We start from the raw sequence: 72,089 nt of genomic DNA on the forward strand, positions 1-72,089 counted from the left end.
AGAGGCAGAGGGCGAAGCAGGCTCCCTGCCGAGCAAGGAGCCCGATGTGGGACTCGATCCCAGGTCACCGGGATCATGACCTGAGCCGAAGGCAGCTGCTTAACCAACTGAGCCACCCAGGTGTCCCCTGATGGGCATTCTTATGTGTGGCTGATAGGTGTATAAACTTTAGAATTTTCCTGGAGAGCAATTGGGAAACATTTTAAATATGAATACACACCTCGATCAGGCAACTGCCGGAATTTACACTGAAGAAATAATAGTAAATCTTCACAAAATTGTGACTAAAGTGATATTTATCTCAATGTATATAGGATATCAAAGAATTGGAAGCAACCCAAATGTCCAGAAAGTAGGAGACAAGAGTAAAAACAGCACAATAAGGAACATTTTAAAATTCATGTATTTACTTGTCTGTTATTTATTTCTTTATATAATCTGAAAAGATATACATTAAGAGGCTAGAAGTGTTGTCTCTGGGTGGCTGAAACATGACTTTTCCTGCCGTCTTTTTGGTACTCTCTATTTATTAATTTGTCCCCAGTGAGTATAAACTTGTTTCGATTGTATAATATTTGTATTCTGAGTTAGAGCAGCTTGAATGAGGACACCTGATATATTCCAAATACCCTATCTAAGTAATACCATACTTGGTTGGGAGGCATGGTAAGCAGGACATAAGACACTTCTAAAGTGTCTTTCAAGACCAATTATCAACTAGAAACTATTCTCTTTGGTGTTTGTCCTAAGCTAAAAGGCTATACCTAGGAAAGGGCATCCCTACGTTGGGGTCTCTGATGATGATTCAGGGTTTTGGTTCTGAGGGAAATCAGTAAAGACTGCACCTGCTTACTTGCTGCATGGGGACCTACTGACCTGAAAAGCCTAAAAAGAATTACACAGAAGAGAAAAATTCCCCCAGTCCCTGAAGTGGGGAGAGGGCTACCCCAGGGTACCCCAATTTCACATATTCTAAAATTAATTCCAGATACTATAACAATTTAGATGAAAAGTACAAAATAGTTAAAGCATAGTAAGAAACTGGAGAAGAATATTTGTGTAATCTAGCATTATACAAGATTCTCTTCAGCAAGATAGAAGAATTAAAGGCCCTATGTCATATTTCATTACATAAAAATTAAGGGTTTTCCATGCCAAATATGTCATAAGTAGAGTTAAAAGTTAAATGAGAGACTGAGGGAAATATTTTCAATGCTTATGTCATAAAAAGGGTTATTATCCCTATATAAAAAAACTCTAGAAATAATTAGGAAAAAGAAAAGTAAAGAAACAATGGACAAAGATGAAATCCTAGTGGTTAATACATACAAGAATTCTCTTAAACTAAGTCTTAGGACTTAGGGGAACACAAGTTAAAAGAAGAGCACTTGTTATGATAAGCATTAAGTGTTATATATAAGTAATGAATCACTAAATTCTATACCTGAAAACAATATTACATTATATATTAACTAACTAGAATTTAAATAAAATTTTGAAAAAACAACAAGATACCATTTTTTCACTCATCTCATATAGAAACAATAAAGCAGTAAGAATACAGTGCTGATGAGAAAATGGATATATAATCTCTGATATGTAATAATTAGTGAATTGCAATTACCTTTTTTTGGAAAGTAACTAGGCAATAGCTGTTAAAATTGTAAATGCTTACCACTTCTGACCCACTAGTGTCAATTTAGGAGTCCACCCTATAGAAATAAAAAATCCTTGTGTTACATGAACAAAGAGGTCTATTGCAACAGTATTTTATTATGACAAAATAAGAAAAAAATAAAGGGTCACCAACAGGGGAAATGGTTAGCTAAATCAGGCTTCCGATCTATACAAGAATCCATACTTATCAAAAAGAATAGATTAGACCCGTGACTCTCAAAATCTGGCCTTTTGACCCACAGTCCTGTCATCACCCCAGGAACTTGCTAGAAATGCATGTTCTTTGGCCCCACCCCAGACCTACAGTATTGGAATCTCTGAGAATGGAGCCTAGTAATGTGTCTTAAAAAGTTAACAAGTCATCCAGGTGGTTCTGATATATGGTTAGATCTACATCGATTGTCTTAAGAAATCTATTCATATGTTTAAATGAATATATTAATTCTCAGAGTAAAATATTTAATGTGATGCATTTCATAGAAACAAACATCAATAAAGCACAAATTTTTGACATGTACTCATATTTTTGTATAAGAAAGCAGAAGTTGCAGAATGATATACCTGCTGTCATTAACACTGATTAAGGTGGGAAAGGAGGAGAGTGGAAAAAATAACCTCTCTCTTCATTCATCTCTGCTTCATTTTTCAGTGGACACAATAAGCATACATAACTCTCCTAATCTCAAAAAAAAAAAAAAAAAACATTTAAACAATAAAGTAAAGAAAAAAATAAACAAACCTAGTTTTTTACCTGACCTAGATCAAAGAGACCCCAAACTAATTGGATACCCATATTGATAAAAAGATTTTCCTTTCACCAAGCCTTAATTGGCCTTTAGATCTACCTAGTGATGGTTCTGGCATAGCCCTTCATTCAGAAAACTCTTTTAAATAGGTAGATGGATCAGAGCAAAGATTCTTGAATTTTGCATGAAGGACTAAAAAGCACAATTCCTCTGGATTAATTTCTCCAAACTACCTTTATTAAAGTTAAAGTTAAAACCCATCCATTCGGCCCTGAATATATAATCTGAATATAATCTGAAAAGATTATAGTCACTAAAACAAACTATGAAGATGTCAATATCTATAGTACAACTTTAGGCAATTTACTAAGTGTGGTTATCCCAATCCTTTCCCTGCTGCTTTAAATTGTACATTGTAAATGTGTAAAGCAATATTTCCTATTTAAAACCTTAATTCATTCATTGAAATATTATTTTGAGAAGTAAGTTAAGTGTTGAGTTATTATTTTTCTAGCTAACATTTTCTTTCAAGGACAAAATATTTTGAGAGTATAACTTGAAACTGACCCTATCTATATCTTAAGTTTGATCAAAAATACATTTCCTTGAAAAGGTCTAACAAATCAATAAATACATGACTGTGGGATCCAAAATTACATCCTAGGAAGTCACAAAAGCTAATAACTTGGGCCAAAATAATCATGGATTTTAGGTAAATCTAACTTGTGATGTCAACTTCTTCCTTTTAATTACTTAGCTCTTAAATACAGTCAATAGTCTGATGAGCTCTGATTATGGAGAACTCAGCTAAAAATATTTTGAATTAATAATCAGCTGCAATGTGACATTAAGAATTCTAAAACTCTAGCCCTGTACCCCTCACAAACCATTCTTTTAACATGGCACAACTTTGGTGTTATAACTGAAGTGAATCTCTAATGATTAATGATGAGGTGATTTGATTCTTGCATACTGAAAGAAAATTAAGAAGAATATTTACTTGACTTTAAAAAAAACTAGATCTCACTAAAAAGAACCTAGATTTAAAGCTTCTTCAGGCTCAAAAAAATACTTCCATAACCTAATATGTCATCATGGTCTAAATGATTTCCAAGACAATGTCATGAAAAAAGAAGCTTTTTGCCACTAAACTTAAAATGATTAGATCTATATAATTTGTTTAACAAAGTCCAGTGTAATACTTTAGAAGTAAATCTCTTTTAATCTTTCAATTTTATTGGCTTCATTACTGTTGCAAAGAATTTCTTTTTTTTTTTTTTACCATTTGCATTATATCTCCTTTTTTTTTTTTACTTTTAATTTTTAATTTTTTATAAACATATATTTTTATCCCCAGGGGTACAGGTCTGTGAATCACCAGGTTTACACACTTCACAGCACTCACCAAAAGCACATACCCTCCCCAATGTCCATAATCCCACCCCCTTCTCCCAAACCCCCTCCCCCCAGCAACCCTGTTTGTTTTGTGAGATTAAGAGTCACTTATCTTTTTTTTTTAATTTTATTTATTTATTTGACAGACATAGATCACAAGTAGGCAGAGAGGCAGGCAGAGAGAGGAGGAAGCAGGCTCCCCGCAGAGCAGAGAGCCCGATGTGGGGCTCGATCTCAGGACCCTGGGATCATGACCTGAGCCGAAGGCAGAGGCTTTAACCCACTGAGCCACCCAGGCGCCCTGTTGCAAAGAATTTCTAACCTATGACTACATCTATGCCATTCCATAGAGCCACTCAGAGTCCTGAGGGGGGAAAAAAAACAAAAACAACCAATTTTACTATATGCTTTAGTTCTCAGCAGGTACCAACAGAGAAAATCCTTTCTGCCTCAGCTCTGACATGTTTGCACTGAATTAACATAACTCACTAGTATAAGCAAATATTTTTTTCTTCCTTTAGGCAAATATTTGAAAACCTACTATGTGCCAGTTCTTGATAAGCACTTCAAGTGCATGAGGAAAATCAAGGCAGGGATTTGACAAAAGTAGTTTATGCTACAGTGAAGATTTCTCTCTAAAATAGTTTGTTAATTTTTTTTTTTGTTGTTAACTCAATCATTACTTAATCATATGTTTGACTTAACACCCATGCTATTTCCTATCCTGTTAGTAACTGATTAATCCATTTTACTATTTGCTATGAATGTTTTACCACCCTCCACAGTGTTCCTGTAGATACTTCCCTTCATTGACCAGTTGGTCACTGACACCTGATAAAGGAATAGATCCTATGTACCTCCCAAAATTATTTTATTTCATTTCTACATCACTTTTTCTTTTATCAAAAAGTGTTTAAATGCTAGAACGAAGGAGAATGTTCTTACTTAAATATTGGGAATTTGCGTCTACATAATTTAAAGAATATCTTCCCCTGAAACGATTTACATGTTGTACTGAGAGAGTTTACCAGTTTTATTTGTGGTCTTAATAGAAGTTCAAACTATTAAATTGGGTTTAGATATTATATTCATGGTCGGCATTCATAAGAAAAACAGCAGACAGTTGAATAGATTTGGAAACTATATGTTCACAACAATGAGCATATTAAGTATGAAGAAAAAAATAATGTGGTTTTAGGAAAAAGTCTTTCTAGCTGAAACTCTCACCCATGGCCTTGGGATTTTCTCTCTCTCTCTCACTAAATCTTTGTCTGTCCCATAGTCCTTAAAAGACTGCTCAGTAGAGGAAGAAAACCAATGTTGAAGAATTCATGTTACTAAAATCCCCACCAGTTGTTAATTTCCCTCCAAAGCCATGGCCAGATTTTGCATGTTGTCAAGATCCTTTAGTCATCTTCTGGGTTTTGGATTATTTTAGTTGTTTGAGAATACCTTTCGATTTAGAGTCATGTCTACAAAATTCCTCCTGTTAACTGGAGGAATCACAAAACATTGAGACTGAAAGAATTAAAGTTCACCACCCCCATCAGATAATAGATTCCCCACATTTCCAGATGATTATCCAAAACGAACTTACATACATTTACAACAACAACTTTTAAAATTTTTTAAAAAGTACTTTAAACTCATGGTTTGTCTCCCTCCCAATCCCATCTTGTTTCATTTATTCTTCTACCCATTTAAGCCTCCATGTTGCATCACCACTTCCTCATATCAGGGAGATCATATGATAGTTGTCTTTCTCTGCTTGACTTATTTCGCTAAGCATGGGAGGGGGTTGGGGAGAAGGGGGTGGGATTATGGACATTGGGGAGGGTATGTGATTTGGTGAGTGCTGTGAAGTGTGTAAACCTGGTGATTCACAGACCTGGGGATAAAAATATATGTTTATAAAAAATATATGTTTATAAAAAATAAAAAATCAAAAAAAAAAAAAAAAAAAAGTACTTTAAACTCCACAGTAGAATTCTTGGAAGGGAGTTCATAGAATCCACACCAGGATTTCGTATTAGCTCTACAACAAAGAAAATATAAACCACCATCTCCAACCACTGGTTAGGAATGAAGATGATGGAGTTCAATGCCTGAGTTTGATACCACCTGTGTAGTCTTGTACATATCACTCTTTCCTTCTAATCTCTCTAAGCCTCAGATTCTTCACATATAAAATGAGGATAAAATTAATGCCTATCTCAAAGGGTTTTATGAAGATTAAATAAAATAAGGTCCTTAGTACAATGCCCAGCACACAGTTCCACTCTATCAATTCATGATTCAACACATATGAATATGCTACTCTCTGTTCATTTTCAATACTTTTACCTCCTCTTTTCTTTAATAGATTTACCAGTCTTAATAACAACACATAGTTCCAAAGAAACAAATTAGTATTTATCTTCTGTAGTATTTTTTTAATTTTTGTTTTCTCATTCATAAACAGCATCTTTTATCTCTGTTTTCTTCTTCCTGCCTTATCTGGTTATTTTGGTTTTTTGTTTTTCTAACTTCTTAATTCCTTCATTTTTCCCTCCTCTTATAGGCACTAGGACTTTGATTACAGCTCCTGTAATCATCCATAGCTGGGCTTGAAAAAGAGCATAAAAGACACTAGAGAATCTCTTTTTGCAGAAATGAGATCTAATCAGGCTGAAATTCAAAATCCTATAACTAATATGGAGTCTAAATTGAATGTCTAATAGTGAGGGTAAATGAGGCAGAAGAGAAAGTGAGTGATCTAGAAGATGAGTTGATGGAAAGGAAAGAAGCTGAGGAAAAGAGAGAAAAACAACTCAGAGCCCATGAAGAGTGGCTTCAAGAAATCAGTAATGCCATGAAATATACCAGTGTCAGAATTATTCAGGTATCTGAGGGTGAAGAAAGAGGGAACCAGAAGGTATATTTGAGCAAATCATAGCAGAGACTTTCCCTAATCTGGGGAAGGAAACAAGCATTTATGTCCAAGAGGCAGAGAGGACCCCTCCCAAAATCAATAAAAAATAGGTCAACACTCTGACTTACAATAGGGAGGCTTGCAAATTTCAGAGACAAAGAGAAAACCTTGAAAGCAGCTCAAAACAAGAGGCTCCTAACCTACAGAGAAAGGAACATCAGACTAATATCAGACCTATCCACAGAACACTGGCAGGCCAGGAGAGGCTGACATGATATATTCAGAGTCAATACTAGATACGAAGAACATGCAGCCAAGAATACTTTATTCAGCAAAGCTGTCATTCAGAATGGAAGGAAAAATAAATAGCTTTCAGGACAGAAACTGAAAGAATATGTAACCACCAAGCTACCCTGGCAAGATATATTAAGGGGGATTCTGTAAGCAAAGAGAGACCCCAAGAGTAGCATAGACCAGAATGAAACAGAGACAATCTACAGAAACAGGGACTTTATAGATAATACAATGGCACTACATTCTTATCTTTCAATAGTTACTCTGAATGTAAATGGGCTAAATGCTCCCATCAAAAGAAACAGATTATCAGATTGGATAAAAAAGCAAGATCCATCCATATGTTGTCTACAAGAGATTCATTTTAGACTTAAAGACACCACCACACTGAAAATGAGGGGATAAAGAACAATTTACCAACCTAATGGACCTCAAAAGAAAGCTGGGGTAACAATCTTCATATTAGACAAATTAGATTTTAAAACAAAAAGTGTACTAAGAGATGAAGAGGGACACTGTATCATACTTAAATTGTCTAGCCAAAAAGAAAGATCTAACAACCATAAATACTTATGGCCTCAACATGGGAACAGCCAATTATATAAATCAATTAATAACCAAAGTAAAGAAACACATTGACAATAATTCATTAATAGTAGGGGACTTCACCACCCCACTCACACAAATGAACAGATCTAAACATATGATTTAAAAAGGCAGGGGCGAGGGCACTTTGCATGACACACTGGACCAGATAGACTTCACAGATATATACAGGACAATCCATCCTAAAACAACAGAATATTCATTCTTTTTGAATGCACATGGAATTTTCTCTAGAATAGAACACATACTTGGTTACAAATCGGTTCTCAACCTATGCCAAAAGATTTGGATTATTCCCTGCACATTTTAAGACCACAATACTTTAAAACTGGAGCTTAATCACAAGAGGAAATTGGAAGGAAGTCAAACACTTGGAGGTTAAAGAGTATCCTGCTAAAGAATGAATGACCCAACCAGAAAATTTAAAAAATAAAAAATAAAATAAAAAATAATTTTAAAAAATTCATGGAAACTAATGAGAATAAAAACATATTCATTCAGAACCCCTGGGATAGAGCAAAGGTGGTCCTAAGAGAGAAGTATATCGAAATATGAGCTTCTCTAAAAAACTTTGAAAAATCCCAAATATACAAGCTAGACTTACACCTACAGGAGTTGAAGAAAGAACAACAAATAAAGCCTATACCAAGCAGGAGAAGTGAAATAATAAAAGATCAGAGCAGAAATCAGTTAAACTGAAACAAGAATAATAGAACAGATCAAAGAAACTAGAAGCTGATTCTCTCAAAGAATTAATAAGATTGATAAACGTCTAGCCAGATTTATCCAAAAGAAAAGAGAATGGACCCAGATTACTAAAATCATGAATGAAAGGGGAGAGATCATGACCAACACTAAGGACATACAGACAATTTTAATAACATATTACAAGCAAGTATATGCCAAAAAGTTAGGCAATCTGAGAGGAATGGATGCATTCCTAGAAACGTAAACTACCAAAACTGAAACAGAAAGAAATAGAAAGTCTCAACAGACCAATAACCAGCAAGGAAATTGAAGCAACACAAAACAAACTGAGGGTTGCTGGGGGGAGGGGGTTTGGGAGAAGGGGGTGGTATTATGGACATTGGGGAGGGTATGTGCTTTGGTGAGTGCTGTGAAGTGTGTAAACCTGGTGATTCACAGACCTGTACCCCTGGGGATAAAAATATATGTTTATAAAAAATAAAAAATTATATTAAAAAAAAAAAAAAAACCTCCCAAAAAACAAGAATCCAGGGCCAGATGGCTTCTCAGGGGACTTCTACAAGACATTTAAAGAAGAAATAATACCTATTCTCCTGAAGCTGTTTGAAAAAAATAGAAATGGAAGGAAAACTTCCAAACTCATTCTCTGAGGCCAACATTACCTCGAACCAAAAGCCAGAAAAAGACCACATCAAAAAGGAGAATTACAGACCAGTATCCCTGATGAACATGGATGCTAAAATACTCACCAAGATACTAGCCAATAGGATCAAAAAGTATATTAAAAAGATTATTCACCAGAACCAGGTGGATTTATTCCTGGGATGCAAGGGAGGTTCAACACCCACACATAAATCAGTGTGATAGATCATATTAATAAAAGACAAGACAAGAAGCATAAGATCCTCTCAATTGATGCAGAAAAAGAATTTAACAAAATATAGCATCCTTTCTTAATTAAAACTCTTCAAAGTGCATGTATAGAGGGAACAAACCTCAATATCAAAAAGCCATCTATGAAAAGCCAACAGTGAAAATTATTCTCAATTGGGAAAACTGAGAGCTTTCCCCTAAAGTCAGGAACATGGCAGGGATGCCCATTCTCACCACTGTTGTTCAACATAGCACTACAAGTCCTAGCCTCAACAATTAGGCAACAAAAAGAAATGAAAGGAATTCAAATTGGCAAAGAAGTGAAACTCTAACTCTCCATAGATGAAATGGTACTTTATGTGGAAAACCCAAAATATTGCTAGAACTCATAAAGCAATTCAACAATGTGGCAGGATATAAATTCAATGCACAGAAATCAGGTGCATTTCTATACAGTAACAATATGACTGAAGAAAGAGAAATTAAGGAACTGATCCCATTTACAACTGCACCAAAAAACATTATACCTAGGAATAAACCTGTCCAAAGAGGTAAAGGATCTAAAAACTATAGAACACTTATGAAAGAAATTAAGGAAGACACAAAGAAGTAGAAAAACATCCCATGCCCATGGATTGGAAGAATAAATATTGTTAAAATTTCTATGCTACCCGGAGGAGTCTAAACATTTGGTGAAATCCCTATCAAAATACTATCAGCATTTTTCACAGAGCTGAAACAATCCTAAAGTTTGTATGGAACCAGAAAATACCTTGAATAGCCAGGGGAATGTTGAAAAAGAAAACCAAACCTGGGAGCGTAACAATGCCTGACTTCAAGCTCTATTTCAAAGCTGGGATCAAGATAGCATATTAGCACAAAAACAGACATATAGATCAATGGAACAGAATGAGAGAGCTCAGAAATGGACCCTCAACCCTATAATCAACTAATCTTGGACAAAGCAAGAAAGAATATCCAATGGAAAAAAGACAGTCTCTTTAACAAATGATGTTGGGAAAATTGGACAGCCACATGCAGAAGAATGAAACTGGACCATTCTCTTACACCATACAGAAACATAAACTCAAAATGGATGAAAGATATAAACGTGAGACAGAAATCCATTAAAATCCTGTTGGAGAACACAGGCAGCAACCTCTTCAACCTCAGCTGCAACAACTTCTTGCAAGACACATTTATAAAGGCAAGGGTAACAAAAGCAAAAATGAACTGTTGGGACTTCATTGAGATAAAATCTTTTGTACAGCAAAGGAAACAGTAAATAAAATCAAAAGACAACTGACAGAATGGGAGAAGATATTTGCAAATGACAGATCAGATAAAGGGCTGGTATCTAAGATCTATAAAGAACTTATCGGGCGCCTGGGTGGCTCAGTGGGTTAAGCCGCTGCCTTCAGCTCAGGTCGTGATCTCAGGGTCCTGGGATCGAGTCCCGCATCCGGCTCTCTGCTCAGCAGGGAGCCTGCTTCCTCCTCTCTCTCTCTCTCTGCCTGCCTCTATGCCTACTTGTGATCTCTCTCTGTCAAATAAATAAATAAAATCTTTAAAAAAAAAAAAGAACTTATCAAATTTAACACCCAAAAAACAAATAATCCAGTCAAGAAATAGGCAAAAGACATGAACAGACATTTCTCCTAAGAAGACATACAAATGGCCAACAGAGACATGAAAAAAATTCTCATCAGTTGTCATCAGGGAAATACAAGTCAAAACCACAATGTGATACCACTGTCACCAGTAATAATGGCTAAAATTAGCAACACAGGAAACCACAAATGTTGGAGAGGATGTGAAGAAAGGGGAACCCTCCTACACTATTGGTGGGAATGCAAACTAGTACAGATACTCTAAAAAACAGTATGGAGGCTCCTCAAGAAGTTAAAAATGGGAATTCCACCAAGATAGCAGAAGAGTGGGGGACTCCTTTTTAACTGGTCCCCTGAGTTTAGCTAGAAATCTACCAATCCACTCTGAACATCCATGAAATCCACCTGAGATATAAGATCATATATGTCTGGATCTCCATAGGGGCAGATTATCATCAATTGAGAGGGTGTACCGCCTGGATTGTGGTTGGTATTTTCAGCTGTACATCCCCTCAACCACAACTCAACAGAATGACTAGGAGGAGGAACTCCCAACAAAGACAAGACCCACAGACAGTGGCCTCTCCTGTAGGTTTAATGGATATGGATCTAAGTAAGATGTCAGAAATAGACTTCAGGGTAGCAGTTATGAAGAAAATAGGCTGGAGAAAACTATTAATGGCAACATAGATTCTCCAAGTGCAGAAATGAGAGCAGATCTGGTAGAACTTAAAAATGCCATCAATAAGATACAATCTAATCTAGATACTCCAACAGTTAAGATAAATGAAGCAGAAGAATGAATTAGTGATCTTGAAGACAAACTGATAGAAAAGAAGGGAAAAGAGAAGGCCTGGAACAAACAGCTTAAAATCCATGAATGGAGAATAAATGAGACCATGAAATGTTCCAATGTCAGAATTATTGGGATCCCTGAGGGGGTGGAAAGAGAGAGAGCACTAAAAGTATATTTATCTTCCAAGAACTTCCTTAATATGGGAAATGAAACAAGCATTTGTATCCCAGAGGCAGAGAAAACTGCTCCCAAGATCAAAGAGACCAGACAATGCCCAGGCATTTAATAGTAAAATTCCCAAATCTTAGAACCAAGGAAACCATCTTAAGGGCAAATGTGTAAGGGATTCCTTACATACAGAGGGAGGAACATCAGAATAATGTCAGACAACCTGTCCACAGAGACCTGGCAAACCAGAAAGGACTGGCAAGAGATATACAGGGTACTAAATGAGAAGGATATGCAGCCAAGACTGTCATTCAGAATGGTTGGAGAGATAATGGTTGGAGAGAGCTTTCAGGACTGGGAGAGACTGAAGGAGTATATGACCACTAAGCCAACCCTGCAAGAAATATTAACGGGGTTTCTATAAAAGGAGAAAGACCCCAAGAGTGAAATAGAACAGAAATACAGAGAGACAATCTATAGAAACAAGGACTTCATAGGCAACATGATGACAACAGAATCTTATATTTCAGTAATCGCTCTCAGTGTGAATGGCCTAAATGCTCCCATAAAATGGCACAGGGTTCCAGATTGGATAAAAAGACAGGACCCATCAATATGCGGTCTATAAGAAACTCATTTTGAACCTAAAGATACATCCAGACTGAAAGTGAAGGGATGGAGAATTATCTTTCATGCTAACAGACCTCAAAAGAAAGCCAGGTAGCAATTCTCACATCAGACAATTAGATTTTAAGCTAATGACTATAGTTAGAGATACAGAAGGACACTCCATCATTCTTAAAGGGTCATCCAATACAAAGATCTAACAACTGTAAATATGCCTCCAACATAGGAGCAGCCAACTACATGAACCAACTGTTAACCAAAATAAAGAGACACATTGATAAAAGTAAATTAATAGTAGGAGACCTCAATACTCCATTCTCAGCAATAGTCAGATCATTCAAGCAGAAAATCAACAAAGAAACAAGAGCTTTGAATGACACACTGGATCAGATGGGCCTCATAGGTATATAGAGAACATTCTACCCCAAAACAGCAGAATACTCATTCTTCTTGAATGCACAAGGAACTTTCTCCAGAACAGACCACATACTGGGTCATGAGTCAGGTCTCAACAGATACCAAAAGAATGAGATTATTCACTGCATATTCTCAGACCACAACACTTTGAAACTGGAACTCAAGCACAAGGAAAAGGTTGGAAGAAATTCAAACACTTGGAAGCTAAAGACCATCCTGCTCAAGAATGTTTGGGTCAATCAGGAAATCAAAGAAGAATCTAAACAATTCATGGAAACCAATGAGAACAAAGATACATTGATCCGAAACTGATGGAATATGGCAAAGGCAGTCCCTAAGAGGGAAATACATGGCTAGCCAAGCCTCACTCAAAAAAAAAAAAAAAGAAAAAAGAAAGAAAGAAAGAAAAGAATGAAAAATCCCGAATTCACAGACTATTTTTACACCTTAAAGCTCTGGAGAATCAACAACAATTTAAACCTAACCCATACACAAGAAGGAAAATAATTAAGATCAGAGCAGAGACCAATGAAATAGAAATCAGAAATACAGTAGAACACATTAACAAAACTAGAAGCTGATTCTTTGAAAGAAAGAATTAATAAAATCAATAAACCACTGGCCAGACTTATCCAAAGAAAAGGACAAGGATGGGCACCTGGGTGGTTCAGTGGGTTAAAGCCTCTGCTTTCAGCTTGGGTCGTGATCCCAGGGTCCTGGGATTGAGCCCCACATCGGACTTTCTGCTTGCCAGGGAGCCTGCTTCCCTTCCCCTCTCTCTGCCTGCCTCTCTACCTACTTGTGATCCCTGTTTGTCAAACAAATAAATAAAATCTTTTAAAAAAAGGGGGGGGGACCCAAATTAATAAAATTATGAATGAAAGGGAAGATATCACAACTAACAACAAGGAAATAAATGCAATTATCAGAAATTATTATCAACAGCTATATGACAATAAATTAAGCAATCTGGAAGAAATGGATGCATTCCTGGAAACCTAAAACTACCAAGAGTGAAACAGAAAGAAACTGACAACCCTAACAGACCAATAAGACCAATAACCAGTAACGAGATTGAAGCAATAATCAAAAACCAACCCCCCCCCCAAAAAAAAGAGCCCAGGGCCTGACGGATTCCCTGGGGAATTCTACCAAACATTCAAAGAAGAAATAGTACCTATTCTCCAAAAGCTGTTTCAAAAAATAGAAACAGAAGGAAAACTTCCAGACTCTTTCTATGAACCCAGCATTACCCTGATCCCCAAACCAGGCAAAGACCCCACCAAAAAGGAGAATTTCAGACCAATATCCCTGATGAATGTGGATGCCAAGATTCTCAACAAGATCCTAGCTAATAGGATCCAACAGTACATTAAAAAGATTATCCACCATGCCAGGTGGAATTTATCCCTGGATGCAAGGGTCATCAACATTCACAAATCAATCAATGTGACAGAACAAATCAATAAGAGAGGAGAGAAGAACCACCTCGTCCTCTCAATTGTTGCAGAAAAAGCATTTGACAAGATACAGCATCCATTTCTGATTTAAAATGCTTCAAAGTATAGGGATAGAGGGAATATTCCTCAACTTCATAAAATCTATGAAAAACCCACAGTAAATATCATTCTCAATAGGGGAACTGAGAGCCTTCCCACTGAGATTAGAAACACAACAAGGATGTCCATGCTCGCCATTATTGTTCAATATAGTACTACAAGTCCTAGCAACAGCAGTCAGATAACAAAAAGAAATAAAAGGTATTCAAATTGGCAAAGAAGAAGTCAAACTCCCTCTCTTCACAGATGACATAATACTTTATGTGGAAAACCCGAAAGACTCCACCACCAAATTACTAGAACTCATACAGCAATTCAGTGATGAGGCAGGATATGAAATCAATGCACATAAATCAGTTGCTTTCTTATACACTAACAATAAAACTGTAGAAAGGGAAATTAGAGAATCAATTTCATTTACAACAGCGCCAAACCCATAAAATACCTTGGAATAAACCTAATCAAAGAAGTATATAATCTATACTCCAGGAACTACAAAGCACTCACAAATGAAATTGTAGAAGACACAAAAAGATGGAAAATATTCCACATTCATGGATTGGAAGAATAAACATTGTTAAAATGTCTCTGCTGCCCAGAGCAATCTATACTTTCAACACCATCCTGATTAAAATACCAAAGGAATTTTTCAAAGTACTGGAACAAACAATCCTAATATTTGTATGGAACCAGAAGAGACCCCAAATCACCAAGGAAATGTTGAAAAAGAAAAAGCTGTGGCATCATATTGTCTGATTTCAAGCTATATTACAAAGCTGTGATCAACAAGACAGCATGGCACTCACACAAAAACAGACACAGAGATCAATGGAACAGAATAGAGCCCAAATACAGACTCTCAACTTTATGACCAACTAAGCTTTGACAAAGCAGGAAAAAATATCCAATGGAAAAAAGAGAGCCTCTTCAATAAATGGTGCTGGGAAAATTGGACATCTATATACAGAAGAATGAAACTGGACCATTCTCTTACACCATTCACAAAGATAAACTCAAAATGGATGAAAGACCTCAATGTGAGACAGAAATCCATCAAGATTCGAGAGGATAACATTCGCAGTTGCCTCTTCAACATTGGCCATAGTAACTTCTTTCCAGACATCTCCAAAGGCAAAGGGAAAAAAAAGGAAAATGAACTTTTGGGACTTCATCAAGATAAAAATCTTCTGCACAGCAAAGGAAACCATCAACAAAACAAAAAGGAACCCACGGAATGGGAGAAGATATTTGGAAATGATACTACAGACAAAGGGCTGATAGCCAAGATCTATAAAGAACTTCTCACACTCAACACACACAAAACAAATAATCAAGTCAAAAAATTGGCTAAAGACATTAACAGACACTTCTCCAATGAAGATATACAAATGGCTAACAGACATATGAAAAAATGTTCATCATCATTAGCCATCAGGGAAATTCAAATCAAAACCACACTGAGATAGCACCTTACACCAGTTAGAATGTCAAAAATTGACAAGGCAAGAAACAACAAATGTTGGAGAAGTTGTGGAGGAAAGGGAACCCTTTTACACTGTTGGTAGAAATGCAAGTTGGTGCAGCTACTTTGGAGAACAGTGTGGAGATTCCTCAAAAATTAAAAATAGAGCTATTCTATGACCCAGCAATTTCACTGCTGGTTATTTACCACAAAGATACAGAAGTAGTGAAAAGAAGGGTCATATGCACCCCAATGTTCGTAGCAGCAATGTCCACAATATCCAACCTGTGGAAGGAACCAAGATGTCCTTCAACAGAGGAATAGATAAAGGAAATGTGGTTCATATATGCAATGGAATATTACTCAGTATTCATCAGAAATGATGAATACCTACCATTTATACGGATGTGGATGAAACTGGAAGATTTAATGCTAAGTGAAATAAGTTAGTCAGAAAAAGACGATTATCATATGGTTTTACTCATATGTGAAATATAACAAATAGTATAAAGGATCATAGGGGAAGGGAGGGAAAATGGAATGGGAACAAATCAGAGGGCAAAACAAACCCTGAGAGACTCTTGACTATGTGAAACAAACTGAGAGCTGCTGGAGGGGAGGTGGATGGGGGCATGGGGTAACTGGGAGATGGGCATTAAGGAGGGCACAGGATGTGATAAGCACTGGGTATTATATGCAACTGATGAATCGTTAAACATTAAATCTAAAACTAATGATGTACTATATGTTAGCTAATTGAATTTAAATAGAAAGTAATAATAATAATTCTGGTGGACCTTTAAGAATTTCCAAGAAAATTTTCATAGGCTCTGTAGCACCAGTGCTGAGAAGCATGGAACAATGGGTCAAATCAAAAGGAAATCCAGATTTTTAATTTTCTTTTGAGGAACTTCCAAGCTTCCATACTGTTTTCCAGAGTGACTGCACCAGTTTGCATTCCCACCAATAGTGTAAGAGGGTTCTCCTTTCTCTGCATCCTCACCAGCCTCTGTTGTTTCCTGACTTGTTAATTATTAGTTTTAGCCATTCTGACTGGTGTGATGTGGTACTCCAGTACAATTTTTATTTGTATTTCAATTCTAAGGGGAACATGAACCCCAATGTTTATAGCAGCATTAACCACAATAGCCAAAATATGGAAAGAGACCAAATGTCCATTGACTGATGAGTGGGTAAAGAAGATGCGGGGTGTGTGTGTGTGTGTGTGTGTGTGTGTGTAAAATAGAATATTACTCAGTCACTCAGTCATCGAAAAGAATGAAATCTTGCCATTTGAAACAACATGGATGAAACTAGAGGGTATTGTGCTAAGCAAAGTAACTCAGTCAGAGAAAGACAAATCTCGTATGATTTCACTCATATGTGGAATTTAAGAAACAAAATAGACGAACATGGGAGTAGTGAAGAAAAAATGAAATAAGATAAAAACAGAGTGGAAGGCAAACTATAAGAAACTCTTAACTACAGGGAACTAACTATGGGTTGTTGCAGGTAAAGTGGGTTGGGGATTGGGGTAACTGGGTGCTGGGCATTAAGGAGGGAACTTGTTTTAATGAGCACTGGCAGTTACATACAGGTGATGAGTCCCTAAATTCAATCCGTGAAACTAAAACTACATTATATGTTAACTAACTTGAATTTAAATAAAATCTTGAAAGAAAAAGTATCCATATTTGAATGTCTAGGTGTTCAATCTATGTTGCTTTATTATAAATTTTAAATATTTATTAGGGATCAGATGGGGAGAAAAAGTATTTCCGCTTGCTTTTACACTTTATTCCTTCCAGTTTAATAATAAATCTCTATAATTTAAGTCAATACAGGGACTTGTCTGGAAATAAAGTAATAAAATCCAAGCATCAAAGCAGAATGTTCAATGTAAAACAGGACCAGCAAACTGGCTACTCCATACAAGGATACAGATAATAAAAGTAAAGTCTATGTTGAAAAAAAAAAATAAGAGCATCATCTAAACAATATGTATGAAACATTGGGATAAGAAAACCCTTCCATGGGGTTCCTGAGTTGCTCAGTTGGTTAAACGACTGCCTTCAGCTTGGATCATGATCCTATGGTCCTGGGATGGAACCCCACATCAGGCTCCCTGCTCTGAGAGGAGCGTGTGTCTCCCTCTCCCTCTGTCTGCTGCTTCCCCTGTTTGTGCTCTCTCTATATATCAAATAAATTATTAAATTCTTAAAAAATGAACGAAAGAAAGAAACCCCTATCATTGTGGTACCTCTGCCTCAAGGAGAAAAAAAAACAGAACAAGTGGCTTAACTTCCAGGATAATGGCCAAAGACTCTAGGTGCAGGAACTTCACATTTGTTCTAGAAGTTTATAATCTAATCTTCAGTCCAAGAATAACAAAACATTTTACCGTAGACCCAGGGTTCCTCTCTAGTTTTATGTAGGGTTATAAAAAGAAAAGACTATTTTCACAACTTAAAGCAAGTGGTTCTAACTAAACCTTAGTTTCCTCATCTACTAAGTAACTGGGTGGCAAGGGGCCTGATTACATAATCTGTATGGTTATATTTGGCTTTACCATTTTTTTTAAGATTTTATTTATTTATTTGACAGAGATCACAAGCAGGCAGAGAGGCAGGCAGAGAGAGAGGAGGAAGCAGGCTCCCCGCTGAGCAGAGAGCCCGATGCAGGGCTCGATCCCAGGACCCTGAGATCATGACCTGAGCTGAAGGCAGCGGCTTAACCCACTGAGCCACCCAGCTGCCCCTGGCTTTACCATTTTATAATTCTATATGCTGATTAATATATGTCTATTCTAAACATTGAAAGCATTTTTTAAAAATCACAAATAGCCAGATTATAATAGACCTTGCTAAAATAGTTTTGATCAAATATACAACACCTTGAAGTAGTACATAAGACTAATTTTGAAATAATCCTGTCATTGATGATAAATTAAGTTTTCAGATATGAAGATTAATCATGTCAAAAATTATTTTGTGATCCAGAAATTTTATTTACTGGAAAAAATAAGAAGTAAACTTTTAAGTACCTAAAATAGGCCAAGAAATATGGGCTAAGTATTTTCTATGTGCCAAATAACTGGGAATCATGAAAATTGTGGACTATCATTCTTTAGCAGATGCTGTTGTTTCCCAGTCCACATCCCTTGGGTCTTGTTACTTCAGCTTGGTCCTGCACAAATACCAACTGTCAGTATCTGCATCCCTTGGCCAAGAGTCTCTGAAGCCTTGGAAGGCTGCTGTGCCTATATTCAGCAGGCCCAAGGTGCCAGGGAACTAATGCCTCCTCCCCAGGGGACAGCCTAAACCAATGGCTGAATGGAATTGCTATATAGATGCACAACTTGGTCACCCCACAAGAGTTTTACACAGTTTCTCAGAATTTCCCAGAGGTGTTAAATCTGATCACCAGTGGCAGTGGCTGCCTTGATAGTGTTTCCTACACTGGCTACCTCACTTTCCCCATATCTCTTCCCTACTTCCCTACTCATTTATTTGCACTTGAATCCTTGTCTCAGGATCTGCTTCTGGGGGCACCCAAACAAAGACTACCAGAAACAGATTGACCTCACAGTGCAAGTAAATTTTCCAACGTTATAATTTTGACCTTTACTACATCCTTACACACACACTCATGCTCTTTGCCCAAAATTAGAAAAAAAAAAAAAGTTCGAATGAAAAAAGCAATACAAAAGAAAAACAAATGTGGAAATTCAATATCTACTCTAGAAACAAAGAACATTACAGGCACTTTTTCACAAATGAAGAAATTATAAACTGGAGGGACGGGGAAGAGGGATTGGCTCTTTAGTTACCATTTCCCTGCTCTTAGGAGGATTTTGAAGATAAAGACTTAGACAAGAAAATTTTATTAGACTTGGTGTGAATTAAGGGCACATTCTGCTGAACACTGATTCTGAATCTAAAATCAAAATTCTGGTATAGACACAACATGGATATAACCTTAACCTAGTGCAGTGGCTGGAACATAATAGAAGCTCAGGATGTATGTATAAGAATATAGTGAGAACTTGGGGCACCTTAGTGGCTCAGTCAGCTAAGCATCTGGCTTCACCTCATGTCATGATCCCAGAGTCCTGGGATCGAACCCCACATTGGGATCCCTGCTCAGCTGGAAGCCTGCTTCTCCCTCCCCTACTTCACCTGTTTGTGTTCCCTCTTCCATTCTCTCTCTTTCCCTCCCTCTGTCAAATAAATAAATAAAATCTTTAAATATATCTCTATCTATAGACATAGTAAATATAGATGATATAGATATAGATAGATGATAGATCTAGATACAGATAATGAGAACTAAAATGGATTAGGCAGGCTTTAGAGACTAAGAAAGAGGAAATTTGGGAGGGAGACAAACCATAAGTGACTCTTAATCTCACAATACAAACTGAGGGTTGCTGGGGGGAGGGGGTTTGGGAGAAGGGGGTGGGATTATGGACATTGGGGAGGGTATGTGCTTTTGGTGAGTGCTGTGAAGTGTGTAAACCTGGTGATTCACAGACCTGTACCCCTGGGGATAAAAATATATGTTTATAAAAAATTAAAAATTAAAAAAAAAAAAACGAAAGAGGAAATTAACTTCCTATAACTAGCTCAAGACTCTAGGAAGAAAATTCAAAAGAAACTTCAGTGTTTCTTCTGTCATCCAGCTCAGCTCACCAAGTTAGGAAAGAAGCCCACTTATTCAAAAATTCCATATACACTGCCTTTCAGGAGCTTGGAGATAACAACAGAAAGAAGAGGGGGATACTCCAAAAAAAGGGAAACTTCCACCATCCCAATGTTTTCAGTATAAAGCCCACACAAACGGCAAAATTTAAATTTTCCCTTCAGAATTACTAAAGAATTAATTACTTAGTAATATCTTGGCTTTCATGTGTAAAAGTCAAAATTATACCGTCCCAAATGTCAATTTTCATGTCTCTGAATTACTTGTGAACACACTATAGGTTACAGGCATGCTGCTTTTATCTAGCTTGACCATTGTGGAGCCTCTAATATTAATACGTCTGACCCTAGGTTAAAATTATTCTGATGGAGCTAAAAAGAAACTTGACAATTGACTGATCCTAGATTTCTTACATCAACTCCATTCATAACTAATTTGGTCTTTTCTGCTCATAGTTTTTCCCTTTCTTCTTCTCTGATCTCTTTCAAAGTGAGTGTTCTTGGTAAGCCTAGTCCCCAAGATTTTATCATTCTGAATTTGGAGAATAGGTGTAGTAATTCTGATTGGATGAAAGGGAATGCTTCAAAAAAACAACAACAGTCTGGGGCTTCAAAGGACAGGAAGTAAAGGAAGAGAGTCAAAGAGAATCAGGGACTACTATGGTATAAGAGAAATAGAAAAATTGAGAGAAGAAAGGATATTTTATAGAGTTCTTGAATTATAGGCTGTGATTCAAATATAAATCACTCAAATACTCATCTGGAAGTATAAGATTATAGCATAGTTCAGTATCTGTATAGCATAGGAAGTATTGTCTGGAATACTAGGCTAAGCTGAAGCTGTTTACAAAGATATTAATAGGTCCCCACAGCACTAGCTGGACAATTTTCAAATAACCTATTAGAAAACCAAACCACCAAACAGGCATTAAGTTATCATCTTTCCATCAACTATAATATCCTTTTGTCTCTGTCAAGACAGACGTTAGATTCTATCTGGGAAAAACTGGGAATTTTATTTTAGCTTTCTATGCCTCATTAGATTGCTGGAAATCATGGAAACCTAAATTAAATATATAAGCTATTTCATGCACTGAGACCTCTTGTAGGAAGAAAGCAGCAATCAAATCAGTCAGTTCAAATCATCCTCAACATTAGCAAGGTAGCTGTAGGATCATTTTAAGAAATGACTTTCTGCTCCTATTAGCAGACTGATTATGTTCTAGCTTCTGTTCCAAGAGCATATCACTACAACGGTCTCTCAAAATGTGTAGTAAAAGAATGTATCTTTGCCAATGTTTATATTCAAGTCAAAGTTCTAAAAAAAAAAAAAAAAGAAGAAGAAGAAGAAGAATACAAAAAAATTGGAGCCATGGAAGTTTGCACCCTTCAGCAAAAGCAATCATCAAGGCAAATATTTACTGTTTGGGTTGCTGAACATAGATATGTGGACAGAAGTTTAATGTCCATGCAATCTGTTTCCAGTGCATTAGCCATCACATTACAAACAACAAACAAGATTCTTTCTTGTTTAAAATGTGTCCCACATGCTCAGAATCAATCTTGATCAACAGACTGCAGTATAATTTGGCAGTTTAGAAATGACAAGATTATGGACACATTTCAATTAAAAAATAATTTCAGAGAAGGCAACTTATATGCATTATGCATCTAACAATGCTTCCAGAAAACATTTAGGAATCTACCATATCAACTATGATCAGAGAGTCTTGGTCTCCTTTGTCAAACAATATAATGTAGATGAATTACTTATGGAGAAGCTACAGGCAACTTTCCATTTTTTTATATAACAAATTTTTTAAATATATTCAAAAGTTAAATGTGAAAAATAAAATGGTCTGTGTTAAATCTTAGCTCCACAAATTACTAGTTAAAAGATCTTAAATTACTTAACATCTCTGATTCATACATTTATTCATTCAGCAGCCTGTTATATGTCAGGCAACATTCCAGGGTTTGGGAATGCATAAGTCAACAGAAGAGTCTACAGCCCCTACCTTCATACTTTCAAGTAAAGGAAGCAATAAAAAGAAAAATATATAACACATTAGAGCATACTAAAAGTAGAAAGAAATTTAAAATAAAGCAGAGAATGGAATATGAACTATTAGAGAGGTATTAGGTATATATTAGATAGATATTTTATACAGAACCAGGTAAGATGTCACCAAGAAGATGACTTTAGTGATAACCTGAAAAAGTCTTGTTGACATCCATGGAAGGAAAGAGTGCTCCACCGGTGGCAAGTGCAAAGGCCCTGATCCAAGACCAGGCCTGACAAGAGATGAGAATAGCTAGAGTAGAGAGATGAAAAATAGAGCAGTAGAAGATGAGGTCAGGGAAGTAATGAGATCCCAGCTGGGGAAGAGGCCATAAAAACCTTTTAGTTAATAGCAAGGACCTTCAAGGTAATAAGAAGTTCTTAGATGATTTTGAGAAGTGATATTATCTGGCTTACATTTGACAGAAATAATTCTTGCTCATAGGTTTATTGTAAAGATGAAGTAAGATAATTGACACAAAATATTTCCCACAGTACATGACAAATGCTAAACATAAAATATTAGCTGCCATAATTATTTTTGTTACCTAGACAGAGATTAGAAAAGCATGATCAAAACTGGAAGTCTGTGCATGGATGTGATTCTTATTTTTTTATTTGTCTCTGTTCTTCAAAAATCAGAATAATAATCTGAGGAGGGAAAGAAAAGTAATAAAGAGATACTTCTGTTTAAAGATCAAGTGAAGATAATTTCTGGAACATTTAAGTGCTTCAAAAAAAAAATGGAGGAAAAAATCTTGAAGTACGAAACAGAGGAATATTAAATTTTCCAGGTAAATCTCTCAAAGCTCTAAGTACAGAAATTATTGGAAATCGATTTAAAGCTATTCAAATAAATGTTTCTTCCAATTTAGGGCCAAGAAAAAGAATCCAAAACTGTTTGGATGACTTTTGGCAACGTGTTATACTCAGTAAATAGAAAGAATTTGTTGTAAATAGATTCCAAGAAAGCTACTAATAGGCCTCCCTGCTGGCTGAGCAAGACTGTTGAAATAAAATAAAGCAAGGCAGACGGTATCATTGCCTACTTAAGCAGTGTGGCATAAAAATTAATGCAGTAGCTAGATATCAGAGAAAAAATAAACAGATCATGCTCAAAACATCATTAAGAGGCAATATACCTCACATCTCTCCCAGGAAATCATGACAGGTGTACAATAGGCGTGAATGATACAAAGAATGGAGGATTTATGATTTGAACTCTCAGAGAACCTTCAAAGTGCAGGACCTCATTTCACACACAGCCCAAGGAATAATATATAATATCTTTCATTTTTATCACATTTTATGTATTCCATTCCTTTTAAAAGCATTTATTGATTATCTATTATGTGCAAGGAGCTGTGGAAAACAGAAAATTGTGTAAGACATGGTCCTCACCACCCAAGAAACTTACATTACTGCAAAGGAACACAAGGCACAGACTGTACTCATTCAATATAAGACACTGTTGGTTTAAGTTAAAAAAATAATTTTATGGGAAGAAGAAAATCATTAAGTATACATAGAATTTTTAAGATAAACCCCAATTTCAGAAACATTAAAAATTTGAAAGAAATGAATACCTTAATACGTAAAATGGGATATATAAATCTCTACACTGAGAAGAAACATAAGTCTCAACAGTGGCTTTTGGAATAAGTAGGTGTTAGACGAGCACAAAGGAAAAAGGTATTAGTATTGGACCACAGAGGTTAGCAAAATATGGATGATGTTAACATTTCAGCTGAGCTTTAAAAAAAGAACTAAAAAGCCTATAGTGGAAATGGTGGGTAAAAAACACATCCTAAGTAAATGGAAATGGAGGGTAAGAAATGCATTCCCACCAGATGAAATAACACACATAGAGGCACAGAGCAAAAATTACTATGTACAGAGCAGCAGCCATAAATTCAGATGGACTAAAGAAGGTTCATATTGGATGCAGTTGTAAGGATAGTAAACATTGCCATGCCAGAAACTAGGAAGTTTTGAAAGCAGAGAACAAATGCTCTCATGTGCATGATTTAAGAAGATTCACAAGGCAACAGTCCACAAAAAACAGTAGAGGCTTGACTGCAGAGTGGAAGAGGACTAAGGAACCTTTCATAAGACCCCAGGCAAATGAGGTCAAGCCAAACAGAAAGGTAAAGCAGTGGGTTGAAAAGACATGGATGTGTGTCTCTATATTAGCGCTTTTACTGACATGATCATGACTGATACACAGTAGTGTGACATTGAAAGAATAAGAATTATTATTCCGGTGTTATTCTATGGTTGTTTTTAAGACAGAGAGTGTGTGCTCAAGCAAGCACAAGCCGGGGATGGTGGCAGAGGAAGAGAAAGAATCATAAGCAGGTTCCATGTTCAGTGCAGTGCTTGACCTGGGGCTCCTGAGGGGGCTCGTTGCAACAATCCTGAGATCACGATCTGAACCAAAATCAAGCTTCAGATGTTTCACTGACTGAGCCACCCATTATTCAGGTTTTATAAAGGAAGAAGCCAAGAGAGAAAATTTGTGACTTCTTCTTTTTCTTATTATTATTATTATATCCAATGTTAAAAGATAAACTGAGACATATTGAAAATTTATCGAGTTTTTTTGAGAAAAATCTATTATAATTAGGGAACAACATACTGTAAGTAGTTAGGAGTGCTTATCAGACAAGAACTAGAGTAAACACTTACATAGCTAATGTGTGGTAGCAAAGAAAGGAAATTACTTGATTGGCTAGAGCTTAAAGAGAGTCTAGTTGGCTGTTTGTGATTGGTCATAGTTGGCGTTTTGATTTTGAAAGCTTGAGGCATTACAGGCTTAGATTTTGATTTGTTTACATAGGCCACCATGGCATGAAAGCCACCTCAGTAATGTCCTCCTGTTTTCAAAACTAATGCTAGGAAGTAGGGGTGGCTCAATTGGTTAAGCAACTGCCTTTGGCTCAGGTCATGATCCTGGAGTTGGGGGACGGAGTCCTGCATCAGGCTCCCTGCTCAGCAGGAAGTCTCTTTCTCTCTCTGACCTTCTTTCCTCTCCTGTTTTCACTCTCACTCTCTCTCTCAAAAAATAAATTAAATCTTTAAAAATTTTTAAAAAATAAGAAAAATCTAATACTAGGAAATAAAAAATATCAGTGCCAGAAAACAATCTGCCTCAGAGGACAGATCTGCTATTTTCTTCATAGCACATGAATTAATTCTCATGTAGGTTTCTGGTCAGGAATTAAAGAGTGTTTTGGGATGAACTACATATTAAAACTTGAAAGATAAAAGCAGTATAAGATGAATTCTTAGTATAAGATGAATGCAATTCTTTGCTAAACAAAAATGGCTCTAGTGACTGAGCACTTCAGTCTCACAGAGCTGTTGACATTGTGGCCGTGACAGTTTGTAAAGACATTGTGTCCACTCTCAGCCTGTGGCCACATCATTAGAAAGCTAAGACAGAATGCTAGGTCACTTCATGGGATGAAAGATGAATCAAAATTTTGGCTACTTCTTTAACAAAATTGAGTTTAGGGTAATCTGCTTATTCTAATTCCTATTTCAAAGAATAAGATATTTCTGAAAGAAACTGGACATTAAAGAAATTTCATTTAATGATAATGGACAAATTACAAATCAAAATAAACTAAATTCCCTAAGCATCACTGGCTTGATGAACTCTGGTTCTCAATTTCCAAAGAATTTCTTAGATACGTGGTACAGTTCAAAAACAATGGTCTTTGAGACAACTTTATCAGAATCACCTTGGGTGATCCATAATTCGGATTATAAATCAGGTATACTGAAGTTAGCCTTGGAAATCTTGGCAACCAGATTTGGAAAACACTGTTCCAAGAGAGAGTGTGACCAAGAGATAGTTCACACTCAATCTAAGAGAACAAATTTGTTTTTATCTTTACATGCCATAATGACTTAATGTGTTTGAATCTATTCCAAGCCATATTCTTTCATAGGCAACCAATTACTATCTTTTGAGATAATTATATTAATGTTGATATTAAGGACTTAAGAAAAGCACATAACCTTTTTTGTTTATTTCAAATATTTTTCCACATATTCTTTTCTGTCTGGCATCTTTTAAGATGATCCAAGTTATTGTATGTATCAAGTAGTGTGTTCCTTTTTACTGCTGAGTATAATTTTTTAAAAATTGAGAAAAGGGAATTAATCCTGATCACAAGTAAGATTTTCCTTCAAAATATTAACACTGACTAGTAAATATTTACATACATACATGCATATATACAGACACAGCCATATATGCATGCTATAAATTTCATGTATGATTTCAAGATTATTCTACTTGTAGTTATACAGTTTGTGATTGTATTTTATTGGCTTTGAGGAACCTCCATTTATTAATGTCTCCCAAAGAAAATAACCCAAAAGCCTCATTTTGCAACTTCTTTGCAGGATGGAACTGTTCGGTTAGAACATTAGTGATGGATCTACTCCACTACTCTGGTAAAAGGCCTTGGTGGGTTCATGATTATTCTAGTGAACAAAACACAACTGTTTCATAGGAATTTTGTACAAATCCTTAAAAAGCCATCAGGGAATGTGTCATAAAAAATATATATTTTAAACCAAGTTTCCATAAAAAGCCAGACAGTAAATAGTTTAGGCTTTGTGGGCCATATGGTGTTTGTCATAGCTATTCAGCTCTGCTGTTGTAGCATGAAAGCAGCCACAGACAATATGTAAATGAATGAGCATATCTATGTTCCAGTAAAATTGTATTTACAAAAAGAGACAATTAATAACGCATATCAGAATGGTCAAATCCAAAATGCAGGCAATGCCAATGACGGGTAAGGACGCCGAGCAACAGGAGCTCTTATTCATTGCTGGTGAGAATGCAAAGGGGATGCAGCTACTTTGGATGGCAGGTTGGCAGCTTCTTAACAAAAGTAAGTGTGCTCCTACCATACATTCTAGAAATTATGTGCCTTGGCATTTACTCAAAGGAGTTGAAGACTTAGGTCTACACAAAAACCTGAACATGGATATTTATAGCAGCTTTATTCATAACTTCCAAACACTCAAAGCAACCCAGATGTCCTTCATTAGGTGAACCACGAAACAAACTGTGGGACACCCATACAATGAACTATTATTCAGTAATTTTAAAATGAGCTATCAAGTTATGATAAGATGAGGAGAAACTTTAAAGACATCGCTAAGTGAAAGAAGTCAATCTGCAAAGGATATATATTGTATGATTCTGACTACATGACATTCTGGAAAAGGAAAAACTATGGAAACAAAAAAAAGATCAGTAGCTGCCTAGCATGGGGTAGAGGATGACAAATGAGTGGAATACAAGGACTTTTTAGAGCAGTGGCTCTAACTCTTCTGGATAATATCTAATGGTGGATACAGGACATTAAGCGTTTGTCAAAACTCATAGAATTTGTAACACAAAGAGTGAACACTAATCTATAGACTTTAGTTACTAATTATGTACCAATATTGGTTAATCGATTTTAACAAATATACCACACCAATGCAAGATGTGAATAGCAAGGGACACTGTGGAGGGGCCGAGAGTATAAGGAAACTCTGTTCAGTTTTTCTGTAAACTTAAAATTACTCTAAAACAAAATAAAACAAAACAAAAACAGGCAATGAGCCAGATTTTGCCTGTGGGCTACAGTTTGCTGATCCCTGCTATAGAGAATGAAAACATCATCACAGAATCACTTGGAGCTCATAAAGTTGTCTTTGTGAATTCTCACTAATTTCAAGAAATTCATTCAATAAGGTTTTCAGAATTTTGTTAGGAAAAGCCGGGTTCTCATAATAGCACTCCTGCCAATTACATTCATATTCTTTTTCCTATAGCAAAAAGTTATCCATTATAATCATGAAATAAATCCATTCACTTTCTATACAAGCCAACAGTTAAGCCTTTTCTTCTCACTCAAGCCTTCGGGGACCATGTACAGCCCACAGAGCCCCTGTCCTGGGAAACAGAGCACATGTGACTGCAAGGACAAACCCTGCTCCAATCCCAAGTGTCTTCAGATTAGGTCTTCACCGGGGCAGCTCACAGCTTCACCATGGGAGGGGTGCCGGGGTAACTGGGTCAGCTGAGTGTCTGACTCTTTGTTTCAGTGCAGGTCATGATCTCAGGTTGGTGGGATACAGCCCAACAAGGGCATCAGGCTCCTTGCTCAGCAGGGAGTCTGCTTGAGATTCTTTCCCTCTGTCCTCCCCCAAACAGCTCCCACACTTTCTCCCTCAAATAAATAAAATCTTTTTTAAAAAATTTTCCATGAAAATCGGTATTTTACTGCCCTCTTAAGTAGTCCCATATTCTATATTTTAGAAAGCTTCACTTTCTAGAATTTTCACCTGTTATGTTATATCAGCATTACAAGAAACAACCACAGCATTTTTTTAAGAGTGCTATAAACTCAGTCTTCCTTCCTCAGTCTCTGTGACCACTTATAGCAGCATTTTTTAAAAGGTTTACTTATTTATTTGAGAGAGAACACAGCAGGGGGTGGGTGTGGATGAGGGGCAGCAGAGGGAAAGGAGAGAAGGAATCTCAAGCAGATTCCCCACTGAGTGTGGAACCCGATGTGGGGCTCTATTCCTCGACCCTGAGATCATGACCCAAGCAGAAATTAAGAGTCAGACATTTAACTGACTGACCGGTGGCCCTGTCTATTGCATTTTTGAGGATACTGATCAAATTTATTTTAATCAAAATAGTGACATGTGTTCTTAGTGACAATATTGTAAGTGATCTGTTTAGCACTTAATGTAATAACAAAAACATATTCAGTTTTTACTATTTTAAATATTTAGTTGTTTTTGTGTTTTAAAAGGCAGCAATAGGTAGGGAGAGGGTGGCTGGTTTACGGACATTGGGGAGGTATGTGCTATGGTGAATACTGTGAAGTGTGTAAACCTGGCGATTCACAGACCTGTACCCCTGGGATTAATAATACATTATATGTTAACAAAAGGCAGAAATAACTATGTTAATTGCAATCACAATATAATTATGATATTTTATTTTCTTATAATTTGTCATAAATCATAAATAATGGAATGCATAAACATACAACTGTCCCTCTTGGGAGAAGTTTGCTTTTATCCTATAATTTTAGTGAGATCTGTCAAGAGTCAAGATAAAAATTTAAGCTAAGGGGCATCTGGGTGGCTCAGTGGGTTGAGCCGCTGCCTTCGGCTCGGGTCATGATCTCGGGGTCCCGGGATCGAGTCCCGCAACGGGCTCTCTGCTCAGCAAGGAGCCTGCTTCCTCCTCTCTCTCTCTGCCTGCCTCTCTACCTACTTGTGATCTCTCTCTGTCAAATAAATAAATAAAATCTTTAAAAAAAAATTTAAGCTAAATCAGTATCCCTCTGCTGTTAAGTGACATAGGACACATGGAAAACTTATTTTCTTTAGAACAAGCTAGTTGTTATTTCCAAGGTATACACACAGAAAAGCTATGGTTGCTCTGAGAATCATAACATGCATATTTCTGCCTCTTTTTTGTTATTTCCATGGCATACTCACTAACAGTGGGAAAGCAGCTCAACTTCAACCATTTAGCATAAGGATCAGATTGAGTAGCTTCCAAAGGTAGAATGGCTGAAGTGGAGTAAAAGACTTAACCTCTCAATATCTGTACACATAAGCTATTTGCCATTCATAAAAGATTAACAACTTTCTTTCCGACCATGTCTGTAACTAGGTTAACAGCCATTATGAAAAGAAATATATGTATATATGTATATTGTGGAGAAAGCAGAACAGTAAAAAAAAAGAAACCTGGGGTGCCTAGGTGGCTCAGTCCATTGAGCATCTGACTCTTGATTTTGGCTCAGGTCATGATCTCTCAGTTCTGAGATGGACCCCACTTGTCCACAGTGTAAACTCTACTTGGGGCTCTAGAGTGGCCATGGAGCCTGCCTAATATTCTCTCTCTCTCTCTCCCTCCCTGGCCCCCACCAACACTTACACACACTCTCTAAAGAAAGAAAGAAAAAAGGAAAGAAAGAAAGCCCAGAAATATCCCTTTTAAATAGAAGCACCAGCATCTGAGTTATGATGAGAGTCTATTTGTCAAGTGATCTAATCATGAGAAAATATAAATAACCTTTATAGAAGTAATAGAGACATTTACTTTCAGCTGTTTGCCACATACCATGATATAACAGAAGCTAATCCATAAACAAAACAAGGTTAAATACAAAAACAAGGATCCAGTGCCACATAATTACAGTCTGTCCTAACAATCTCTATGGGATTTTTTGGTTTGGGGGGGAAGGGGTTGTCTCCAATTTCTGTGTGTGGGAGGAACACAAGGAGGGAAGAGCTTGCAAGGAGAATTTTGCCTTGTTATTTTGCTAATTTAATGTTCAGCATCTGGTTCACCTGCTGCTGTGCATGAGCTACGGTGATCTGACACAGATCATGGAATGCTGATTCAAAAATAATGAAGAGTTGATTTTAGATTGAAATTCTTCGCGGGTGAACTAACAACACTCGAGCTTATTAAGACCAGTCAATAACTAACTAAATTTTTGCTTTTAAATTATTTTAACAGATGGCCGCTTTATCCTGTTTCATATATCTTTCATAAGCTCACAAACAGTGCTCATTTGCATTTTCTTTCCGTCTTAGAAAATAATTGCTGTACTTCTTCACTTTTATTCCCTTGTGCATTTAAGTCAAAATTTTTATGCTGAAATTTTAGCCTGAACTTTTTCACCAAGTTTAGATTAAAGAATTAATAATGAAGTGTGGATTAGGGGCATGTGTAAATTTCAACATATGCCTCAGAAATTCAAGGCATAGGAAGACATGCCACCCATTTCTTCCACTGCAAAATATGAGATTCTTTGCCAGAGAATGATCTGCTCATATAAGGCAATTTTTCAAAAAGTTATAAAACTTAAAGGCAATAAGGGGCGCCTGGGTATCTCAGTAGATTAAAGCCTCTGCCTTTGGCTTGGGTCATGATCCTAGGGTCCTGGGATCGAGCCCCGCATCGGGCTCTCTGCTCCGCAGGGAGCCTGCTTCCTCCTCTCTCTCTGCCTGCCTCTCTGCCTACTTGTGATCTCTGTCTGTCAAATTAAAAAATAAATAATCTAAAAAAAAAAACCTTAAAGACAATAGCATAAATTTCTGTAATAGTGACAGTGACATTTTATAATTGCAAACAAGTATTTAAGTCATTACTGATAGTCACATCTCTGAGGTACTTACAGGGCAAATTTTTTCAATGGCTGTGTGCAACATATATACCATCTTAGATGTAAGAATCTTTAAGCAAGTGTCATCATTTGCTGTAGCACATTACAACAACACAGAATTTATCCCAGTCAGTAGATATTTTTTCTCCTCTTGTCTAGCCTAAGGTATTTTAGAAATACTTGAAATTTTTTCTCACCTATAGATAGGACTTCCCTTTAATCATGGATAATAACTGCTATATGAGAGAAATAGAAGCCTCCATCTATTAAAATGAAACATAAAGGCTCATATTGTGAGATGCAGCCAATTAACTGCAATATTCATAAAACTTCTCAAAAAAATAAAATGAAAATTGGTTTCAAGTCTGAGAATACCATAATTACCATCTGAAAAAAATAAGCAAACTAGTTTACATAGAAACTAGTTTGATAATTCTACAGCCAATGAGTCACAAACAATGCAACCAAAGCTACCTAAAGTACTCAAAAGAACAGGGCTTATTCTTGCTATACTCTCTAAACAAAAACAAATCGGGTGTGGTAATTCGATTTCATTAATGGTCCCACATAGTTACCTCCCTAACCCCTGGTCTTTGCCCTTAGCTGTGTTCTTCTCTCCCATACTGACTCTGCCATCTGACTTATTTTCGTCAAAAGGGATACTAGCCAATGTGCTGCAAGCAAACACTTGAAAAAGACATGTATGTTTCTGCTTGCCCTCTTACATGACAGTGCTGACTCGTTCTTGGACATTTTCCACCATCAAGTGAACATGGCAAGGCTTATCGGATGAAAAGCATGCGAGAGACTTATAGACTAAACCAAGTCACGACAGTTCTCTGCCAACCTGCCAGATGACCACAGATGCATGATCTAGCCCAGCTCATATCAACACAGCCTATATTGACATAACTGCCCAGTAAGCCCATAGACTCCTGAGAAATAATAAATGTGTGCTTGTTCTGGGGTGATTTGTTACACAGTATTGTTATGTCAAGAGATCACTGACATACATTATTATATTCTGGAAATCTGAACACTTATTAACCCATTTTTTTTTTAACCCTGAATATGTTGACTTGCTGAGCACAATTTTCTCCATTTGTCTCTTCTTCCCACAATAAACTGAAATTAAATGTTTAAGTACAGATTTAAATATCTGTTGTTATTATTACTTACATTCAGATGTGACATGTCGGTTAACTAAAATTACTGTCGATTTCCAGGTCAAGTCTTTGCAGTTATCCAATATACCTTTTACCAAAGGTAGTCTTAGGACCTGAAGGGATATTTCTAAGTTAGATGTGGCTTAATCTGAAAAGTAAAATATCCCATAAGCTTTGAGGAAACAAATAAACAAAAAAGAAATAAAATCTATTCTGGATATCAAATAAGAGTTTGCTTAGAGTATATGTAATTCCTTGCTGCTACATTTTCTCTTTTTGAGTTTTCAATAAAAGTCAGCTTGATGACAACTAGAATCAATCTATTTATTTCTTATTGCTACAAATCAAAGGTCATTTTAAAGCGACTTTCCACTTCTTGCCAAGATTTCTATACCTTTCCCAAGGACAGTATCATATCAACATTAATATAATATGCTCATCATGTCTTTGCATTCAGAGATTGGAAATCTTCAATATATTTTTCTAATATAGAAAAGAAACCTGGGGCATTCAAGAGGTGAAGTTATTTGCTATTTCTTCAACCTCTCAGGATCTTGTTTCTCCTTTTACCACAGGTCAAATGATGTTACACAGAGAAATGTTTGGGTATAAACAAAGAACTATTCTTTCCTCCGTATTTCTGTGAAAGTAGAGAATACCATGAATCAGAAAACAGAAATGGTTTGTTTTTATCTTACAGTCATCAGCCCAAATAAAGACATGCATGGAAATTTAATGTAAGAAAGTGATAAGTTCTAAAGTTTTAAAATAAGTGTAGGATACCTTATTTCCAGTGGGCTTATAACATGCCGTAAGAGTATAGCATATAAACAAAGAGAGGTGAGATTGCCAAGTAAGCACTTCTTATTTCCTTGCTATTGGTAATGACAATCACTACTATATGTCTGCTTATTCTAAGTTAGACTCTCTGCTAAGTGCTCTCCAGATATTTTATTTCATGTTTCAACAATCACATGCTTCAACAACAAAATATACAACTAATTGATAGATCCAATAACCATTTCTCTCTCCCTTCTCCCAGACTAGCTTCCACTGTAGTGGAGAGAAGAGTAAAATATTCATTTTTCCAGCATTCCTTGTACTAAGAGATGGACATGAAACAAAGTTCTGGCTAATAACATATAAGCAGAAGTTGGTTTAAGCGATTTCTAGGCTTTTGTTTTCCTGACTGAAACAGATTCCTTATTAATGATTCATTCTCCTTTCTTCCTGCTTTGAATGTTGATTTGATGCCCAGAGCTGTGGCAACCATATTGTCACTATATGGAAAAAACTAAGAAGATTACAGAGATACCATCTCTGATATTACTAAATCACTAACCCAATTCTAGAAACCATCTACCTCCATATTTCTTGTCATAGAAAAGAAAATAAACCCCCATTTATTAAAGTCCCTGTTAGTCTAGTGTTTCACTATTTCATCTTATAAATATTCCCGATAGAAATGTCAAATCCTATGTCTTTTTTTCCAGTTTGTAGATAATTTTCTTTCAGTGATTTCAAATAACTTAAAGTCTAAAATAAATCCATATATTCAATTAAAATTGTATAATATCTAAATTTGAAATATCTCAGGGAGATTTTAATTTTTGCTTTAGTGTTCAACAAATTGAAATTAGTCTGTACTAAGATATCCAAGTAACTTCAAGCATTAAAACAATCTATTAAGTTTGAATACCCATTCATTCTAAATATACACAAAATATGTAGGGAAGTATTGATATCTATCTAGAAACTAATAGAAGCTGTGATGGCATAATTGAAAAAAATACCTTTAAGTAAATATCTTCTACTATTAAAAGTATAGATTAAAAATGTAAACATTCAAAAAAAATGAAAAAATCTGTGTAAAATATCCAATCCAGAAGGCACACTTGATATTTATTCACCTACTTGTCACACATATAACAAAATCCCTCATGCCTGGGAAGGTGCTTAATATTTCCATTTGTTATTAAATCCCAACTTCTTAAGCAAGCCAAACAGTGCCTCCTATCTTCCTGTACTCACTGTTAAAGTAAATGTTGTATTGATAATCTTTCCACTAAACCTTTCCAATACCAGTCTTATTCTAGCTTTCCAGTGCATGTGAGGTACTGTTTGTAAACTGAGATCACTTGATTGCTGATTTTAGTATGAGCACCAAGAGAAGCAGAATTAGTAGATATAATTACAAAAATGTTTACTTTTTATTTGGCTATAGAGAGCTTTAAAGGAACAAAGACCACGACTGACATTAAAGTATAAAATGGGAGACTTGCAGAGAACACATTCACCCTCTTGTCTCTGAGGGTAGTACAATCCCCAGACAGCTCCTAATTTAGAGAACTGTGGAATTACTAAAATGATTTGCTTTGGATTTTGAATTGGGAAGACAATGGAAGTAAAACTGCACTCTCAGATTTTGGTATCAAAATCAGAGTTCACACTTGAAAGCCAGATGAACATTTACTAGCTTACCCACCTGGGGGGTTTACTTAACATCTTTGAGTTGTGGGATCTCATCTGTAACTCACAAGGAAGTTGCAAAGTAAATATATCATTTCTCTTAAGTGCTTGGTATAGACAATGGCATATATTAAATGTTCAATGAATGACTGCTATTTTTACTAACTTGATTATCATTTTGATATATTATCTTATTTTGTAAGTGTCCTTAGACAAAACTAGAAGATAAATCACAATATATTCAGATAACTTCATATTTATTCAAAATAAGTAAATTTAATCTTAAATTAATCTTAAAATTAAATATTCTTTTAAAGACTATAAGTATGAGACAAGGAAATTGTGGTGAGAACAGCCATTGATCTTGACAAGGTCCCTGACCAGGCTGAGGAAACCTTGGATAAACTCCAAGTTCAATAAAGATGGAGAGAAAATAAAATAAAACCACAGTAAATTATGTTTGCTCCATCTGCCTAATATGTGAATAAAGTGCCAACATGGTGTCCTATTAGCTTTCATTTTATTTGTATAGTAAATGTAAGATTGGTCAAGAAGTCCGTGGTACATCTGACAGCCTAGGTCACAAAATGTTAGCTATAAATGAAAAACAAGATCTTACACCCTCTTTATAGTCATCCTTCCCACTAGACTGTTCACTTAACAAGTATTTGAGCTCCTTTTGTTTGTTAGACACTGAGGATACAAAGGTTAATAAGATACAGCTCCTGCCTCCACGAAAAGCTCCCAGTATGGTTAGAGTAAGAAAGCTTTAAAAACTGACTTCTAGGGGCGCCTGGGTGGCTCAGTGGGTTAAGCCTCTGCCTTCGGCTCAGGTCATGATCTCAGGGTCCTGGGATCGAGCCCCGCATCGGGCTCTCTGCTCAGCAGGGAGCCTGCTTCCCTCTCTCTCTCTGCCTGCCTCTCTGCCTACTTGTGATCTCTGTCAAATAAATAAATAAAATCTTTAAAAAAAAAAAAAACTGACTTCTAGGGCAACCATGATGAGCAGCAAGGAGGGCTGAGAATGAGTTGTTTGTAGACATCATGGAAAATAAATGTTTGATAGCTCAAGTTCCTTATCAAAGTTATATCAGGAAGGGTCTCCCCCTCTACTGCCTCCCTGATAAAGCTTCCCTATGTGAGTGTCAAGGCTGGGAGACTGGAATGAGGCAGAAAAGATTACCCAGGCTTGGACTGAACTAAGATTACGAGATCAATTTTATTAAACAAAGAACTACGGGTCCTCTGCCACATCGAGCTTGATTCAGAAATTCCAGATATCCACTCTATGAAGCAGTCCAAGTGGACAGCCTTCGAGTCTAGCTCCTATCCCCATGAGGTGGCCTTATCTCCAGAAGGAATGGTAGTAAAGGTGACCTGATAACAAATCAGGAAGGCTCTCTGGTTGCCAAATCTGACTAGGTACACTTTGTCTATGGCCATCATGCTTTTCTTCCATGCAACACTGGAACAGAGATGGAAGAGTAAAAGTAAAGTAGACATGCAAATAAGTAATTATAATACAATGAAATGTGGAAGTGCAATTAGTGAGCAATTAATCCATCTCAGTCCTGGGATCAGATGCTCACAGAAAATTCAGGAGACTTGTCACATGCTGGTACTCGAAAGAAGATACAGAGATTTTGCGAGCTGGTATGTGGAAAGGGGACTAGGAAGAGAGCAGGGGGTAGGAAAGTGATTGATGTGCTCTGGAAAAGATAATGTGACATAACAGGAGGGCAAGTGCTCGGTACATGTAAAAGGTATGGGTAGGGGGTGGTATAGCAGTAGGTAAGAGTAAAGCAGTAAGACATAAAAAGAAAGTTAAAAAGGTAAAGAAAAGCTGTGGGCAGGACATCTTGGGCAAGGTATATGAGAATATGTTAGGAAATAAATACTAAATATCAAGTGAATGTATATTTTACCACTATCATACTCTTTTTGTTAAAATGTATATTAATGTAACAACTTTTCATATTTACACAATCGGAATTTAGAAAATTGCTCTTTATGCTTTTGTTGCTTTTTTAAAGCTAAGATAAGCTTTTCAGTACTCTTAATCAATCGATCGATCAATCAATCCAGATTGGGTATGGCCTTTGGTGCCTGAGTGAAGAGTCAGACAAACCCATGCAGCTCAAATTTGCTCCATGAAGTAAGACAGGTTTTTAATTTCCTATAGATTACACAAAGGGACACTTTTACATAAAAATTCCCATTTATGTCTTTTCTTGAAAACTTAAATGTAGCAATAATCATGGAGGTGAGGTTCAATGGCCTTTAGCATGTGACATCTAATTGGCCACAGATTCTGCCCAGCCTACTTCACTTACTTTGTTTCCTACCAGACCTTGGAAGGCAGATGAATATTTTGCCCCTGCACTCAGTGATGGAAAATAGCAAAAAAATTTTTATAGGAGACTGATAAGATTGCATTAGCTCTATGTTCAACACTGTGAGCAAAGAAGGAGACCAAACAAATTCTACTAATGCCAGACAGCATTTTAATAGTTTAAAAGTCTCTCACTATTACCTATACAATTTTCAGTAGTATATAACTGGACCTCTGAAATTCAGCTTTCTTACTTCCAACTTCTCCTTTTCCTCTTCATTTGTAAAAGATTTTTAAATCATAGAGACCATCCTTAGAAAGCCATAGAAGATAAGCTATTCTATTGTGCTGAATGCCTTTAAATTCATATCAAAGTAAACAACTTAATATCACTAATCTATGATCTGTCATTGTATATTAAATACATAGCTTTGCTCCAGCTGATTAAACTTTATCCTAAATTTGCAGTTTATAGAACCCTTCAGCAGATGTGTTGCTGTAGTATGTGGCCTTACTACTTGATGGAGACTTGGATTCAACCCCCAAGTCAGAGAAAAGTTAAGTTTAATAATATCAGAATACTTCAATGCAGTGCACTGAATTAAAAACAAATTAATATTTTATCCTCAGGTAACTCTTACCATAATCCAGAGTCTTATTGAAAGAGATTTAACAGAACAAGGAGTTTGGTTGGTTTAATTTAGCTGTGCTTTTATTAAGTTTGCTAATCAAAGCTGTTTTGAGATTCTCCAAGATGCATATCTAAGATGCATAAAAATGTCAGGCTTTCAAGGAATTGAGGTTGCAAAATCCTCTAAAGAAAAATATTGGCCAATGGAAAATATGAACAGATACATCCCAGGTCATCACAACACATAAACACAAGATGGAAAAACGTAACTGACAATGGGTTAGATCTCTAATATCTACTGAATATCTTCTATATGTCAGGTATTGTTTTGGGCCTTTTATATACTGTACATTTAAACCTTACAACAAACCTATGAGAAGTTACTGTCCTCAACTTACAGAAGGCTTAAGTAACATATGGGAGATGATACAATGGTAAATGGCACTCATTTTTTAAAAGATTTTATTTATTTATTTGACACAGAGAGAGATCACAAGTAGGCAGAGAGGCAGGCAGAGAGAGAGGGGGAAGCAGCCTCCCTGCTGAGCAGAGAGCCCGATTCAGGGCTCGATCCCAGGACCCTGAGATCATGACCCAAGCCAAAGGCAGCAGCTTAATCCACTGAGCCACCCAGGTACCCCAATGGCACTTACTTTTGAACCCAAGACTTGTCTGATTCCAAAGCTATGCTTTGGAGAAAAAGTCAAGTCTTAGAAATTATCTGGAGTTTTACCAATCATTGCCCAATCCTGCTAAAGGTCTGTTGCCAGTCTCAGCTATATCGTAGGATCTGAACCTAAGTGTATATATGGGGGAGGAGAGATTCATGAGTGTCTCATATCTGTTCTTCTGTTAAAGGGTGCTCCTGCACAGTTACACACACACACACGCACACACACAGGCCACACAGAATCCAGCTAACAGCAGTCCCATATGTATAGGAGGTTTTAAGAAAATGGGCTTTTCCTCCCTGATGGATGTTTAGACTTTCTTAAAAGAGCTCAAACGTTGGGCATCTGGACAAAGAGTGCTCCTATGATCATCATGGATGAATATATAAGATCCTATTATAATAAACACCAATAAACACACTCACAAGCTGTCCGTCTCTGCCAATACCATGAACTGAATTGTCTGAATTGTGCACCAGAGGCTGTTGAAAATCTTCTCTAAAGAAATCCTTACACCACAGACATTCTTTCAACTTGTTTAATTTTTCAGTAGATTTGAGAAAAAGCAGGCCAAATCACTGTACCAAAGGAGCCATAACTCTATCCAGATATTCTTGTATGCAAAGGAGCTGTCAGACTCAAGGGTAAGAATAATGATGCTGCCAAGCAAGACGGATGTAATGACAACATGAAACTACATGATAACTGACCAAAGAGCAGACTGAGGGCTAAGTTACAGAGGCCAATAAACCACAGGTGGCTTGTTCGGACCGAACTCTAAATGTTCAGATCGGGTCCCATCAAAAAAACCAAAAATAGGCTGCTCTTTCTGAAGGCTTCATTTCATTTATGGACTCACACAGGTACACGCCTACTTTCAAATCTTGCTATCTGCCTAGCATGAAAGAGCAGAAAGGCAATAATACTCCAAACAAATCAAAACAAACAGGTAATAGCAGTTATCAGAATTTTAAATGGAATCATTATTCTACTTGATGTCAACAACTCTGCTATAAACAGGCATATTTCCAGAATCTTAACACTTATTTTATGTCCAGATTTCACAATTTTTCCCAGTTACAATAGTATTTGCAGGGAGCTCTTTTCTTCCTGACTATGTATTGTCTTAGATTTTAAACTCCTAGAGGCAATGATATATTTTACAATAAATTCTTAGAACTGGCTGCACTTTCTTTTGTATAATAGCTCATTGCTTTTATAAAAGAGTATATACTTCAATAGAATTTTCCATTATATCATTTTATTTGACTCTCACTCTCTTGTGGGGGTGAGCAAGATGGTATGATTGCCCCAGTTTTAGAGACAAAACTTTAAAATATTAAATAGTTTCTCAAGAACACACAACTATTCAACAGAAGGGTTGAGGCCAGGAGGATTGAATATTCTGAGTTAAAAATGAACCCAACTTTTGGACTACTTTATTTTCAAAGAAGAAAAAAGCTACAGTGATTTTCACATAATTTCTTGGCTACTCAGCCTAAATCCTGTGTCAGACACTGGGAACCCATGAGCAAAATCTTTAGGACACTTGTTGCTTGGTCTAAATACTGTTTACAAGGGGCAATATAACAAAAAACAATCCACTATAGCAGAAACCTTTTCCTCATTGATGCTGATAAGTAAAACTAGCTAATAAAAATAGTCAGGAAAACTAATGCAAACTGGATACTTACATAACATTTGAATTTTCCTGATAAAGGACAATATACTGATTACCAGCATCTCTCCAGTTAGGTATCTCCAGTTACAGTCTGTTTTCTTAACATGTCTTTCAGTATCTCTGCTTCTGCTTTGAAAGACCGAGAACTTCTCATTTTTATAGGGATCCCAATTTTCTAAGGTTTTAAAGCTCCCTTTGAATAAGTTAAAGTAGGGATATTTCAACATCGGGAGGTTTTCCTTGAAATGTTTAACTAGAACAAATCACTCTGAGACGTATATGGACGTGCAGCCCTCATGTGCCACAAACCCACACGTTGCCAGGTGGAACTAAACTGACTTAATCTGGAGCCCATGGCCATATTAACAGATGTTTTCCTTTGTACTGTTTAGTTTCTGCATATTTTTCTGTTCTCCTTAGCAGAGGTTTTCAGTATTTAATGAGCATAAGCATCACTTGAGGTGCTTTTTTAAAATGTAGGCTCTTGGGTTTCTAGTGATTTGGATTCTTTGTGTCTAATGTTGAGTTTGTGAATCTGCATTTTAACAACCCCCACCTCCATCCTATGAGGCCAATGCAATATTTACAACACACTGGTATGTGGGATAAAATTTCAATCCCTTATCACAGCATACCCAGACTTCCTAAACTGGCCCTTGTCTACTTCTATAATCTGTACTTCTCACAACCCAGAGGGAATGCTATGGCTCTAGTTGAACTTGTAAATTTCCATGGTATTTCAAATATTTGTGCCATATTTCATATTACTTCCTGGAATACATTCCCTCTAACCAATAGTTATCATTTTATTTTTCCCATCATGCTTCATGTCTCCTGGGAATCATAGCACCCTGGAAGGGGTTGGGTATGTGCTTTTATCCAAACATATTCTAATAAAATCTGCTAGCCATCGTACCTGTACTCTTAGCCTCAGTGCAATAGGAGTGAGTATGTGAGACTGACTAGATATTTTTCCTAAGATTTTTTGAATGGGAAGTTTTAAAAAGCAAAAGCCTTTATCTAGTGAAAAAAAAATGAGGAATGTAAAGGTCAGGAGCTATGTGAAGACTTATTTCTTGAAAATGGAGGATGACACTCAAACAGAATAAAACTAATACCCAGAAAGTAGCAGAGTTAGATAATAAATGTGAATTAGTCAACATATAATTCTGATACAGATGAAAATTGCTAAATATTTTTAAGCTAAATATCCTGAAACAGTTATTACTTAGTGATAGCCTGCATGGGTATGTTTTCTGTAGGAAAAATGTATTTAATTCTAAAATGTATTTATGACTGTAGCATTGTTTATAGTTTAGTTCAAAATGCCCATAGTATCTTAATATGGTAACATATATTAATAGCTATGATAAATAGTGTCTCATAAATGGTCCTCAATTGACAGAACATTATAATGTTTTATGGGATCACAGATCCCTTTGAGAAACTGATGAAAATTATAATTACTCTTGTGGCAAAAAAATGCACATTTACCCAAATTTTGATAATTTCTGGAGATGCCCCTAAAGCCCAATCATGGCCCTCCTTAGAAATCCCTGGGCTCAATGAGGCTTGCTAATGTTCTGTTTTCCACATCTGCTTTACCAACCTACCTGTGTACATAAAAATGGATAAAGTAAATTGGCATTTGTAAGAAAGGAAACATATTTAGTATTCTGATTGACAATGGTACACAATAAAATGGATGAGATATTTCCAAGTGGCAATTAAGATTCAAAGAAAACCTTAACCAATTTTAAAAAACATCTCTCTTGGTTTTGTTTGGTTGGTTTAGTTTTTGCTTTATTTTTTTGTTGTTAGTAAAGTTGCTTTTTTTCTCATGATATCTTAATGTATTCATTTTGTCTAATGTGAAATGCAAATGCTTTTCATTTGATTTTTCTTCAGATTTCTTTATTATCTGATACAAAATACAAGTGCTTACCCTCCACATACCAGGTACTTTGTCTTCATATCTGTTGACTATGCAGATAGGGCAATACTTTCAAATGTAATTCAAGATTAAATAGAGATTCTATATAACAAAGAGAGATTCTGAACTGTCTTTACCATCAGCATCTCAAGAGAGAATATTGAGACTATTTCAGGAGTCTGACATTTAATAATACACTTTATACTGTTTTCTAATGACTACATGCCTGTCAATTTTCTTTATCTTACTTATAGAAAATTATTTAGTGGTAGGTTCCATATCTTCTGTTTCCCATGTCATATTCACAGAGTATTTTGGTCAATATTATGAGCTGCATGTGACAAAAACAACTCAAACTGCCACAAAGGATAAATGGATGGAGGATGGTGTCATTGTCTTCACAAACTAAAGAGCTCAGTGTTAATTCTTTCTTCTGATACAGCTGCATACAGGGGTTCAGACAATGATGCCAGGCTCTATCTTTCCACAATTTGTACAGCTTTCCTCTCTATTGGCTCTAACATTTGATGGGTTCTTTCCATATATTTGCTCTCAGCAACTCCAGGCTTACACTGCCCTCAACTTCTCTTTCCCATGGTAATTGGCACATTCCTAGAATGGAGTACCCTGTACCTAATTTGAGTAATATAGCCATCTCTGAAACAGTCTGGACATAGAGATCAACTTTGTACAAATTATACAAGTTAAGAAGTGAGACGAGGTACTTGACCAACAGAAACTCAAAGTATGATCATCAAAAGCATGTCAATGATCCGAAGTAAATGGGTACAGGACAGGAGAAAACACCATATATCCACTACACAGAATGTATTAGCTTTAAGCACATGTCAAACACTCAACATCCTCTGTCATTCAAGACTGAAGATAACAAATCTTTTTTTTTTTTTTTTGGCCAATGTTAGATAGTGTCCATTTGACTGCAAAGCACAAACCCCCACCCAATATACTTCAAGGAAAAACTGGTTTTATTTCATTCCTAACCAGTATCACTATAAGAATTACAGGAGGGTTTCCAGAAAAAAAAAAAATTGTCAGGCAGCTAGGTATGGGTGGGGGGTGTTGGGTTGAGGGCTATAGGGTAGAAGAGAGAATATGCCCCTTATATTCTATGTCTTTGTGCATTTGTGTGTCTCTCACTCTAAACTAGCTTCTCACTTAAGTCATTTATCCTATGGTTTACAAATGGCCTCCCTCATCTAGACCATCCAAAAATAGAGAACTCAACACCAGAATTCACAGGGACTGTTTATGGCCATACCATCCTGAACACACCCGATGTTACCTGATCTCAGAAGCTAAGCAGCATTGGGCCTCGTTTGTACTTGGATGGAGAATGGACAGGGACTTCCAGCTCAGCTGCCCACTAAAGTCTTATCTCTCTAACCCACACCTGATGGTCCATCCGGGGAAGGTCAGGGATCCACTCCTGGCTCCCCCAATGAGTTATCTGAAAGAGGAATAGGAATAGAAATGGAGAGGTTAAGGATAAAAGTCACATATCTCAAAGGACATCCATCTCTAGTTGGAACTAGAGACAGAGCAGATCTATGGGGGCAAAGAGGATATTACTGACAGACATCTTTAAGGCAATTTGATACAAAATTTCATTCTGCATTTTATCTCTCAACTACAAAAGAGTAACAGAAAGGAAATAAATAGAATAAGGCTCTAGTAATGGAAATTCCATTCTATATGTCAGGCAAAAAAAAACCAAATTTCCATTTAAGGAAAAAGGTAAAGAATTAGATGATCTGTGTATAAAACATGAATTTCATCCATCCATTTGAAAGCCAGCTTACTAAAAATGTTTTCTTTATGTATTAGGTAAGTAATAGTTACTATATATATATATATATATATATATATATATATATATATATACACACACACATACTATATATATACTAATACAAATATATATATATTAGGTAAGTAAGTAGAATTTGAAGTTTCAAGGGATAATAAAAGTTACAAACTTTTTAAATTTTTTATTTTTTTATTTTTTATAAACATATAATCATCAAAAGAAATGAAATCTTGCCATTTGCGACAACATGGATGGAACTAGAGCGTATCGTGCTTAGCAAAATCAGTCAAGCAGAGAAAGACAACTATCATATGATCTCCCTGATATGAGGAAGTGGTGATGCAACATGGGGGGTTAAGGGCGTAGGAGAAGAATAAATGAAACAAGATTGATTGGGAGGGAGACAAACCATAAGTGACTCAATCTCACAGAAGTTACAAACTTTTAACTCCCACCAAATGTAAGAATTTCTGACATAAAAATATATTTATATTTCTGTATCTTTTAAATTCATGTTAGTGTTAATACCAAACTAGTAGAGAATATCTAAATAATGCTACGTTAAAAACAGCAATACAATATATATTATAATCTCAGCTCCTAAAGAGTCACTAACAGCAAAAGTAGGGGGTTTGGGGGGCACCTGGGTGGCTCAGTGGGTTAAGCCTCTGCCTTTGGCTCAGGTCATGATCTCAGGGTCCTGGGATCAAGCCCTGCATCAGGCTCTCTGCTCGGTGGGGAACCTGCTTCCCCCTCTGTCTCTCTGCCTGCCTCTCTGCCTACTTGTGATCTCTGTCTGTCAAATGAATAAAATCTTGGAAAAAAAAAAAAAAGTAGGGTTTTTCTTTTTGTTGCCTTAGCTATATTTTCCTTTTGCTCTGAATCTGCTGATATTTTTTTTAAAAATGGAAATGAGCACATTTTTCCATTACATTTGAGTAAATTGAATCAACCACAAAGAAATGTGTGATTTTGGTATATGCTTCTTTTCAATATTCCATTTAAAATTAACCAATTACCCAAGAAAAGTCAAATGCCATTTAACGATAGTACCTTCCAAAAGAGGAAAAGCAAAACTGATTTAATTCATTATGAAGCAACATTTAGGCCATCTAGCAGGAGAAAATCTACCAAATGTTTTCTGTTTGTTTTTATGACTAGGTACAGAGATGTATGTATTCCTATATGGGGTAGGTAACTAACAGTAGACTATAAGGAAATAATATATCACTTAAATCTTAAACCTTTCCTTAACTTTGTCAGTTTAGGGTCACTAGTTATGGTCATCATAAACCTGTTGTTGTGAAATCTCTAATATGTGAAGAAAAAAAAATCCTAAAAATTGTCTGGAAAATGCATCATCTCCAATTCCCTGAGACTCTGGGATTATCTTTTTGGAATTTTCACCTCCCAGGTCCCCTATTAACATTCATCATTCTGAGGAAACAATTTTGCAAACCAGTTATGGTAAGGAGTTTGAAGTTAAACAGAGTAGAGGTTGAGTTCCCCACTCTCCACTTACTGGTTATGAGATCTGGGACAAATTGCTTATCTTCTCTAACCCCATTTCCTCAGCCACAAAATGAGTGCTGACCCCATGGTGGTTGTGTGGATTAACTGAGATAAAGTGTATAAAGCACTGAGGATGGGACCGACACTAAATGGTCACTGGTGGCCACTGTTGGGAAAGAATTCATTATTAAAAAATAATAGCAACCACAGGCCCATTCTTACTTCTGAACTTATACTGTTTTTATACTACATACGGTAATTATTTTTCTATATCTGTCCTACCCACCCTCCCTGGATGGTAGACCCCTTGAAGATAGTGATTTTATCTTGTGTTTTCATATTTAATCCAGATCTAGGTACATAGTAGGTCTTAAGGAACTGCTTGTAAATGGAATTGAACATAAAATCTCCCTCAACCTCATTGTGCCTTCTAGAAGGCAGAGCTATGTAGCTCTTTATTCTACTTTATGCAGTTGAATGCATAAAATATATTACCCTCTGAAACCCTCGGTCAGATGCTGGAATAAAAGAGGCAGCTGGTAGGGGCGCCTGGGTGGCTCAGTTGGTTGGGCGACTGCCTTCGGCTCAGGTCACGGTACTGGAGTCCCAGGATCAAGTCCCGCATCAGGCTCCCAGCTCCATGGGGAGTCTGCTTCTCCCTCTGACCTTCTCGCCTCTCATGTTCTCTCTCACTATCTCTCTCTCAAATAAATAAATAAAATCTTTAAAAAAAAAAAAAAGAGGCAGCTGGTAAAACAGGCTATGCAGTACTTTTTAACTAGGTGAAGGAGCTCAAACTCTCTAGGCAAGTACTGAGTTAATGTCTAACAAAACCTGACTGCTATTCCATTTTAAGTACTGACAGTGTTCTTAGCAGTCAGTACAGAAGAAAGAGGCTGCAACAGTCTTTGAAATATTGCATCAGAATTTTTGGTTCTGGGCTTCAACCCTCACTGCATCAATTTACATTCTGAAGGTTATCTTCAAAGCCAGAAGGGTGAAGGACAGAAAGGTTTGAAATAAAAAATTTCTAGGGGTTAGTATATCTAAAAATCCTTCTATTTTAAAATTGGCTTCCCCTTGATAATAGGACTCTGATTGTGCTAAGAAACAGCCTTAATTCTTTTCCCCTTGAAAATGTACTTTTCCACTGTGGCAGAAAGCACTGAACTACTTTTAAATTCATGCTCGTGGATATTGACTGCAAAGACTTGCAGGTCCTGAAAGGGTTAGCATTTCTTTTCCTTTAGTATCCTGACTCAACTCTTGGGTCAATAATCAGCAAACTAAACCGAATCCTAGTTAGGAGCTTTGAGTACCTCCCCCTTGTTTCTGAAGATGCCTCAGGGTCTTACCTGTCCTAGAAAAATAAAGCAAACACTGAAGATGGGTGCTAAATTACAGAGTAGGGAAAGGTTGACCTAACACCACCTGGAGAGTAAAGAATTTCTTCTTCATTTATTCTGATCTAGGGACAGAAAATAGGGTAATAAGATGAGCTTGCTACACTATAGAAGAGAAGGAATTTCTTGGTAAAGGATAAAGAGCAGAGGAGAAGGTCGTCAGTGGTCACTTTGGGTAAGAGTTCCAATCAGCCATTGCAAAACATCCCAAGCTACAAATTCCCCTCCTCTTGACAAAGCAGATGCCCCTGTTTAAAATACACTCCAGCATTCTTAGACTTGACGATGTTAGGCATACTTTGGGTTCAGTCCTGGGTCCTCTTTCCTTTCCCTTCTATAGTCCCTTGCACTTAGCCATCTTTTGCAGGCTCATGTCATGAATTAATTTGTGCACCCAGAAGACTCAAACATTTTTATCTTCTGAGCTCCACCTCCCTGCTTACCATTTCAGTGTGGGGTTCTCAGCCACCTAATTGTATCACCTCCAATGCAGAACCCTTGATCATCCCATAAAGTCTGCTTCACTCCCATTTTCCTTGACTTGGTAAATGATGCTATTTATTTGCTTCTATTTTCCCTGACAACACCCAAATCAAAGCAATTGTTCTATTTTATCTGGATAACTCTATCTGTCACCCAAATGGTCGTCCATAGCCAACTTTGTCCACTGGCATTCATTGAGGGTGATTGCTTTTTTCTTTCAAGGAATAGGACTTGGTGGTGTCACATTCTAAGTAAAGGTTTTACATGATTTACCTTCGCTCTCAGAATCTAATCTCAAATTCTTAATGTAGCCTAATGGCCCAACATAATCTGATCCCTTTCAATTACGACTTTTCTGACTTTTCCTCTCCCTCCATACATTCCAGACACACCAATACCTTAAACATGCAAAGTCTTATATGAGTGCAGAGACTTCGTAAACACTCCTTTTCCATGCTAACCCTCAAACACCTTCACAGGGTAATTCCTACTCACTGCTCAAGACCGAAGTTTATGCTACTCTCTTGCCAGCCTTCTCTATGTCTTGGACCCAGGTGAAGTGTGTCTTTTAGTTTCCCTCTCCTTTACCTATGTTGTAAATGTAAGACTCTCTCTATATTTTTGTATTGTCAATCTCGCTCTAGTCTGTGAGCTTCAACAGAAGCAGGGGCAGTATCTGTAGTGTTGTGTACTGAATGTTCAGCAGCTGGCATAGTGCCTGGCGTGCAGTTGGGGAATAGTAAATACAGTATTTTGGGAGAATTTACTAATGAAGGAAGCAAGTATATTAAAAGATCGACTAAAGACAGCAACTCTATGAGTCAGGGTCCTCCAGAGAAACAAAACCAATAGGAGAGAGAGAGAGAGGAAGATTGAGATTTATTGTAAGGAATTGGCTCCTAGGACTATGGAGACTGGCAAATCTGATGACAGGCAGGGTGAAGTGACAAGCTGGAGGTCCGGGAGGGCTGATGGTTTAGTTTCTGTCCAAGTCCAAAGCTCTAAGAAGCAGGAGCACCAATGTCCTTGTTCAAGGTCATCAGGGAAGAAGAATTATCTCTCACTCAGAAGAGGCAGTTTTTGTTCTACTCAGGTCTTCTGTTGATTAGATGAGTCCTACCAACACCATGGAGGGGTAATCTGCTTTACTCTGTCTACAGATTTAAATGTTAATCTCATCCCAGAATACCTCAGAGACACACACTCAGGATAAGGTCTGACCAAATACCTGGGTATGTCCTGGCCCAGTCTGGCTGGCCGAAGAAATTAACCATTGCTTTGGCTAAATGGTCCAAATGAATTTGCCTTCTTATTGGACATTAAATGGCCTTCTGTCTCCAAACTATTCATGGCAAAGCCAAAATCCTAACACACAAAAGGTTTCAGCAAAGTCAAATTGTCTGACATGTGGCCAGACAACTCTGTCATGACTTCCTTTTCCTAATTGCTGGGCTGCATTTTATTTCAAAACCTAAAAGTCAAGAAAAGAGTAGTCTAGCGAGTCATGTTAAATGGTCCATGGGCTCTCTCTATATCCCCACCACTACCACATAAAAATTCCCTAAAATCCTAGCATAAGTCTATGTGTTTTTATCAGACTTTTCTGAAGTTCTGCACACAATTAAGATGAAGTAAAGTAAGTTATAGTGAAGAAAACAAATTTATACCTGGATCCTAAATACAATTTTTCCCGTAGTCTGAGGGAAAAAATTATAAAATAAAAGTTAACTACTTACAGGTGGCTCTCTAAGTCTGATGTACGGTCTCTAGCTTTATTTCCTGTAAGTCTGTCCTCTTCTCAATCCTCAAAAATGAGTCCCTTCAAATAAAAACCCCAGGACACCTGCATGGCTCAGTCGGTTAAGCATCTACCTTCAGCTCAGGTCAAGATCCCAGGGTCCTGGGATCGAGTTTCCCATCAGACTCCTTCCTCAGCAGGGAACCTGCTTCTCATTGTGCCTGCCATTCCCCCTGCTGTGTGCTCTTTCTCTCTGACAAATAAATAAATAAAAATCTTTAAATTAAAAAAAAATACAAATCCCCATTCTCATTTGGAAGAAATCCTCAAACTTGTCATAAGATCCATTGTCTTCCCCTATTCAAGGCTTACAGTGAAATGCAATTAAGCACTCCAGTATGTATTTCAGAAGTTCATTCTAGAAAAAGGTGTTGGAGGGCTCCAGCAAAACATTCCACATGAAAGAGAGTTTTCACACTCCAAATCTAGTTGAATTTGATGACTTTTAACATATTTGGTTTTTTCATCAGTCAGTTCCCCAAATGCTGTGGGCTGAATGTTTGTGTCCCTTCAAAATTCACATTGAAATATCCTAACCCCCAGTGTGATTGTATTAAAAGATAAGGTCTTTGGGAGGTAATTAGGGTGTGAGGGTGGGGCCTTCAGAATAATATTAGTGTCTTATAAAAAGACACAAGAGAGCTTGCTTTCTCTCTCCTTTTTATGTATGGAGGCAATGTGCCATGCTGGAGACCTAATTTCAGACTTCCAGCCTCTAGAACCATAAGAATTAAATGTCTGTTGTTAATAAGCCACCCTGTCTATGGTATTTGTTACAGCAGCGCATGCAATATTTATCATGTCCCTACTACATGCCAGGCACTATGTATTTTGAAGCATCACCCCCAATGGCAAGGCAAAGATATGCCCCTTCATGCTTTCAACTATCAGAGCACAATACATACACACATATACATGCAGACACACTCATGGGAAAAACAGTATTTTCCCAAATGCAAATTTATTTGCAAAAGCTTTTTCTGCCAATAGTGGAGACAGTATTTTACATTTTAATGCAGAGCAGTTTCTCTTGTTCACACCAAGTCAGGTTCTATCTTTGCCTCGGAAACTAGCAGAGAACAGTGCACACACATGAGCAACATAAACATCTGTCTCACATCACCACCCCTAGATACAAAATGACTTAAAAATACATATTTAAAATGTTAATTTGTCTTGTTGTTTTTCCTTTTACCATCATCCAAACTACCCCTAATCCCACTACCCCACAACTGGTTTCTATACCAGAAGAATAGAAAAAGGAAAAGAGGATGGGCATTTCTTCCAGTGGTACAAATAGATACTATGTAGATATATATATAAATAGATATATAGAGAGATACATATAAAAATACATCTAGTCAAACTTGATGTATCTTAAAATAAAATATAATTTGGAAGAGGAAAGCTCTCTTCCAAATGCAACTTTGCAAGAGGGATTTTTAAAATAGGATCATACTGCAGTCACTGGGTTCTTGAAAGGTGACCTTCACCCCCAACTACATTAGTCAGCAATTCAATTTTCTCAGTATCTTAAAGAGGTGATAATAGCTGCAAATTGTCCTGACATATGCTACCAGCTGCTGCTTTAAAGCAACAGTTATACAACTTCCTTTCTCTCAATTTGAATTTTTAAAAAATGTTCTTCTGCAGCAGTTGTTTTACATTTTCAAACTCAAGTTTGGAATTGAAAGTTTGGAATTCATATATACAGAAGGATCCAACAGCCAGACCTGACAAAACCTATTAAAGCCACTATTATTGATAACATAATTTTACCTTTCCATAATCTCATTATTTTTTAGATAACTTGAAATGCTGTCCTATTTGATCATGTTTTTGTCATTTGTCGTTGCAATGTCACCCTGCATCTGAAATAACACCATGTATTTTCAAAAATGTTCACATCTCTCACTTCCCAAAAGCCTCACAACTACTGGGAATACAATATGTGGTATATAATATTAATCACAGATCATAGTAGGAGAAATGGAAGCTCAAAGAAATCAGAGTGTGACTATTTCCAATAACTCTGTCTTGACCCCTGTTCTTCCATTACCCCAAATTACTCTTGTACCCTATCTTCACAGATTCAACACTCAACTTTATATGATGGCCTCAGAAAATTCTACCTTTAATTCCTCCCATTTATCCTAGCTCTTGCCAAACGTCTTTTGACTATTTCTTGGTGTATATTTGACCATAATTCAAACTGAACTGAACATGTCCTACAATCTTTTTCTCTTTCACTAATTTCTGTTGCAATCACCTCAGTAGCCTACTGTACTTAAAAACTCAGATTTTTAGGGATTCACCCATCTCTTTCCACAAATAAAACTACTGTGATATCTTCCAGATTTTTCCCCAGAAAAATGTCAGTAGTCCCCTCATTTCCTACCACAACTGGCTGAAATTTCTCCCAGGCCCTTCACATCCTTTAACAACAGGTTGGAATCATTTTTTTTACCTACCTCATTGCGGTTGCTCCCCACCCCATTTCTGGTTCTAATCAATCTGTACACTTTACTACCTTGTGAAGATATCAGAGTCATTCTTGAATGTCTGCTTTTATGCGTTTCCATTAACCCAAAATACTTTCCACCAATGACTCATTTGTCACCATTCCTTCCTCATAGGCCTACAAAAATTAATGCTTCTTCCAAAAATTAGGTTATTCAAAATTTTGGTATGGTATATTGTTTCCTGAAATTTTTCTCATCCTTGAGCTCCTTCAAGACAATATGAAAACAGATAATGGTAACTTCTATATGCTTTCCAGAGTACTCTAGCCCAGAGATTAGACATATTGAAACAATGTAGGTTGTAAAGGTAGCTCTGGACTAGGAACCTGAAAGCTTAATCTATTAGCTAGTAGGGTGATTTTGGTTTAGCCTCCCGAATTACAAAATCCTATCTATAAACATAGGAATATTAAAACAGGGAGGAATATCCCTCAAAGCTCACTCATTTCCCATCTTCACGATTCACCTATTCAATCATTTCCATAAGTATATAAATAAGTAGTGATACCACCATCACTCAAACCCCACATTACCTTCCATTTATCACTCCATTTTTCTCATCCCCTTTATGGTGAGGCTGCTCAATTTTTTTTTTCCAAAATAAGAGAGAGAGAGAAATCAAGAAATAGACACTTAATTATAAAGAACGAACTGATGATTTCCCAGGGTAAGGGGCTGGGGTGATGGGTTAAGTTGGTGATGGGGATATTTGTCATGATGAGCACCAGGTGATATATGGAAGGGTTGAATCACTACATTGTACACCTGAAACTAATAATACACTGTTTGTTAACTAACTGGAATTAAAATAAAAACTTAAATTTTAAAAAATTCCATTCTTTCTGGATCTATTTATTTCCATGTTTTTCCTCAGCCCATTCTAATCAGGCATTTTTCTCTCTTGCACACTAATAACTATGTTTATCAGGGTAATAAATTATCTCCATTTACTAAATCCAGTGATAACTCTCAGTTCTTGTTTGACAGACCTATCAGCAGCATTTAACATAGTTGATCACTCTACCTTTCTGGAAATACACACTTGCCATGCTTCTATGATACCACACTATCCTGAGATTTTCTCCTACCTCACTGGCTGCTCCTTCTCAGTCTTCCTATTGGTTTCTTCTTCTTCTTCCTATTGGTTTCCTATTTTAAAAATGTGATTTTAAAAGTCACACTACTCCAGGGCTCAATCCTCGCTAGTCACACATTCAACATTAAATATTATCTATACAGATATGCTCAAATATATACCCCTCTGTAGCCTTTTATTTGCACTTCAGATTCATATACTCTACTTCTTATTAAATATCACCACTGAGATGTCTAATAGGCATCTCACTTTTAACATGTCCAAAATAAAACCCTTGAACAAAAAACCTGCCCTCCTTAAAATCTCCAAATCACCTCCTCCCTTATGCTTCCCCATCTCACAAAGTGAAAATACCTCTCACCCAGTCCTTCAGGTCGAAAGCCTTAGGAGACATTCTTGACTTCTCTCTTTGCTTCAAACCATACATCTAATATATTAGGAAGCTCTTGACACTTATCCTGAATCCACTCTCTTCTCCCCCACTGTCATCATCACAGCCACAGGAGAAGTAGGGATGCTGCTGGCCTAAAATTGTCATTGTGTAACATTCTAAAAGGTACTCACTTTGGACAGGCATATAACTGGATGAAAAACTGGAGCATCTGGGAGATTTAGAAAACTACGCCCCTTCTGTGAGAATACGGCTTGATTGAAGATGACCTTGCAAAGATTATAAAAGGGCTTTCTCTCCTCTAGGTGAGAACAACTCTGTGCCAGGACACAAAGCTCAAGGAGCAGAGCTCTAGCTATATTTCAGCTCTAATTTAATTCTCAACCCGCACAACCATACTTTCCAGCCAAACCACATTGGTTGATCACCTGGAGCACTAAAATAACCTGTTATTCACCCTTTACTTCAACTCATGTCCCAGTATATATGGTTCTGTAAAAATTTCCAAAGTGGCATTTCTAAATTGTAAAGTTGACAAGGACTCTCTCCTTGATAAAACTTGAGTCAGGCTCCTCTGAGCACTCTTCTTTCTCTACTAGGCTCCAAACTTGGGCTCTATCCTTGGCCTGCTGAGTCCGGTATAACAAGAATCCTAATGGATCTCACCCTCAATATGTAACCAAACTCCTCATCTTTGACATTTTGGTATCTAGTCACACTTTATATTTTATCACTCTGGCCAGCCTTCAGCAAGAATGTTGTCAAATATTTCTAGCCAGAAGTCCCTTACCCCCTGATGTTTCCTCCCAGTAATTCTCCATCCACTGACCCCATCCTGCTTCTTAGATATAAATTCCTGGTTGTCCTTTTGTATTGGGAGTTGGACCCAATCTGTATCCGTTTCTGTAAAATGTCTGTTAAAACTTACTGCAAAAACAAAACAAAACAAAACAAATAAATGCAGAAGTCCCTCCTAAATGAAGTCTTCCTTATCATCACCATAAAGGCATTTTTTAAACAAAGCAGATGTTGGCACAACCTGACTTAGAGATCTCCAACAACTTTCCATCACACACAAAATGCAGTGCAAACTCCTTACATAGTTAACAGACCTTGCCTGATGTCACACTTCCTCCTCCTTTACTTCATCTTTCTACACTATCTGCCATAGGGTTCACTCATGCCAAGTCCCATGGCTTTCTTGCTACTTCCCTAGCACATCAAGTTTATTCTGCCTCAGGACTTCCTAGTTCTTGCTCCTTCTATGTATAATCACCTTGTCCCAGATATTTGCATACATTACTCCTTCAATTTATTCTAGTCATCTTTAAAAAAAAAAAAAAACTGTATCCTACATTTAAAATAGTGAATGTACCCACACACACATTTTACTCTCTATCCCCTTACCCTGCTCTGTTTCTAGAATTTATCACAACATGATATATTTTATATTCATTCTTTTATTTTTTCCTTATTTTCTTTCCCCTCTAAGTTGTAGAGTTGCTAAAGGGGATCATATCTATCTTATTTATCATAACTTCCTCCAGTGTCTAAGATAAAGACTGTTACTAGTATTTACTCAATACTTAATGAATGAATGATATTACCATGTTGATACACCATTTTTACTATTAGTTACTGAGTTTTACCTTAAGTGAATTAAAGAGGACACATGATGTGATGAGCACTGGATGTTATACCCAGCTAATGAACATTATATCAAAAACTAATGATGTACTATAGCTTGGCTAATTGAATTTAAACAAACAAATAAAATAAATTGTATTTCAAATGGAAAAAAAAAAATGAAAGTAACCAATTCACAGTGCATTTGCCAAACCTGACAAATGGATATGTTGAAAACAAAATAGTATTATGGTATTTCAGTTAGCTATTATTCTATTGAAGACTGAGTTTGGGCCTCCTTCTGTTTAAAAAAAAAGGCGGGGTTATGGACATTGGGGAGGGTATGTGCTATGGTGAGCGCTGTGAAGTGTGTAAACCTGGTGATTCACAGACCTGTACCCCTGGGGATAAAAATATATGTTTATTAAAAAAAAAAATATATATATATATATATATATATATAATCATTTTAAAAAAGAGACATAGAAAAATAAGCAATATCAGGAACACAAAAGGGGCATAGCTAGAAATAAAGTGGAGGCTTTAACAATTACAGGAGAATACCATAGACAGTCTAATAAAAATCAATCTGAAACCTTAAAAATATTAAAAGGACACATTCAGGGAAAATACAAATTACCAAAACCAGCCCAAGAGTAACAAGGAATGTTGAATAGACCAAAAAACACTGAAGAAATTTTATTAGTAACCAAAATTTTCTAATACCCCCCCAAAAAAACTCCCAGTGATTTTATTGACGTATTCTATCAAAGCTTCAAGAAAGTAATATTTACACATAAATGAAAAGTTCCAGAAGTATATAACAAACTGATAATAATGGTTGCTTCCAGAAAAAGCAGATAGAAATTATGTGTAACAAAGATATAATAAATAATATCTTTATTTTTATAGAAAAAAAAAGGGGGGGATATTACAAGGTATTGGAGAGATCACAGAGACACACCATACACCAAACTCAGACTTTTTCCTCCTGAGTAAATCAAAGTAATCAAGAAGAAACTAACATTTTTGCTTATGAGATTCAAGATTATTGAAACCTATGCCATCAGGCTACTTGATATCATCAAATCCATCATCAGTAGTTGATCTGTGGCATGTGGGGATGCCCTGCACTAAATGGTTAAGTCCCTCACACATAGAACCGTATGAGTACTAAGCACATTGCTCAGGCTCACACACCTGCCTAGGGTAGACGAATAACTGAAATCATGTTTTCTCACCCTATCCCAGGGCTCTGTCCACTAAATTAACCATCTCCCTTATTTGACACCAATTCTTATTCTTTCCATCTTTCTACACACCTGTAATCTGGTTTTGGCCTTCCCTAAAGTGATCTGATATTCCAAATCTCTGGACATGAATTGCACTCAAAATGTACCCATGGGTTAAATCAAGGCCTAGGGGAATAAAGAACTTTATAATCCTTAATATAAAGTCAAATACACTATGGGGCTCCTTTGTAAGGAGCTTGTATCATTTGCATATGTGAAGGAAGTTGAAATACAGTCAAAATGACAGAAACAGATGCTTCTGCCATCACCTAATATGAAACATATTTTTCCATGCTGGTGAACAGAAGGCTATCAACTGCAGAGGCTATAGGTGAAAAGGGTCTTACATTTTAGAACCCATTGAATATAAAATGTCTGAAGACTGTTCCCAAAACACATTTTGTTTTATTCACTTGAACACTAAACTTTCCTGCATTGGGTTAGGTTACAAACCCCATTGCTTAATGGTTTATATTTTCACTCTGCTCCTAAGATAAATATGCAGATTGAAAACCTGAACTTCCAATCACTTTAGGCCTGGTAAGCAGTGGTTTATTACAAATGGTTGTCATAGTAATAAGCATAGTATTATAAAACTGAGATAAAATGTTACAGCCACATAAAATTTAGATAACTTGAAATACCCAACCAAGAATACTTAAGATAAAGTTCTAAAACTACTATTGTATAACAATGAGTTAAATGTTCATATTTAACAGGTTTTCCAGCCTTAATTTATTCATTTACTCAACAGTCATTTGTTGTTAGGAAGCAATATGATATGGTCAATAGGGCAAAAAATGTGTTACATAAACTGGGTTCATAGCTTATCTCTCCCACTTACTAGTTTCATGGACTTGCATTAGAAATCTGACTCTTCTGAGACTCTTTTTTCTTTTCTACATAAAAAAATAGTAGTGCCCTTCAAGGCTCTTGTAGAATTAAATTAAATTAAAAAGTAAATTAAATCAAATAACACGTGATCCATTCTCAGTGTTTGACAACTAGTAGGTAACTAACAAATGTCAACCTACTCATAAACCCCTCTTCCTTGGAGGCAACTTCTCTTACTATGTGATACAATATGTATTATAAACCCAAAGATATGTGGCATAATTGTTAATTCAGGAGTTCTCACTGTAACAAAAACAAACAAATTTTTAAAAAGTCAAATACTTTCTACCTTATGCCATACAATATGATTTGTCAGACTGGAAACCTAGATACATTTCTACTATCCTCTGGTGTCTCATTCATTTTTACCCTTCGGAACTGCCTTAATGTCACCTCTGAAAAGAAGTCTATTCTGACTGGCTCCTAACACATATAGCTAGCCTTAATTCCCAATGACCTGTTTATTTCCTTCATGGTATTTATTATAGTTTATATAATTGTGGGGGACAGGGTGGGTGTGTGTTTTCCTCTACTGCTAGAGTATAAGAGGGCTGAGTACACATTTTTCTTCTTACCAATATCCCCAATTCCTTCTCTAATAACCTAGCACTTAATAACATTCAAAAATATTTTTTCAATAAATGAATGGGATACAGTGTTGAACAATAAGAACATACATCTTGGGGTGCCTGGGTAGTTCAGCGGGTTAAAGCCTCTGCCTTCGGCTCAGGTCGTGATCCTGGGGTCCTGGGATTGAGCCCCACATTGGGCTCTCTGCTCGCCAGGGAGCCTGCTTCCCCATCTCTCTGCCTGCTTCTCTGCCTACTTGTGATCGCTGTCTGTCAAATAAATTTTTTTTAAAAAATCTTAAAAAAAAGAACATACATCTTTCACATATAAAAGTAATATTCTAAAGTGAAAAACAAATCTTCAACAACAAATTTAAAAAGTTGTTCAACTACAATTAAGAGTATCAAATATGGGGGTGCCTGGATGGTTCAGTGGGTTAAAGCCTCTGCCTTCAGCTCAGGTCGTAATCCCGGGGTCCTGGGATTGAGCCCCACATGGGGCTCTTTGCTCAGCAGGGAGCCTGCTCCCCCACTCCACCCTCTGCCTGTCTCTCTGCCTACTCTGATGTCTGTCTGTCAAATAAATAAATAAAATCTTTTAAAAAAAGAAGAAAAAGAGAGTATCAAATATGAAAGAGACGCTAAGGGCACTTATTTTTGAATAAAGAAATATCTATAAGATAGCGATGAGCACTATGATCAAGAAAGGCTCCAAGTGCTTCACGGTGAAAGACTTACAATAACCAGTCAAAGGAGGAAACCTAAAATTTCATGCAGCAACAAACAATCTAGACTAAACATAAAGTATTGCCCTGTCAAAAGCTTAAAGGGTAAAAGAATATTTGATGATGGAGGCCTTATAGTAAACAAATTCACATCTTCCATAGAACATTTATGGAAAGGTAGAAAGAAATGCCAAATAGGATGGGGGGAAAAAAGAGCAGGGATCGAAAGTAACTTAACAGGGAAACCTTCAGTGTTAGCTCTGACGTGGAAAGAGTTTGGAAGTCATCATTTCTACCCAAAGGTTGGAAAAAGTTGAACACGTGGCCAAATCAGTCACTTTCCTTGGGCTTACCAGAAAACTGAGCTTGCAGGGTAAACCACCAGCCCAAAATCTCAAGAGACAGGCTCATTCAGAGAGAGAAAGCCAAGATCTGGACAAAAGCTGCTAAAGACATTAATTTAAGTGCTATATTACTTCCTAAAGCTGCTGCAACGTATTACCACAAACTTGGTGGTTAAAACAACAGAAATTTATTCTCTCACAGTTCTGAAGGCTGGAAGTCTAAAATCAAGGTGTGGACAGGGCCACTCTTCCTTGGCAGCCTCTGGGGAAGATTCCTTCCTTGCCTTTCCCTACCTTCTGGTTGCCAGCAAACCTTGATATTCCTTGGCTTATGGCTGCACCATTCCAATTTCATTCTCTGTCTTCACATGGCTGTCTTCCCTCATATTTCTCCATGTTCTCCTTCTGTATAGTGTCTCTGTGAAATATACGTAGGCTAAGATTTTTCCAAGTTATCAAGTTCTGGTTTCTTTTGCTTGGTAATTTCTTTCTCAATTTATCTCTCTCCTCTCACTTTTTACCATATTCAGAAATCTCCATCTTTTTTCCCTTATGAAAATCCCAGTCACCAGGTATAACCCCACCTTAATATGATTAGATCTGCGAAAACCCTATTTCCAAATAAGATCACATTTGGAGGTAAAGGCATTTAGGATTTAAACATATGTTTGGGGGGGCACAACTCATCCCACTACAGATGTCCTCTGGCCCCCCAAATTTATGTCTTTCCCACATGCAAAATATATTTACCCCATCGCAACATCCCTGAAAGTCTTAACCCTATTCCGCATCAAATCTAAGTCCAAAATCTCATCTAAATATCATCAACATAAAAAGTCCCAAGTCTTGGGGTGCCTCGGTGGCTCAGTGAGTTAAGCACTTGCCTTTGCCTCAGGTCATGATCTCAGGGTCCTGGGATCAAGCCCCACATTGGGCTCCCTGCTCAGCAGGAAGTCCGCTTCTCCCTCTCTCTCTGTCCCTCCCCTGACTGCTTGTGTTCTCTCTCTCTGTCTTTCAAATAAATAAAATTTTTTTTAAAAAAGTTCCAAGTCTCACCATCTAAATAATCTAAATCAAGAATGAGTGAGACTTGGTTTAATCCTTCCCAGGGCAAAATTTCTCTCTACCTGTAGACATATGAAATGAGAAAATGATATCTGCTTCCAAAATACAACAGTGCAACAGGCATAAGGTAGGCATTCCCAACCCAAATGGTTGCCCAAATACACCCTTGTCACTCTACCCAGAACATGTTTTAGTATATTTTGCAATATATATAGACTGAGATTTTTCTAAATCATCAAATTCTGATCTTTTCACTTAACAATTCCCTCTTCAATTCATCTCTTCTCTTACTCTTATCAGTAAGGACAAACCAGGGCCATGCCTTCCATATTTTGGGTGTAAATATCCTCAGCTAAATATCTAAGTTCATTGCTTATAAGTTCTATTTTTCACCCAAAAGTTAAACTCAATTCAGCCAAGTTTCCTGCTACTTTATAACAAGGATGACTTTTCCAGTTTGCAGGAAAATGCTCTTCAAGTCCATCTGAGACCTGAATAAAAACACCTTTAACCTCTACATTTCCATCAAGTCTCTTCAAGGCAAATGAGGCTTTTTCTATCATGTGCCTCAAGTTCTTTCAAACTCTATCATTATCCAATTCCAAATCTGCTTCCACTTTTTTTTTTTTTAATTATTACAGCAGCATCCACTTGTCAGTTACAAAATCTGTACTAGATTCTTAGGACTGCCATAAAAAAAAAAAAAAAAGAAGGAAAGAAAGGAAAAAAAAAAAAGGAAAGAAAGAAAGACCAACAGACCATGTAAAACAACAGAAAGTTATTCTGTCATAGTTCTGGAGACAAGAAATCTGAACTCAAGCTGTTAACAAGACCATATTTTCTCTGAGAGCTCAAGGAAAGGATCCTTTCTTTTTTCTTTCTACCTTTTGGTCATTGCCAGACACTGTGGCATTTTTCGGCTTGTAGTTGCCTCACTCCAATGTCTACCTCTGTCTTCACATGGCTGCTCCTCTTTGTATGTATCTGTGTCTCTGTGTTCAACTCTCCTTCTTTTTCCTTCTAGAAAAATACCAGTCACTAGATTTATGGCCTACCCTGATCCAGTATGATCTCATCTTCACATCTACAAAGACCCTATTTCCAACTACTATCTCGTTTACCACTACATGGGTTAGGGCTGGAAAGAGCTAAGGTGTGCTGAAAAGAAATGAGCTGTCATGTTTTAGAGCAGCCAATTGAAACAAGCCAAATCAAAGTGACAGTCAAGCCCTTAATCTCTTACTGCCATAGTATAAGGAAGAGCCTATACCAGAGAAAGCACTGACTATCCCCTGTTCTATTTTTCCCCATAAGATAGTATTTGTGGAGGGGTAGGTGGATCAGCAGACACAGAGAGCTTTCTGACTGCTGAGAGAGCCCCTAACAATAAGCTCCTGAATTTTTTTTTGACTTGGGGGCCAGAAGGATAAGGGGAAGGTCTGGGAATGGAAAAGTACTGAGTACTGAATCAGAGTAGGAAAAGGCGTCTTCAAAGGACCCTCCCCTAAGTAAGGAGGTTTTAGCAGATATGCCTGAAGAGGACCCTAATAAAAAGGCTTTTGAATTCAAGTACCTAGGCTAGGAATGCAGACATGTGCAAGAGAATACTTGGCCAGAAGGGCCTAAGGCCTTAAGTGCAGCTTCCTTCAGAGACTTCAGTTCACTGACTGTGCACCAAGTCTGGTGGAGGGAACACAGATTCTCCTCATTAGGCTTGGCAGGTAAATCTTTGGTAAACTGCTTACTGCTGGGCCTGAAAAATCACGCGTAAGTTTTTGGACATGAATGGACTCCTCAAGGACCTGAACATTATCTTTTTGGGAAAACACAATTCAATCCAATACAAAATCCAGTTTTGGCAGGAGACTGAGTGTGGTCAGTTATGAGAGTAAGAAACTCCTGAGGCTATAATCTTAAGGCAAAAAGATGCATTTATGAGCTTTACATCCAAGAATGCCACCAGGTGCTTACAGTGAAGATCTAAGAAAAAAATCTCCTCTTGGTTCTGGCAGGGAAGAGAAACAGTAATCAGTATGAAATATACCGAGTCCTCTCCATAACAAAGATCTTTTCTCCAGAGCAAGTCTTTACTGGAGCCTTATGCTAGTTCCAAGAGGGCGTACCTCTCACCCCAGCCTCACTCTCTCCCATAAAGCAGGAACAATCATAATCAAGACACCTCAAAGCTTCAAGGAAATAAACTGGGAATGTTGCAGCCAGAGAAAAAAATAGGGGACAGCGAGGATAAAAGGTATACTTTTGGAAAAACCATTATGAATGTCATGATCCCCAGACACAGGCCACTAAGAGACTGAAATTTGAATAACTATGATTAATACATTAAATACACTTATGGAAAAATAGAGTACATATATGAAAAGATAGATAAGTAGAGAGATGAAAACTCTAGAAAGAAACTTTAAAAAATGCTCAAAGTCAAAAACATAGTAATAGAAATAAAGAATGCTTTTGATATCTCATCAATTGACTCAACAAAGCCAAGAAAAGAATTAATGACCTTGGGTGCCTGGGTGGCTCAGTGGTTAAACCTCTGCCTTTGGCTTTGGTCATGATCTCAGGGTCCTGGGATTGAACCCCACATTGGGCTCTCTGCTCAGTAGGGAGCCCACTTCCCCCTCTCTCTGCCTGCCTCTCTGCCTACTTGTGTTCTCTGTCTGTCAAATAAATAAATAAAATCCTTAAAAAAAAAAAAATGACCTTGAATACAGGCTAATACATACAGCAAAGAGGAAAAAAGGAGAAAATAAAAATAGGACATCCAAGAACTGAGCGGCAACTATAAGAGGTTTATATTGTTGGGATAACAGAAGAGAAGAAAGAGCTAACGGGACAGAAGAAATATTTGAAATAATAATAACCAATAGCTGTCCAAATTAATGAAATACCAAACCATGTATCCAGGAAACTCAGAAAACATTAAGCAGGGTAAAAATTAATTAAATAAATAATTAATATCCCTAAATAACCCCAAATTTAAGTAAATAAATAAACAAAAATAAAAATAAAATATCCATACCTGGACATGTCATATTTCAACCACACAAAAGTATAAATAAAGATAAAATCTCAAAAGAAACCAAAGGGGAAAAATATGAATATTTCTAAGTGAAAGAAGCCAGTCTGTAAAGGCTACAGACTGTGTGATGCTAACTATATGACATTCTGGTAAAAGCAAAACTATAGATATAATAAGAAATATCAGTAGTTTAAAAAAATCAGTGGTTGCCAGAGGTCTGGGAGGGTAGGGAGGGAAGGAGGGATGTGTAGGTGGAACACATGGGATTTTCAGGGCAGCACAACTATTCTGTATGATACTCTAATGACAGATACATGACTCAGTGCATTTATCAAAACTGACAGAACTGTGTAGCACCAGGTGTGAACCTTGATGTATGCGAACTTTAAGAAAAATCATTTAGGAGGTCAGGGATGACAGGATAGAAAGCAGTATGTGACCAAAGAATCCAAAAATATTACAAGGATATGAAACAACTTCACTGGAAAGGATGGGGGGTAAGGTGCTGACTCTGGAACTTTAAAAATGAGTGGAATTTGAAATACAAAAGGTAAAGGGAACTATACATAAGCACTCTACTCCAGTTGACAAAGTAGCTTCTTACAGGAGTATAACCTAACAATTTTGAAATTACACTGTAATGGAAAAATTAAGTAAATGGAAAGTGGATGGTAAGAGCCAGGTTTTTCCTTTTTAGAATTGGATGTTAAAGACAAACAAGAAGAGAGGGCTAGCATGATCCCTGCAATAATAGAGTTGAAGATATCATATGAACTCAAGTTTAGCTTAATAAGAGATTATTTCAGGGATGCCTGGGTGGCTCAGTAGGTTAAGCCTCTGCCTTTGGCTCAGGTCATAATCTCGGGGTCCTGGGATCAAACCCCACATCGGGCTCTCTGCTCAGCAGGGAGCTTGCTCCCACCTCTCTCTCTGCCTGCCTCTCTCCCTACTTGTGATCTCTCTCTCTCAGTCAAATAAATAAATAAAATCTTTTAAAAAAATAAGAGATTACTTCAACATAGAAATACTTGTAGATATGTATATACACATATATATTTCCTTGGTCTTTTGGCTGAGAGGGCCTAGGGACCATTGTAGGTAGCAGGCAGATCTTGGCTTCTACCACCATTCTCAATGATAGGAACCAAGACTATTTAGAGAAATGACATGAGTCTAGGAATATGGCAGGAAACATACACAATGAGCCTGGAGGACCTTGTAGTGCCAGAAAGCAAATACTAAACACACACACACACACACACACACACACACACACTAATGGAATTATGTCCAAGGGAACAGGACCAACAAAAAGCTCCCAGTAGCTGAAACTAGAACAATCTGAGAAACTAAAAAAATACTGGATTATAAGCCAAGGTATAAAATGCATATTCACCAGTCTATACTGATATTAATAAATGATTAAATAAAGAAATGGAGGAGAAGAGACAAATCCGTTCAGAATTCCACATAATTTATACTGCTATTGCTCCCTCAAGGAGATAAACATGAACACCCTACTCTGTAAGCTATACATAGGGTCTGTTTCCCAAAGAGCAGAGTATGACAAGAGGGAAAAATGATAATTTTACGTGGAGAGATGTCGGTGCCCGAAGGGCTTGTAGCACATGTGCGGTGATGCTTCTGGGCTCCACCGTGCCTGCTGGTTGCCTTGGCTGCTGCTGCCTCAAGCCTTCGCCGCTGCCAGTGGCGGGTGCAGAGCTGCTCCAGCTGGGCCCGCGGGGGGCCCCGGGCGCCCCACGACTTTTTCGGTGCCCGAAAGTAAACACGCCATTAAGATGGCAGCTGGATGCGAGCCAGTAGGCGGAACTTAGGATTTTGTATCTATGTGGCTGCGAGTGATTGGTTGTGCAACCTTGGTATATATAGACATGCACGGGCGGGGGAGAGAGAGATCCCAACAGCTAGCAGAAATAAAGCTTGCTTCGCTGAAGTCTCCTGGTCGTTCTTGCTGGCGAGAGTGACAGAGAAACCTGACAAACACAGGTGCTGCCTGGTGATCAAGGTAAATATCAACAGTGATAACCCATGTTGATAGTGTATTCCCTTGATACGATGTGATGAGAATCAGAATTTACCTCTCTGTTCTTTCTCCCAAGAGCACATTCTTCCAGACCAATCATGAGCAAAACATCAGACAAATCCCAACTGAGTGATTTCTACAAAGTACCTGACCAGTACTCCTTAAAACTGTGAAAACTGTAAAAACAAGGAAAGTCTGAGAAAATTTAATGGCCAAAGTACCTGAGAAGACATAACAATTAATGTGGTATGATGGATGTAATCCTGGAGCAATGATAACAAAAAGACATTAGAGTAAAACAAACAAACAAAAAAATCTGAATAAAGTATGGACTTTAGTTAATACCAGTATATCAATATTGACCCATTAATTGTGACAAATATATGATACTTAGATATTAATAACAAGAAATTGAGTTTAGGATATAAGGGAACTCTACTGCTTTCACAAATTTTCTATAAATCTGAAACTATTGTAAGGTTAAAAGGTTATATCAAAAAATAATTGGGGGTGGTGGTGTGATGGGTGGCTCAGTTATTGAAGCATTTGCCTTAGACTCAGGTCATGATCTGAGGGTCCTGAGATCAATAGAGCCCCCACATCAGGGCCTCTGCTGGGCAGGAAGTCTGCTTTTCCCTTTCTCTCTGCCCTTCTCCCTCTGATCATGCTGTGTTGCTTTCTCTCTCTCAAATAAATAAAAAAAAAAAAGTCTTTAAAAATAATGATAATAGGGGAGGAAGCAAGATGGCAGAGGAATAGGAGATGGAACTAGCATTAGGTCCCAGGAGTTCAGCTAGATAGTTATCAAACCATTCCAAACTCAACAGGAGATAGAAGAGAAGAAGAGAAACAATTCTAGGAACAAAAAATCAACCACTTTCTGGAAGGAAGAATGTGCGGGGAAGTGAATCCAAAGTGATGGGAAGATAGACCATGGGGGAGGGACCAGCTCCCAGCAAGTGGTGGAGCACCAGAGCACAAAATTAGAACTTTCAGAAGTCTGTTCCACTGACATCGCTCCAGAGGCTAAGCGGGGGGTGGAGTCCTCATGGGGACAGTGTGGTCTCAGGATGCACGGGATCACAGAAAGACCGGGGGTGTCTGATGCAGCAGAGCTGCCAGGTATCAAAATGGGGAAGCTGGAAACAGAGACAAAGCCGGAGCCAAGGAGTGAGCTTTCAGCTTGGGTTTACCTTAAATGATGATCTTAGGCACAGTTGAGCCACTGCTCTTTGGGACCCCACAAGTGCCATATCCAGAGAGACACCCTCCCTCCTCTAGGAGGAGCTGCAAGGAGTGCACTGCAGGAATGTGTAGGATTTGGAGACACAAAATGGGGCTGTGCACCAGAGAGAGAAACACTCGGTCACAGGCTAGGTGACCACAGAGAGCAGTCAGAAACCAGGGAGATGGAAGGGATTGACCACTTTTCTCTATCGGTACACTGAGGAGTGGGGTCCCGAGCTCTTGACTCCTCTGGACTGGATGTTGGGAGGCTGCCATTTTCACTCCCATCCTCCAAATCTGTACAAAAAGCATTCAGGGAACTAAAGCTACCAAGAGTGAACGAAGCAGATTTACTTAGTCCGGCCTCTAACAAAAGTGGTGTAATTCCACGTCAGGCAAAGGCATTTGATACTCACTGCAACAGGCCCTCCCCCAGATGATCAGCAAGAACATCCAGTGAAGACCAAGTTCACAGATCAACAAGAACTACCAAACTACATAGCTAGGGGAAAGCAACACACAGAATTCATGGTTTTCTTCCCATGATCCTTTAGTCTTGCAAAGTTAAATTTTTTTATTTTACTTTTTTCTTATTCTATTTTTTTAACTTTTCCTCTTTCCTCTAGTAACGTTTTTAACTATTTTATCTTATCAATACCCATTTTTTTAAATACATTTTTTACTTTTCATTGCTATACTCATATTTTATCCCTTTACTGCATTTAACCTTATTTTTTGTTTACATATTTTTTTTTCCTTTAAAATTTTGGAATACAATTACTTCTAATAGACCAAAACAACCCAAAATCTACTGATCACATTCTCTCCTCTTTCTTTTTTTCTTTCTTTTTCTAACCAACTTATCAATTCCTTTTATAAAATCTTTTTTAATTTTCATCTTTACAGGAATATTCTATCCTTCATCATCTTAACCATTATTTTTGTATATATATAAGTTTTCCTCTCTTTAAAATTCTTGAAGGTAGTTTCTTTTAAGAAACCAGAATACACCCAAAAATCAAGTGGATGGCTGTGTTCTATGCACCACTCCAATATATATTGGAGTGGTGAATATATATATATATATATATATATATATATATATATATAAAAATTTCCCCCCACCTTTCTTCTCCCCACAGTTTCAGGTCTCTTCTGATTTGGTTAGCATATATTTTTCTGGGGTCTTTGCCAACCTCTCCCTCATATATTCTTATCTGGATAAAATGACAAGGCAGAAAAACTCACCACAAAAAAAAAAAGAAAAAGAAGCAGTACTGATGGCTAGGGACCTAATCAATATGGACATTGGTAATACATCAGAACTAGAGTTCAGAATGATGATTCTCAAAGTACTAGCTGAGCTGAAAAAGGCATGGAAGATATTAGAGAAATAAAATCCCCTTCTGGAGAAATAAAAGAACCAAAATCTAACCAAGTTGAAATCAAAAAACCTATTAATGAGCTGCAATCAAAAATGGAGGCTCTAACTGCTAGGATAAATGAGGCAGAAGAGAGAATTAGTGATAAGGAAGACAAAATGACAAAGAATGAAGAAGCTGAGCAAAAGGAAGACAAACAACTACTGGACCACAAGGGGAGAATTTGAGAGATAAGTAATACCATAGTATGAAACAATATTAGAATAACGGGGATTCCAGAAGAAGAAAGAGAGAAGGGGCACAAAACATATAGAAGCAAATTACAGCAGAGAATTTCCCTAATTTGGGGCAGGGAACAAGCATCAAAATCCAGGAAGCACAGAGAATCCCCCTCAAAATCAATAAAAATAGGTCCACACCCATCATGTAATAGTAAAACTTACAAGTCTCACTGACAAAGAGAAAATCCTGAAAGCAGCTTGGGACAAGAGTCCTATAACATATAATGGCAGAAATATTAGATTGACAGCACACTTATTCACAGAGACCTAGCAGGCCAGAAAGGACTGGCATGATATATTCAGAGCTCTAAATGAGAAAAAAATTCAACCAAGAATACTACATCCAGCTAGGCTGTCATTAAAAATGGAAAGAGAGATTTAAAAAAAAACTCCCAGGACAAACAAAAATTAAAAGAATTTGTAGCAACCAAACCAGAAGGGATAAAAAAAACAAGACCCATCGATATGCTGTCTAAAAGAATCTAATTTTAGACCCAAAGACACCTCCAGATTTAAAGTGAGGGGTGGAAAACAACTGACCATGCTAATGGATATCAAAAGAACGTCCATTATGAAGTGGCAATCCTTATATGAGATAAATTAGATTTTAAGCCAAAGACTATAATAAGAGATGAGGATGGACACTATATCATACTTAAAGTGTCTGTCCAACAAGAAGATCTAACAATTTTAAATATCTATGCTTCTAACAGGGGGGCAGCCATTTATATAAACCAATTAATAACAAAATCAAAGAAACATATCAACAATAATACAATAATAGTAGGGGACTTTAACACACACTCTTCTCACTGAAATGGGCAGATCATCAAAGCAAAAGATTAACAAGGAAATAAAGGCTTTAAATGACACACTGGAGGGATGCCTGGGTGGCTCAGTTGGTTAGGCAGCTGCCTTCAGCTCAGGTCATGATCCCAGTGTCCTGGGATCAAGTCCCACATTGGGCTCCTAGCTTGGCAAGAAGCTTGCTTCTGCCTCTGCCTGCCGCTCTGTCTGCCTGTGCTCGCTCGCGCTGTCTCTCTCTCTCTCTGACAAGTAAATAAATAAAATCTTACAAAAAAAAAAATTTAAGTGACACACTGGAACAGATGGACATCAAAGATATATTCAGAACATTCCACCCCAAAGCAACAGAATACACATTCTTCTCTAGAGCACATGGAACATTCTCCAGAATAGATACCATCCTGGGTCACAAATCAGTCTCAACCAATACCAAAAGACTAAGATCATTCCCTGCATATTTTAAAACCACAATGGTCTGAAGCTAGAACTCAGTCACAAGAGGAAAGTTGGAAAGAACTCAAATACATGGAGGCTAAAAAGCATCTACTAATGAATGAATGGGTCAACCAGGAAATTAAAGAAGAGTTGAAAAATTCATGGAAACAAATTATAATGAAAACACAACTTTTCAAAATATTTGGGACACAGCAAAGGTAGTCCTGCGAGGAAAGTATATAGTGATACAAGCCTTTCTCAAGAAACAAGAAAGGCCTCAAATACGCAACCTATCCCTACACCTACAGGAGCTGGAGAAAGGACAGCAAAGAAGGCCTAAACCAAGCAGGAGAATAGAAATCATAAAGATTAGAGCAGAAATCAATGAAATAGAAACCAAAAGAACAGTAGAACAGATCAATGGAATTAGGACCTGGTTCTTTGAAAGAATAAGACTGATAAACCCCTGGCCAGACTTATAAAAAAGAAAAAGGAATGGACCCAAATTAATAAAATCATGAATGAAGGAGGAGAGATCACAACCAACACCAAATAAATATAAACAATTATAAGAACATAATATGAGCAACTCTACGTCAACAAACTGACCATCTGGAAGAAATGGATGCATTCCTAGAGACATACAAACTACCAAAACTGAACCAGGAAGAAATAGAAAACATGAACAGACCCATAACCTGTAAGAACATTGAACAGTTATCAAAAATCTCCCAAGAAGCAAGAGCCCAGGGCCAGATGGCTTCCAGGGGAATTCTACCAAATATTTAAAGAATTAATACCTATTCTCCTGAAACTGTTACAAAAAAGAGAAATGGAAGGAAAACTTCCAAACTAATTTTATGAGGCCAGCATTACCTTGATCCCAAAACTTGACAAAGATCCCATCAAAAAGAAGAATTACAGGTCAATATCCTTGATGAACACAGATGTGAAAATTCTCATCAAAATACTAGCCAATAGGATCCAACAGTACATTAAAAGGATTACGCACCATGACCAAGGGGGATTTGTTCCTGGGCTGAAAGGTTGGTTCAACATCCATAAATCAATCAATATCTTAATAAAAGAAACAAGAAGTATATAATACTCTTAATAGATGATGAAAAAGCACTTGACAAAGTACAACAGCCTTTCTTTTTTTTTTTTTTTTTTCAGCATCTTTTCTTGATCAAAACTCTTCACGGTGTAGGGATAGAGGGTACATACCTCCATACCATCAAAGCCATCTATGAAAAACCCACAGCAAATACCATACACACCATTCTCAATGGGGAAAAACTGAGAGCTTCTCCCCTAAGGTCAGGAACATGGCAGCAATGTCCACTGTCACTACTGCTATTCAACATAGTACTACAAGTCCTAGCCTCAGCATTCAGACAATAAAAGAAACAAAGGGCATTCGAATCAGCAAAGAAGTCAAACTCTTACTCTTTGCAGATGATATGATTCTTTATCTGGAAAACTCAAAAGACTCCATTCCAAAACTCCTAGAATTCATATAGGAATTCAGTAAAGTGTCAGGATATAAAATCAATGCACAGAAATCAGTTGCATTTCTATACACCAACAGTAAGACAGAAAAAAGAGAAATTAAGGAGTCGATCCCATTTATACTCACACAAAATACCATAAGATACCTAGGAATAAACCTAACCAAAGAAACAATGAATCTGTACACAGAAAACTATAAAGTTCTCATGAAAGAAATTGAGGAAGACACAAAGAAATGGAAAAATGTTCCGTGATCATGGACTGGAAGAACAAATATTGTGAAAATGTCTGTGCTACCTAAAGTAATCTGTACATTTAAAGCAATCCCTATCAAAATAATCAAACTACCATCAATTTTCTTCAAAGAAATGGAACAAATAATCCTAAAATTTATATAGAGCCAGAAAAGATCCTGAATAGCCACAGAAATCTTGAAAAAGAAAGCCAAAGTTGGTAGCATCACAATTCCAGACATTGAGCTCTATTACAAAGCTGTCATCATCAAGACAGTATGGTACTGGCACAAAAAGTATGGTACTGGCACAAAAACAGACACACAGATCAAAGGAACAGAATAGAGAGCTCAGAATGGACCTTGAACTCTATGGTCAACTTGTCTTTAACAAAACAGGAAAGAATATCCAATGGAAAAAAGTCTCTTCCACAAATGGTGTTGGGAAAATTGGACAGCCACATACAGAAAAATGAATCTGGACTATTTCCTTATACCACACACAAAAATAGAATCCAAATGGATGAAAACCTCAATGTGAGACAGGAATCCATCAAAATCCTTGAGGAGAACATAGGGAGCAACCTCTTTGACCTCAACCACAGCAACTTCTTCCTAGACACATCACCAAGGGCAAGAGAAACAAGGGCAAAAATGAACTATTGGGACTTCATCAAAATCAAAAGCTTTTGCACAGCAAAGGAAACAGTCAACAAAACCAAAAGACAACCAACAGAATGGGAGAAGATATTCGCAAATGACAGATCAGATAAAAGGCTGTATCCAAAATCTATAAAGAACTTATCAAACTCAGCACTCACAGAACAGATAATCCAATCAAGAAATGGGAAAAAGACAGGAGCAAACATTTC

This window comes from Mustela lutreola, chromosome 5, assembly GCF_030435805.1.
Source record: "Mustela lutreola isolate mMusLut2 chromosome 5, mMusLut2.pri, whole genome shotgun sequence".
Taxonomy (NCBI): domain Eukaryota; kingdom Metazoa; phylum Chordata; class Mammalia; order Carnivora; family Mustelidae; genus Mustela; species Mustela lutreola.